The sequence below is a fragment of the Apteryx mantelli genome, chromosome 28 (assembly GCF_036417845.1).
Source record: "Apteryx mantelli isolate bAptMan1 chromosome 28, bAptMan1.hap1, whole genome shotgun sequence".
NCBI classification, from domain to species: Eukaryota; Metazoa; Chordata; class Aves; order Apterygiformes; family Apterygidae; genus Apteryx; species Apteryx mantelli.
Genome location: NC_090005.1, coordinates 3,064,221 through 3,132,958, shown reverse-complemented (window position 1 = coordinate 3,132,958; position 68,738 = coordinate 3,064,221). Strand labels below are relative to the sequence as shown.

Here is a 68,738-nt window from a genome sequence, read left to right as displayed (position 1 = left end):
TCTCCCGCTTTAAGGTTGCCCATCCTCCCTTCGTTCCTTTTTTTCCCCTTCTTTAACTGTTCTCTCAGTGCGATCCATCACCCTGAAATGCAGCAGGGGGTATTCGTGGCAATGTCTGAAATGAAGCTCTGGTTCCATATAAGGCAGGACCGAGGCAATCTCCTGCGAGCGGAGACCTCAGTGTCCAGGAAACTCAATCCCTTCTCGGGACGGAGCGAGGGTAAGACAGTGAGACAGTAAAAATAGACCGTGATTTCCCTCCGTCTCCCTGCCCGAGAAACGAGACTTTGCAAAATGTAAAATAAGAGACTCCATTCAGAGCCAGGCAGCGGGAGAAAAAAAAATCACTCCCGGTGACACCTATAATAAAGGACATAAATATGTCCACGGCAGCAGCGTTATCAATATTCTTCTGTTTAAGCTATTGATTGATTCCACATGCCAGGGGCAGGGCTGCCTTTCTTCTCACCAGCCCGGCTTTTGGGAACCCATTGATTCGGTTTTATTGCTGATGGATCAAGAATTCTGCTGTTAGCAGGAAATGAATGTCAAACCCTCCGCGGCGTCGATAAGGATGGAGCGAGGCAGCCAGCGGGGAGCAGGACGCGGGGCTTTTCCCTGCCTCTCTCAGCTGTTTGGTTCCCTAAAAAAGTGGGCGTTAATTTTAATGCCTCAATGTTTCCCTTGTTGTGGGATGGTTTTTTGAGCCGGTTTTCAGAGCGCGCGTTGCCCAAGCAAGATCCGGGGGCGTTTTGCCTCTTCCCCCCTCCTGGCACCTGCCCCGCACCAAGCGGCTCTGTGTTAGCGGACGTGCTAGCAGGAAACCCCGACGCGACCGCAAAAGCGCCCGGGAAAGGCTCGTTTTTCACCTCATGCTCCAAACTGCAGCTCTCCGGACAGCCCTGCTCGAGGGCTCCCGGGAAGGGCACGCTGCTGCTCTCCAGCCGCCGGGGCCAGGTAGCAGCACGGGCTTTTCCGTATGGATGCAATTACACCACTGCAGCCCCTGGAATAGATGCCTGCAGCTCGGGAGAGCACGGAGGGGCTCCGGACCCCCACGGTCTCTGTCTGTGCCGGAGGCTAAAGCCCTTCAGCGTGGGGGCATCGCCGCTGTCGCCGACACAGGGCAAACCCGGTAGAGGCACCGTGACCGTAATCGCTTTTTCTCCATTTACACTTAAGCGCGCAATCAGCAGCGCTGGAAGGCGAGAGCAGGGTATCGGCAGCACTCCCGTCTCCTGTGGTTGTGATTAAAATCCAAAGCATTTTGGAGCACTTAGGGGGGGAAAAAAAAGACTGCGAGCGAGTTTGTCTCCTCGGGGTAATGATGCCGTCGGTGATGTTACACAGCCTGAATTCGGCTCCCTGACACAGATACCAGGGAGGATAAAACCTAAGGCAAGGGGGCAGAGAGAGCGAACAAGTCCGGGGTGGCGCAGTGCGATACCGTCCCTACACTTGCAACCGTCCCGGCTGCATCCTGCTCCTCTTCCCAGCCGCTTCCGGGTGCATCCAAGAACAAGCGGAGGCGCGAACCCCCCCGGCCTGGCGCAGGGCAGGAGCAGCCTGGAGGCCGTTTTGCACCTTGGGGCTGCAAGGAGAGGAGGGATACGGGGAGGTTTCCACTCGCGGAGCCGTGCCGGGATGTGCAGCAGAGCAAGCGACCCTGCTCCAGCTCCACACACCGCCCGGGACACGCTGGACCCCTCTGGTCCCTGACCAGACCCCAAATGCTTCGTTCCACCTTTCCTCCAACATCCCAAGAGGCTGATTCGAGGGACAACCTGGAGTTTAAGCCCTTACATCCCTGCCAGCCCCCCCACCTCTTGTTTTTTCCCCAAATCTTCCATGTCAGAGGATGCAGGAGTCTCCGTGGCCTCATCCCCACAATGCTCAGACAAGCCTGGAGCAGGATCCCAGCGGGGTTCGAGCCCAGCTGACTTCACTTAAGGGCTTTTAAGGTGGGTGGAAGAAGGGAGCTGGTCCTCTGGGTGGTGAAGTCATCACACCTGGTATAAAAGAGGGGAGGCAAGTGCTCTCCTCTCCTTCCTTTTCCTTTTCCCCCGGTGCTGAGCAGAGCTGGTGCCCCATGCTGGGATGCAGCGGTGGAAGGAGGTGAGGCAGCCCGGGCCCACGCGCAGCACTGCTGGCCGCTCTCGTACCGCGGCCTTGCTCCCTCTGGCCCCAAGTTTAGCCTGGAGCAATCCCTGGGGGTTAATTCAGAGCACTAGCAGGCAAAAATTCCCCTGATTGCAGCCAAGCTTTCTCAGCACTATCAGGATATTATCCCTGCCTCAGCTTTCCAGAAAAGCCGCAAGATCCTCAATAAACCCCCTTGAAAGTGCTGAAGGTTGGAGCCTCAGAGATGTGGTGGGCCCTTCTCCGGGCTCAGCTGGATGCATTAACCAGCGGCAGTGTGGTCGGGAGAAATGCATTTCCATCCATCTCCCTGCAGGAGAGGAGATGCTCTGATTAACGCTTGGCAGCCAAGTGCTCATCAAGGTGAAGAGCACAAGAGCCCTAATGGGGAGAGGGGCTTCTCTGCGCCTTCCCGACTCATTAGTATTCCTCTGGGGAACAAACAGGCAGGGAGAATTACGGCTCCTTGCAGCGGGAGGAAGGGCGCTGCGGCAGGCTGGGCCGGCGGGCGCAGGACTGACAAACTCATCGCTTGTGTGAGCTCCCTTGCTGCTCTGGAGCCGGGCGCGTGGCTCATCCCACGCCGGGCAGCACCAAGCGGGGCCCCGGCTCGAGGAAGGGACTCGCTGCTCCCTCCAGCCTCTTCCCAGCAGCTGGGATTGAATCGGAAGGGAGCTCGTTTCCCAGGCTGCCGAGACGATGATGTAAACTAGTTGCTGCCTTCGTTCCCCGTGCAAATCAGCCGGCCCCATGCGTCCCACGCACCCGTGCTGACCGGCCTCCCCGGGGTGGGCTGCGCCGGCTGGGGCTCCGCCGGGGATGGGTGGCCGCGGACCAGTGTCGGAGCAGAGGGGAAGGAAGGGAGCTGTGCGCTGCGAGTGTCCTGTGCTCTGGAAATCAGGTGAGAGCTTCATAAAGGTCGATAAATGAAGACGGATTGGATCACGGTAATCTGATTGAGCCGGGCAGCGATGGCTCTGCAGGGGAAGCCAGGCCCTTCAGACCTGCTGGAATTCTCCGAGCAAGTAAACAACGTCGAGGGCAAGGAGGAAATTGGTAAATGCAATTTTATTCTGGCTTCTAGAAAGATTTTAATGAGGGCCATAACATGACAGCGAGATGGAAACGCAGCTGCCACCGGGGAGCGGCGAAACCCCCCCGCGAGCGGCTGCGACCGCTGGGGTCCCGCTTGCAGCGCGGGCAGGCGATGCACCCAGCACCGCGACCTGCAGGTGCGTCGGGTCCCCGGGGGCGTCCTACGTCCTGCAGGAAGCCACCTCCATGGCACATAGACCAGGAGCTCTCGTCCCAGCTGCACCAGCTCGCAGCCGCTCTCCAAGCCCAGCGAGGAGCAAGGCGGCTGCTGAGCCGCTTCCCGGGGGCCGTCGCAGACCTCTGGGTTTTGGCAGTCGCCAGCACCCTGAGATCTTAGCGCAAGCTCCGCAGCCCTCAGGGCGGTGGTGCCTTCCCGAGGCCTCGCTCCTGCCGCGGGAGGCTTGAACCTCCTCGCACGTGGCCAGCGGTTTGCTTCCAGGCCTCCGCCTGGCCCCAACCCCGCTCTGCCAGCAGCCGTGGGGGTGGGATGAGCCTGCAGACTCCCCCGGGATGCGCGAGCTTCGAGGAGCCGTAGCTCCGAGGTGGAGCAGAGCATCCCGGCTAGCAGATGCATGGGATTAACCCCCGATGTTGCATTTGGTGCCAGTGCAATGTGCGGAGGGTGGTAAGAGCAGCTCGGTGTGACTTTTCCTGCACCGGCCTCTCCCCACCTCCGTGGCCGTGGGAAGGGGCAGTGACAGCTCGGCCGGGCTGGGCGGCTCTGGGGTGCCCGTGGCGAGCTCGGCCGCGGCCAGGCCCCAGCGCGGCTGCAAAACGCCTGCTGCCAACGCCCCTGGTTTCGCCCTCGGGGCAGCGGATGTGCGGCACCTCCAGGCCCGGCTGGAACCCGAGCTGCGGCCGCTGGCAGCGAGCGATCGGCTGGGGGCTGAGCGCTGCTCTCTGCCAGTCTCCTCGGTTTAAAAGCATTACGGCTCCCTGGCTAATAAACCGAGGGATTTGCTGAAGCCGCTTGAGGTCCCATTTTCTCAGGAACCCATTTCCATGGCATGAATCACCGAGTGCAATGAACTCAATTAGTTCAGACAGAGGCAGGAGATAAATCAGGGTCCCATTAGGAAACCCTGAGGTTAATTTACGGCCTCGAGCGGCGCTGGCTGTCTCCCTGCTCCCGCCCCGCATGCAACCCGCTTCAGAGCGAGCCAAGAAACAGGGTGGGCTCGCCGTTATCTTCCTCTGCGATGGACGGACGCAGCAGTTCAACCAGCTCCCAGCCCTCACCTTGGCCAGACAACCCGGATCAGCTGGAGAAGCAGCTTTGTGCGTGGGGAGCGTTCATTCATTCGCTCCCTCATTCATTCATCCATCCATCCCGCGTTCGCTGCGTAGCGATGCTGGAACAAAAGCGGTAGCGGGCCAAGAAGTCTGGGCCAGCGTTTCCCTCCCGGCACCCCCCAGCTCGAACAGCAAGGGCTTTGCCCTGTTGAATCCACATGGATGAGAGGGGCTGAGGCCACATCCTGCTCCCTGACGCGCTCGGACAGGGACCCCCGGGAGGAGGCTGATGCACCTGGGTTAGGTCTCAAGCAAATATGGATCCTTCAGAGCGTGCTGTGAAAGCTCTGCGTTGTAACATCAGGCTGAGCAGGAGTGACAGAGCTGCTCTGGTCTCCTTCTGGTCAAGCAGAGGGACAGGAATCTTCTGAGGATGGTTTATGCCTTAGCTGGGCTGAATCATTGCCTGGAAGGAGAGAGACATCTCATCCCTTGCTGAGGGACCTTAATGCAACCAACCACGCAAAGCTGGGGGAAGGCCGGAGCAGGACTGATCTTTGTGCACGTGCCCAGCTTCGCTTGCATCCCTGAGCCGGGAGCTCCCGGGGCACATGGGATGCTGCAAAGGTGCCCTTCGCTACGGAGCCCATGTGAAAGCAGAGCCCTTGGAAAAGCCATGATGATTCGGAGCGCTTGAACCCGCGAAAGCTGGACCCAAATTTCTCCCCGAGTGGCCTCTTTGGTGCTGGGGCTGGCTGGAGGCAGCGCTGTCGTTCCCAGGGAAGAGCCACTCCTGCCACCCTTGTTTCCATCAGAAAGCAGGATGGAGAGACAAATTTCTCTTCTGCCTACCATCGCCCCCGGACAGAAATGCCGAAAGAGGTTTTGGGCGGTAACCTGAGCTGGGGAACGTGGTGATGGTTTGGGTTGAAATGCAGCAGTGTGACACTTCAGTTTGCAGCAAAATGCCAGCACAGAGGAAAGGACGTCGGGTGTCCGGTTCAATGACAAGGGACTGGAGGGGAAAGACCCTCTGGGACCCTCCAACTCGGCTCAGATAACAGAGGAGGCGTTGAGTGGCAGCGCGGGTGTCCCCAGGGTGATGTCCCGAGGACACAGGACAGGGCCGTGCTGCACGCTCCCTCTTGCCTCGGGTTTAGCTCCTGTCTCCTGCAATCCTGAGCTGCTGGAGGCCTTAGGAAGGGCACGGTTCTTCCAAATGGCAGTGTGGAAATCACTGATTTGGACAAAAACAAAATCTTCCTGATTTGAGTCATAACACAGCTTTGCGCTGACCTTAAAATGCCGAGGCTGCCAAGAAAACTCTTGAGCTGGAAGTCTTGGGAGAGAGACCTCCGTGACCTGCCTAGTGCCTCCTTGCACCCGCCTATGCGGGCACTGGGGCCAGCTGCATCCTGCCGGCCACAGAGGCAGGAGCGGAGCCGGACCCCGTCGTCGCACAGGGATGGACCCCTCTGCCGAGGCTGAGCGGTTCCTGCTGCACAGACAGGATGGCACAAGACCTCCTCTCCCAGGCCCACCTGGGGAATGGCTTTTCCCGTGATGCTCCCTCACTTTTGGAAAGGTGCAAGACCCTTCAAAAAACAGCAAACCTTGCCCTCCACCTGAGTGCCCAAATTCAGAGATTTTGGATAGTTTTGGCTAGAGGTCTAGAGGAAAATGGTCCTCTGTGCCATGTCCTGCCTCGTCAGCTTGAACGTTGGGCTTGATCGTTCTGCACAAACAACTTAACCAAAACGCTGGCTATTCCCTGCTCCGGTTTTCCAAAACGTTCCCTGTTGCGCTTTCCTTCTGCCCCTGTTATTGAGCCCCCGGTTCTTGCAAAGCTCTTTAATGATCCTTTCTTCAGGGTCCCCATGTTGAAGGCAGTCGCCAGGTCGGGATTTGCTCTCCAGAGTTTCCCCACACGGTGGAGGCTTCCCTGGGAGACCCAAGGTAGTGGTGATGGTGGTCGGCGCGGAGGGAGGGTGACGAGTCGCTCCAGGGCTGAGGAGCATCTTTCAGAGAGAAATGAGGCTTTGGGATGGTGCTGCCACGGATGGATTTATTCCTAGCATGATGGCCCTGGGATTTGGCTCTGGAATCGGGGCAGCAGCTCTCGGTTACACAGGTGGCCCCCGAGGCTGGTGCTGGACCAGGGGCCCAAGCAGGTCACAGAGGGACAGGACAGGGTGGCCGGGTGCCCCCCAGGCCCTGTCGTGAGGATGCTGAGAGCAGCAGCGGGAGCTCTGCCGTGCGGAGATGTGTGGTCCCAGGGGGCGAGATGTGGGTCTGGGGCAGGATTCAGCATCCACATCCCAGTCCCTGGCCAGCAGCAGGGAGGCGAAGGCAGCAGCTCCAACCCAGCGCGGCCCTGGGCACCAACACCTCCCTCCCTGGGGACCAACGGGGTCCGAGCGGCAGCAAAATGCATTTGAGGCGGGATGGGGACAGCTCGCGGCGGAGGCGGCGGCCCCGGAGGCGGCTCCCGCTGGGCGATGCTGCGAAGCCGGCCGGAAGAGCGGCAATAGAAACCAGATGATGCTATTTCAGGCCTGCGACAGCCGGTGCCGGGCAGGTCAGCTCGGAGACTAAGTTAATTGTGGGAAAGCGTGCCGAGGCTGAAGGGCGCAGACGGCGGCCGGCCGGCTATTAATCTGTCTGCTCCTGGCACTGCTTCGCCCCCGGACCGCAGCGGGTCGCGTGCCCGGCGGCTCCGGAGCCCGGGCTGGCCGCAGCCCTCGCGGTGACGGAGGTGCTGGATGCGGCCGTGCGGGGCTGGGAGCGCTGACCCCCACGAGTGATGCCGGCGGGATGTGCAGGGCCCTGCGCCGGGTGAGTGGTGCTGGGGGCGAGAGCCAAGAGACTCCCAGGGGAACCGAGTTTCCAGCACCTCCAAAGGATATTAACATTGAAACAACCCAGCTTGAGTGCTTTTTCTTTTTTTTTCCCGATTGCATTTAATTTAAAGAATTATAGAATTTAATTTAAAGAACCCCTATAGAATAATTCCATCTGTGCAAAGCTTTTGCAAGAGCTTTTCTCGCTCTGAGCGTAAACCCCTGGGCCCGAAGCTCCTGGCGCAGTGCGTCGCTCTCCCCGGCGCTCTAACCGCGGCGGCGCGGCGGAAAGCGGCTGAGGCACGTTGCCCCCGCGGGAAACCTTCCCCAGGCGTCTTCTCCCGGCTGCTTTCCTCTCTGCTCCCAGGCTCATCTGAGGACAAAATCCTTCTGTACAGGCGATGCTTTCACTGCATCGCTCAATCCCTGCTCCGCTGCCGAGGAGGCCGGCAACACGTCCCAGCTGCCGGCAGAGCCCGGGCTGCAGCCGGCTGAGCGGTGCCGGCAGCCCCGGCCCTCGCACCTCCGCCTTTCCCAGAGCAGCTCCGAGGGCTCTTTTCCCTTCGGCTTTGCGTCAGGGCAGAGCAATCGCCCGGGCAAGAGGTGCCGTTTCTCGGCCGGGAGCGGAGCCGGGAGCCTGAGCACACCTGGCCCGAGGGAGCCGTCCGAGGGGTCGCAGTAAAACAGAAAACCTTGGGAAAAAGCCACATGAATGTGTCTGTGCACCGAAACCGGAGTAACCCGAGGAGGCTCCCACATGCCCGCGCGGAAGGAGGGCCTCTGCGTCACGGCGAATTAGCCCGCGCGCCCCCGGCAGCGCTGCAGAGCCGCGGGGGTTTGGGGCAGTCTGCTCCTAATAGAGAATTTCCCAAAAACATTAAGGCTGGGGAGGAATTTGGGGGAAAGGCAGCAGCTTTGCTGCCCGCTCTTCCGGAGCGTGCGTCTCTTCTCCCCCAACCGCGGCAGGCGGAGAGGCCTTTCCCTGGGAACAGCCGTGGAGAGCAGGGAGCGGGGTAGGAGCGCGTAGGAGGGAGGGAGGGAGGGAGATGACCGGGCCGAGTCATCCCACCATCCGAGGGAAGCCGGGAATGAAGGCGGCAAAGGTCACGTCCGGAGCCGCGTCTGGTAGGTGTTGGTGTCTTATCGATGGGGCCGCGCGGAGGCGTAAATCACTGCGCCGCTGCCGTCGGCAGGAGGGCGCGCGCCCCCCCTCCGGCCCCGCAGAGCGTTTCACCCGCTGACCCAAACTAGAAACCCCAAATCCCCCCCCCCGCAGCCCTGCTTCCCCCCCTCCCCGTGCGGCCGAGCGGCGTTTTGAACCGCTGCAATCTCGGTATTTATTAGCTGTCGTAAAACTCGCGTTCAAAGGCCCCGGGGGGGGCGAACGCGCTGCAGCCCCGACTGCCGAGACGCTGCGCAGGGAAACGACCCCCGTCGGGGACGTTTTGCACGAAGCCGTTCGGGTTGGGAAGGGGGGAGGGAAATTCCCTCCGATCTTTTTTGGCTTTTATCATTCGCTTCGCAGCTTTTGTTTAAACCTTTTTTTACTGTCTGCATAAAGACGCCAGAGCAGGCAGCCCGGAGCGTCGCTCCCAGCCGCTTTTCCGACGGCTTTGCCCGTGGCGGTGTTGGTTTGCGGGCACGAGAGCCCAGCGGGGCCCGGGGAGCGGGATGGCGGCGAGGCGTGAGCCCAAACTGGGGCAGGCGAACCCCTGCGCACGGCCCTTCCCCGCCGATTTACAGCCCTGCCGACTCCGGCAGGGAATGTGCTGCTCGCTCAAAGAGGTTGTAAAAACCTTCATTAAATCCCGCTGCTCCCGAGGACCCAGCTCGGCTCTCCAGCCGTGTTTCTGCCTATATCGGCTTGGAAAAAATAGTGGTGCGTCCTGTTTTGGGGGGGTAAATGCATCTGTGCAGGCGCCTGCAGCCTCACTGCAGAAGGGCCCCAGGCGCCGCGCGGCAGCCGGCGGCATCTGCTCCTCCCGGAGAGCATCCGGGCAGGGATTTGCCTCCAGGCAATGGGAGGATCTGTCTGGAATCGAGTTTTGACCCGGTTTTGCCTGGCTTGGCGCAGGGATCGCTCCTGCCTCGGCCGCGGGGCTAAGCATCCCCCCAGGGCCGTTCCCCACCTTGCGCAAGGCGCCCGCGGGTGCCCTCGGCAGAGGGGACGCGGGAGCCTCCCCGATCCTCCCGGCAGGATCCAGCCCTCCAGGTTCCCCTTTTCTGGGCTTTCGGTGCCACCCCGCTATTTTTTCCCAGCTCCTCTCTTGCAACGCAAGACTCGACCTCCCTCCTGCCGGAGCAAGGAAAACGCATTAAATGCAGACTTGGGGCGGGGGGGAGCAGAGGTCCTCGCCATCAGTCCGTTTAACCGGCAGAGACCGCAAGGCCTAATTGAATTAAATGATTTAAGGATTTCCCCGTAGCTGCAGCGGAGGCAGGGAAGAGCCCGCGTGCGGGCTGGGAGCGAGAGGCCGCGGAGCATCGGCTGCGCCGGCCGGCGTGGGACCGCGTCCTGGCTTCGGCGCTCGCTGCTTGGGGAGGGGGTTCTGCGCCCCCCTCGCTGTCTCCATCCCGAACACCTTCACGGAAAATTAATCCTTCATCCGAGCAGTAAAAAGATACTTTCCCTCTCTCTCTCTTGCTTCCTCCCCTGCAAATTGATCCCAGGCGGCCGGGAACGGCTGCTTCCCTCCCGCGCGCAAAGGTGAAAATCCGCAAAGCGCCGGCTCCGCTCCGAGGACCACGGGGGAAAAGCTCCGCAGGGGCAGCAGCCCCCAGCCCTCCTGCCCCTCTCGTTACGTCTCTCGTTAGCCCGGCACGTTGCTCAATTTGCAGCCGTTGGAAAACCGGGCTCTGTCCCTAAGGGGCCGATCGCTGGGCAACAAATCCCAGGCAGGGCCAAGCGCCTGGCGCCGGCGCCTCGAGAGCCGGGTGCGAGTGGAGGGAGGCTCAGGCGTTTTCCCCAGCCTTTTTTTTTTCCCCTTTCTTTTTCTCCCCGCGGGGCTGAGCCTTGCTGGTGTAGCACCACCAGCCCCAGGGACCCGGCTCCAGTCCCGCGCCAGTGTGCAGAGGAAGCGATCCCAAGCGGATCCCTGCTGCCAAGGCCTCTCCTACCGCCGCGCTCGCCAGGTCCGACGCCGGCAGGGAAACGCGCTGGGACTGGTGTCTCCGGAGGGGCTGACCTGCTCCCATCTGCCCTGACAAATCCCGGATTTCCCCGGCTCTGCTCCCGCGCAGGGCCGAGGTTCCCCTCTGCTCCTGCCCCAGGGATTTATTTGCCTGGCCGATGTCTGGCTCCAATAAACTTCAAAGTCTCCTTCGTGGGCAGCCATTAGCTGAAGTGTTTTCTCATCTCCGTCTCATGGTCAGGCTCATTATTTCCGCTTGCTGCCGCTTCTCCGAATCGGCAGCGGCAAGGTCGCGCGGGGCGGCGGGGCCCCGGCGGGCGGCTCGCGGCACCGACTCTGCCCTCCCGCGGGGGGGTTGGTTTGTCGCCAAGCCTCGGCCCCAAGCCCAAATCCCCCCCTCGGAGGGGAGCAGCGAGGGCCCCGTGCCGGCGCGGAGGCGGCCGCGGTGATTTTGGGCTCCGCCACGTGCAAAGCCAAGGGGGAGCCGGGGCAGGGGCCGGGGCCGGGGCAGGATCTGGGGCCGGTGCTGCCTTTAGCTGCAGCAGCCCAGGGGCGGATTCGGGGCTGGCAAGGTGGTATTTTGTGGATCGGCTAAGCCGGGGCGGTGGGAGCCGGGGGATTTGCCCATGGGGCTGCCCCGGGGCCCTGCAGAGCGGGATCGGGGTGGTTTGGGACCCTCCCGTGCCGGGCACGTTGCAGTAGCAGCTTTTGCTCGGGTCCCATGACGTGAACTTTGCCGCAGGGTTGCAAGCAGCAGCGCCGGCCGCTGCAGGCGGAGACCCAAAAGCTGCCAGTTCAGCCCAAAATCTCGCCCCCCTGTCGGCGGCTGAGCCTGCAGCGCTGGGGAAGGGGGGAAGGTGCGGACAAAGGCGCTTTGAGGGCTCGGCTGAGCGGCGGGAGCGAGGCGCTGATGGAGACGCGAGTAATCGGCTTTCTCAGCATCCTCCCGCTGCCGCTCCCAGAGCTGTCTGAGCCGAGACGAGTTAACGACGGGTTCGTCCAGCCCCGGCGTTGCCTCTTTCCCAGTATCCGCGAATTAAACATTATGCCTGTCAGCGGGGAATTCGGGGGATCAATTGGCAGGCAATTAAAGCACACTGAAATTTGGGTGGATGGAGAAATAGGCAGCAAAAAGGTTTAATCTCGGCGAGCTCCTGCTTGTGGCTGGTGCCAGTGAATGAAAACGCTGGGACAGAGCCATGGGGGAAGTAATACCTGGGGACCGGCGGAAATGCATTTGGCAGCGAAACCCCGGTTCCTTTTAGAGGGTTGAGGGAAAGGGCTGGAAGCGACGGCGCTCTTAGCCGGGCTGCTCCCACCACCCCCCCGCGCACCCCAAAGCCCCCGGGAACCAGTCCTGGCTATTAAGGAAAAAGAGGGGAAAATCATGCAAATGAGCAAGGAGCATCGGCTGCTGCGCGAGAGCTGCTTGCGCAGGGATAAAGCCGGAGTTGCAGCCCCGGGAACCAGCATATCCCAAGGGGCTTCAGAGCCAGCTCCGGAGGCTCGCGGCTGGCTCCCCCCCCGCCAGCTCCGGGCGGCCGGCGGAGAGCGAAGGCGGCGCTCTGCCCTTCAGGACAAAAAGGAGCCAAAGGCTGCCTGACATCACGGCGCGGTTCGGGGAGGTTTCTGTTCGCATGACGGCCGCAGCCGCCACAAAGCGGCGGATTGTTTCCTGCGGGCGCCGGGAGCGTTTCTGCCTCCTCCGAGGGGGGAGCGGGGGGGGGGGGGAGGGGGCTTTTCCAGGGCTCTCCGGCTGGCCGGCGACACTCGCACCGCATGGGAATGGCTCCCCGCGGCCCGTCCGCGCCCGGCTGACATTTGTGGCCGGCTCGTGACTCGCACGGCACGGCACGGCACGGCGCGGTGCGGGGGCCGCGGGCGGCGTGGGGGCACCATGCTCCAAGCCGGCTTCGTGCCGCGCCAGGTCCGCAGCGGGGCCAGCACTTGCTGGGAGCGGGAGCCCACTCAGGACCTTCATGCGGCAGCAAGCGTGTCCGTGATGTGACCCCCCCCTCGCGGATCCCCCGTGCCGGCACCCTGGCCCGAGCCTGGCGGGCACCGAGGGAGGCCGGGAGACATGAGCCGGGGTGATGGGCTGAGCTGCCCGGGGAGGGGACGGCGCTCCCAGCGTGGCTCGTGCGAGGGATGGGGGAGAGGGTTGTGCACACGCATCGCCGGAGCCGGCGCGAGCAGTGAGAGGAGGCTCAGCAGCCTTTGCTGCCAGCGGATCGATGCCGCAGCCTGGAATAGCCCGGCGAGGCATCCGCTGGGGTCACGCGGACAAGAGCAAGCACCTGGGACTAATTGCACTAAATAAATGAGCAGTCAAGGCTACTGCAGGAAGACTAAAACATGCCATACCCCTCCCTGACCCCCGCGCCGTCCCCATGGGAACAGCCACCCATCCCGGCGGCCCCGCGCGGGGGACGAGGGGCTCCCCGGGGACCCCGCCGGGGGACCCCCGCCAGGCGGAAGCGGGGCCGGGTCAGCGGGGCACGGCCGGCTCCGGGCCAGCTGCCGGGCAATTTAAGCGCTATTGTCCGAGCGGCGCTGGCTGCGGCAGCACGCGGGACCCGCCGTCACCCCCAAACGGCGATTCGTTTGCTCTTTCGCCACCGTAAATCAGGCGGCGACGGCTGCTATTTCGGTGCCTGCCCGGGGCCCTTCCGGCCACGGCACAGCGGAAACGCCGCATCCCCCCGGCGAGGCAAAAGCCCGCCGGACCCCAGACCGCGGCCCGGCACGAAGCCAGCACGCTGCTTTTCGGGGGGATGGATGGGGCAGAGCCCGGCTCCTGCCAGCGCTTCCCGTACGGCTCCGGCTCCGCTGGGAAGCGCCGTTACAGCCCCTTTGCTGGGGGCTGAGCGCAGCGAGGCATAAATATAACACGAGCGGCAGCACAGAGGCGTCCATGCGCCGGGCTCGCTCCACTGCATCGCGGCCGCCGGCAGCACCACGTTTCAGGTCAGCGGGGGACCGCGGCCGGGCCACCGAAGCGGCAACTGCGCTGGAGGAGGGAGGGGAAACCTCAGCAAAAACACCCCACGTTATTCCTGCGTCTGCGTAAACCCTGCGATCCTCATCCCAAAGCCGGGGCGGAGAAGGGAGAAGCAGCAACGCTGGATCCAGTCCTGGCAACCGCGCATGCAGGCATCAGGGAAAACCCACTCCAGAGCTGCTCCCCATCATGTGATGGGGGCTAATGAGTGATTAAGCTAACGAGGAGGGGAGTCAGCCCCCTTGGCCATCCTCTTTGCTCTGCCAGGGCTATAAGACGGGTGCCGGGTGGAAGGGTGGTGCAGTGGGGTTGTGACCCCCCGCTTTGGGGTTTGTGCAGCTCCTAGCGCTGCAAGAGGCTCCATGTTCTGCAGGAGAAAAGGGGCCGGTGCCAGTGCCAGTGCTGGGGGCTCGGGCAGCAGGTCGGCGTGGCCCCGGCGCGGGGACGGGGGGCTCCTGGGCTTCGCCCACCCCCTGGCTCTCCAGAGCCCGCTTTGCTCACCTGGCACGTTTAACTTGCGGCCAATTTGCCGGGAAGGAAATAAAAATGTATCCAATTAAAAAGCTGGTAGCCGCAGCGAGAGAAGGTCAGCGGTTCACGTGCTAATGCAAGCAGATTTTGTTATGATTCATTAAGCCATTAAGCTCTCTTTTAATTGCAGCTCCTTTAGCAGGGATGGCATTTCACCTTTCGAGAGGAAACGGGAGCCGACCTTCCGAGAGCAAAGGCAGGAGGGGAGACGAGCCGGCCGCGCCGCCGGCAGCCCCTGAACCCCGGCATCCCGCTGGGTCCCCGCGTGCCGGAGCAGCCCCATGGGGGCAGAGGGTTTGCGTGAGTGAGAAACCGGCCGAGTGAGGCTGCGCTTAAATAAGAGGGGGGTTTCCAAAGACCCCCAGCGCAGGTGGATGTTTCCTCTGGTCCCGGAAAGTAGGAATTTGAAGCTGAATTTAAACCTCTCCTGCAAATTTGGGGTTTCATCACTGGCTTTGGCTACGTTAGACTTGATGGGAGGGAGAAAGGTGATCCAAGCTGCTCCCAAATCCACCCCGATGGGAAGCAGCTGGATGCTATGGGGAAGCTAAGGGGGTTCGGGGGATCTGGGGCGCCCTCGGGGGCACCCGAGGTTTGGGTGCTCCCTTGCCCAGCGCCAGCCTCCCCAGAGCGGCCGGCCGGCAATTACCAGCCATTAGAGCCTTCCCGGCGGTGGAGCAGGGCTTTAATGCAGCCAATTTCAGCTGGCTGCTCTCCGCCACGGAGCAGGAAACTTGGTTAAGTGGAGATAATAATCTGGGAGCAGCATTAAGGCGAAGGGAGCAGGGCAACCGCGACCCAGGCGCCGCGGGCTCGGCAGGGCCGTATTGCCGCCGCGCATCCCGGTGGACGCGGGACCCGGCTCGGCACGCGGGAGCCATGCGGGCGGCGGCGCCTTGGGGTTCGGAGCGCCCGTCTCGGCTCCGGGGACCCCAGCGCTTCCCAGCCTCGGGCCCGCGGCCGTACCCCAAACCTGCCCCAGGGCTAATACCCCCCCGGCCCAGGCGGCAAAGCGGGGGGGGGGGGGGGTTGTTATCCAGGGCAAGTCGGGTAAATTCGCCCGAATGAAAGACAGGCGCAACTTTAAAGCAGATTAATTAAACTGCATTAAGCCCCTGTGTGGACCCAGCCGAGAAGGAAAGCGGCCTTAACTCGATTTCTCTGACTTGCAAATTGTGGCAGTGAAGCCAGCCGAAATCACATTAAGGCCGTTTCCACCCTGAACCGTGTCCTCACAGGGCTTTAATGTAGTTTAACTAATCTGATTTAAGCGCTCATTCAGATTAACCGGGTTACGCGGGGCTCGGATGTGTTCGGGCTCGTTCCGTGAGCCGACAACAGGGCCGCGGGTGGGAGCGTTTCCCGGTGCGGCCGGTGGCAATCCCGCGACGGAGGGCCTGGCCCGGCATCCCCCCCTCACAGACCCCACGGGGGCCACGAGGATGCTCTAGCTCTGCCGAGGGATGTAAATTCAGTGTGCAAATCACAAATGTTTTTTGGGTTGGAAAAATGGCATTTCTGTTGAAAGCGCTTCTTCTGTTTGATGCATGTTTCAGAACAAACATATGCTGAAACGGAGCTTGTTCCAGGAATGCATTATTCATGAAAAGCTGAAGGAAAAAGGAAAGCAGCCTTTCTTGCAAAGCGAAAATGTATAAATGCTCTCTGCTACGTGGGTTCCCTGTCTGCAAAGGTCGGGCACGACCCTTACCAGCCTTTCGGCAGGGCTGTTCACAGGGTGACGCTCTTCCACGCGCCCAAACACCCTTCTGAGCAGAGGAGCCGGTTACTCCGGTCTCTAGCCCTTGTCCCATGGCTGCCGAAGGCCGACAAGCTCGGAAACTATTAGGGAAAACAGTGGGCAAAGGGGGTGGTTGGATGGATGCAGGCAGAGCTGGATGTCTGCAGGAAGGCAGCTTAAATAGCTGTTTTGGGAGCAGTGTGGCTCCCGGGATGGGGTTGCGGTGCTCCGCTGCGTTCCCCGCGGAGGCAGCGCTCGGGGCTCTGCCTCGCCGCGGGCCGGGATGCGCCGGCAGCTCAATGCCCGTCTTTATAGTGGAGCGGCAGGGAAGCACAGCGCCGGGGTCACCGGGCGCCAAGTGCTCCGATTCTCCCGAGTTTGCAAATTCCATGCCATAAATTTTTCCTGGGTGCACTCAGGGCAGCTCCGGCCCCGGGATGCCGAATTTGGGAAGACTGGAGAAAAGGAGGCTTTTTGTTCGCGGCGCTGGTCGCTGCGGCCAGAGCTAGCGCCGGCCGCCCAGCCCCGGCCTCGCCACCCCAGGACAAAGAGCTGCTTCTTGCCGCCGAGGCCGGCGTTTGGGCCCGCCGAGGGTTTGCCCCATCGAGGAATGTCGGCTCCGAAACGCGGCCGGCCCCAGCCCTCTGAAATCCCATTGTGAGTGGCCGGAGCACGGCCGGCTGCTGCTTTTTCAAGGGGTTTTTTGGAGAGACGGGGGCAGACGGGAAACAAGCCGTGATCGAGGCAGCCTCTTCCTCCAGCGGCAGAGATGAAAATCTCCCTGGGATTCATGTGGCCGCTCTCAGCCAGCCAGTGCCAGAGGGGATTTGTTTTCTCGGCCCCATCAGCTTGGGAAAAGCAGCTTTGGCACAAGCTGGCCGAAGGGCTGTTACGAAGCGTTTCGCCGGGCTTGCGCGTCGCTTCTGCACCCCGGTTTGGGAGAGAAGCAACGGCTTCGATCTCGCCTGCCTGCTCCGCAGCCTCCTTACAGGCTCCGGCGAAAGCCGCAGCTCCCGGCCCTGGGAACGGCATCCACTGAAGCCCCTGGGGGCTTCGCGCTCATGCACATTCCCCTGCCCATTAGCGGGGTCTCGGTCCTGTGCTGTTACAGGATAAACCTCATTTGCATCGTTTACCAGGGCAGAGGGGGGGGTCTCGGGTGCTTCTGGCTGCTTCGCTCCCGAATTGAGCTGCGTGGGCAGCCTGCCACAAGCGCGCGGCCGGGGGCAAGGGGTGACACTGCCCTGATGCTTCGCCCCAACGCGATTCCACATCCCCGGGCAGGAATTTGCACTTAATGTTCAGCCCCCAAGTTTCCTTTTCCTCTGAGCCAGGATCGAGGGTCCTTGGGAAGCATCTTGCTGCAGGGCGGCAAAGCACGAGGCTGAGCCCTGGGCATGGCACCGAGGAAGGTTTTTTTTCTCCCGTTGCTCCGTCTTGATTTGCAGCTCTCCACCACTGAGCACCCACCTCCGTCCTTGGGTAAAAACGCTTTTGTTTCGTTCCTCGTCTCAAGGTGGAGCCCAGGGGAGGCTGATGTAGCCCGAAACACACTTCTGCATGAGCCTGTGGCTCTGGCCAGGGCTGTCACGGGGCCGATTTTCCTCAGCCCAACCTGCACCCGTCACCCTGCCGGGGCGACCGCCGGGTGCGTCACCTGCCACCGGCCCCCGGAGCCGGGGAAGGTCTCGGTGGCCGGAGACAAGCCGCATCCCCCCACCCCGGCCACAAAGTGATGTGTCAGCGGGCGCCGCGGCGTCAGGCCCGGCTGAATCACCCTCGGGACATTCCCTGCACAAAGGGCCCATTTTTCCCCCGGCCCTGCCAGTGCAGAAAGCACAAGGGCTCCCAAACCTTCTCCCTGGCGGGTGTCACCGGCTCCCGCCCCAGCGGCAGTGGGGGAGAGGGAGCCAGAACGGTTTTCTATGGAGAGGGAAAGGGGCTGAAGCTACACAAACCACAGCAACAAACAGGCCCCTGCCGGCTGCTGCAAAATGCAAAATCTGGGGTGATCCAGGAGGGGCTCAAACCTCTGGCCAACGTGTCCATAAATCCATACGTTAATGAGCGAGTTGTGCCCTGTGTGAATCTTACACGAAAAGGGTATAAATCTCTCGGTGTTTATAGCTGAGGCTCTGTCACCAATTAGGATGGTGTTATTGGATTAGCTGCAAGTCAAGAGGAGCCTCCTGGGGCAGCTTCGTCCCTTGGGGACGCTGCGGCAGGCGGTGAAAGATACACCCGGGCTGGCTCCCGCCCTGGCGGAGGTTGTCCCTGCGGCTGCTGCTCCCGGGATTTATTCCTCGAGGGAGGCACGCAGCCAAAGAGGGGGGAAAGGAGGGGGGTGTAGGAGCAGCTGAAATTCAGCCTTACAGCACTCAGGGGGGTGCCAGGATCTGCCCCCCCAAAATCATTTTGCCGCCAGACAGCGCCTCAGCGGGGGGAGCCGAGTCCTTCCAAGGGCATCTGTGCTGCCACCACCACTTCAGCGGTGCTGGCAGAGCCCGGACACGGCCAGACACCTTCCTTGCTTCCTTTTCCTCCTCGGTTTCCGCTTCCCAGTGCTGTCGAGGCACAAAAGAGCTTTTGTGGCCGGAGGTGAAGCATTGCCAGATACGAGCCGGGGTTTGCGCTCTCGCAGCCACACATCTGTCCGTGCAGCTGTGCCGGTGCCACAAGGGACCGGGGCTGCACGTGGGGCTCGGCCTCCGGGCTGGGGCCAGGGAGAGCCAGGCCCATCCGTCGGCGGGAGCCGGCTCTGGCAGGAGTGCTGCTGTCAGAGCGCGGTGGATTTACAGCCCGGGTGAGGAAGGGGCTGCCCTCGCGCCCCTGGGGCGACCCGCTGCTCCCCAAGGGCTCCCGGGCGCCGGGGAGGACGTGGGGGTTCAGCGGCGTTTCCTCTCCACGAGCCGTCAGGCACGGAGGGGCACCAAAGCCCCCGCGCTCAGCGGCACCATGTGAGGGGCAAAACCCGCCGGGGGGAGGTGGCGGGGACGGGGCCGCCTTGGGCTGCGGGCGGGGGGGAAGGTGCCTGCTTTGGGGTCTGCCTGGGAAAGGGGGGTTTCCCTCTATTTTTTCCCCCCTTTAGCAGGACTGGTGAAGCCGACGGGAGAGCGCTGCTCCCCTCTAGCGGCAGCCGGCCTCTGCTCGCGGCATCGCCGGGCGGCAGGCAGGCCCACGACTAGGCCGCGAGGCGCCTCGTCGCCCGTCCGTCTGTCGGCACCCTCGCCCCGTCCGTGGGGCTGCACTTCGGGGGCTGCCTGGCTTCTCCCCCTGAAGGGGACTGAGCACATCGCAGGAGTCTCCCCACACGGTCCGGGGGCGTCGCAGCCGAGCGGGGAGGCGGCAGCTCTGCTGGGCCCGTCTGAGCCGGGGGTGACGGGGGGGGATCCTGCGATCCCCCCGGCAGCCCCATGCGCCAGACCCGACGTGGGGTTCCCCCCTATCAGGACTACAGCTCCCAGGGCGCCTTGCGCGCAGCGGGAGCGCCGGCCCAATGGAGAGCGGCTTTACACAGCGAGCGAGCCGGAGCGCGGCTCGCCGGGAGCTGTAGGCCGGCCCGCGCCGCCGCCCGATAGCGGGGAGGCGAGGGAGAACTACACTTCCCAGAATGCCGCGGGCAGGCGCGCACCAATGAGGGGCGGGCGTCTTGGCGCGGCGCGCAGGCGCGGCGGGGCAGGCGGCCGCGGCTTCATGTGGAGGTCAGGGGCGCTGTGGGAGGGGAGCGGGCCGGGCGCGGTGGGTCCCGCGGGCCGGGGCCGGGGCCGGGGCCGAGCTGCGGCCTGCGGGCGTGTGAGGGGCCTCGGGTCAAGGGGCGTCTGTCCCGGGGGCGGAAGGTCTGGAGGGTCTGGGGGGCGGGATCCGGAGGGCGGGATCCGGAGGGGGTGGGGGGTGCAGGGGGCTGCTGGAGGGGGATCGAGGGTGCAGGGGGGCCTGGAGGGGCTGGATCCGGGGGGCCTGAGCGGGAGGGATCCGGGGGTAGGGGGCTGGGGGTGCAGGGGGGCCCGCAGGGGTGGGATCGGGGGTGCAGGTTGGATTTATTTGGGGGGGGGAGTTAATCCTCAGTTTTGTAGGCACAGACGCAGGACCGCGTGGGCTCCTGGTTTAATGCACTTTTAACAAGTTTGCGGACTTTTTGCAGGAGGGATTCGCTAAAGGGGTTAGAACTGGACGTAGGAAATGGCCGCGAAGGTGTTTGAAAGCATTGGGAAGTTTGGCTTGGGGTTAGCTGTCGCAGGTGGAGTTGTCAATTCTGCTCTTTATAACGGTGAGTGTGAGAAGCAGAGTGTTTCCAGTTTGTTTTATATCCTTTTTGTCAGTGTCTTTATTGCTCTGTGCCTTTATTATTAATGGCATCAGGGGAAAACAGACATGAAACTCTGCTGTGCTGGTTTATACTGACTTGTGTACCTTCTGCATTGGATAGGCAAGAGGATTGCAGAGTCCCTTCACTAGAAACTGTCAATAAGATGCTATTCTTGAAAGCAGACTGAGAGGTCTGGAGTCGTGGCCAAGTTTGTTCTTTTGCTCTGTTGCTACTAGCAATCTACTTAATTTCACCAGTCTCCTGCAGCAAAAGGCCTTAATTAACTCTGACAGACTGTTGATATCTGTCATGGAGAATGTTTTGGTGGTGCACTAGTGAAACCTTGCTTATATGCTGCTTTATTCTCTAGTTGATGCAGGCCACAGAGCTGTTATCTTTGACCGATTCCGCGGAGTCCAGGATACGGTGGTGGGAGAAGGTACCCACTTCCTCATCCCTTGGGTACAGAAACCGATCATTTTTGACTGTCGATCTCGCCCCCGTAACATTCCTGTCATCACTGGCAGCAAAGGTAAGTGTTCTGGACTAGGCAACCATAGGAGAGTAGCATTACTTTGAGTATGCGTCTGCTGTAGCAACCTGCGTGATGTTGACTTCTTTGCCTCAGAGATGTTCTTTGCCTGCAGGATGTTGAGTTCTTTGCCTCTGCCTCAGGCAGCAGAGAGAAGATACTTAGCTGCTTATCAGCCCTGAGGAGAGAGCAATGCATCTGAATATCATGCAAGGCTGTGTTTGATCCAAGTGCTCTGATTATGTCCTGTGTCTTATTCTGATGTTGCTTTTGGATTTCTTTATAGTTAGCAGTTGGGTGGACAGGGGCATGAGAAGAAGCTTTATTACGGTCATGACTTTTATGATCTCTAACCTTGCAGAAAATGACCGAGTAAGGGTTTTGTCTTCTGGACATGGTGATCCTATGTGCGCTGAGTCCAGTCTGGCATAGTGTCAGGAATGGTTTGATCTGACTTTTTAGTTACAGAACAGAGTAAGTGGCCCTTCGTTCACTTCAGTAGGTCATCCCTTTAAACGCAAAATCTCTGTCTCTACAGTAGGGCAAATAATTCCCTGCATCAGAAGCAAACTGAAGCTTAAATCTTATCTGTAAGAAGGATTTATATCCCTAGGTGAAAGGGACAGTAATAACTTGTCTCTGCTGACAAAGAGAAGCCTGAAGGTTTGTTCTTTCTCATTTAGTTACCACGGAGAGGACAACTTCAGGACATCTCTTGTCCCCACAGTTCACCACTAAACTTGTGCCTCTTTCTCTCTCCAGATCTACAGAACGTGAACATCACGTTGCGTATCTTGTTTAGACCAGTGACTGCCCAGTTACCCCGGATTTTCACAAGTATTGGAGAAGACTATGATGAGCGTGTCCTGCCTTCAATCACAACTGAAATCCTGAAGTCTGTTGTGGTAAGGACAGCACAACAGCTGCTGGGCTCTGCCTGGGACCTTTCTTTCCTTCTTTTTTAGCAGTGAGAGACCTGCTAGAGCTTGGAATATCTAGTGTTCCAGACTAAGGCTTCTCTTTCCACCCCCCAGGCTCTAAAACGTTATCCAGAAAAGCTGATAATTGTAGTTACACTGTTTGTTTCTCTGCCATTCTGATGGCTTGGCTTGACTTAAGGCTCAAGTTGGATGAAGTCAGGGTGGCAGGAGGTTTCTTTGTTACCTGTTCTCAGCTGCTAGCTTTTTCCTTCAGCATGGAAGTCCCACTCAAGAGACTGGGATTCCCACTTCTCATATTTTCTTAGACTTCAACTTACTCACTGAAGATCTCCATTTTTGGAAGCATCCCCAGGGGACTGCCAAATAATCATTAACCAACTTCAGTCCAGCTCATATGCTTTTATGTTAGGTGCTCAGATACACTGGGAAACCTCCCCTCCAGCTCACACTTAAATTTGCAGTCATTCCGTCTTTCTCTTAGTTCAAGTGAACAGGTAGCTTAGTGTTTGCTAGCTTTGGGAGATAAATTGGATTAAGTCTGGGGCTTACAGATGCAAAGACATGCAGGATATGAAAAATCTATTGTTTCTGGAAGCTTTATTCTTTTTTTTTGTCCATCCTAATATCAGGCTCGCTTTGATGCTGGAGAATTGATCACTCAGAGAGAGTTGGTCTCAAGGCAAGTGAGCGAAGACCTCACGGAGAGAGCAGCAACCTTTGGCCTCATTCTAGATGATGTGTCCTTGGTAAGAGTTCTCCCTTTTCAGGTTTTCTCTTTTTTCTCAGATAAGAGTAGTGGAGAACAGAACCTGCGGATGGCCAAAGGGAGATGGAATTTTAGACATATGGGAAATGTTTGTTTGTCTGGAGTTGCACGTAATTTAGTGGTTACAGCTTAAGTCAGTATGTCAGGCTTTGTCACTGGCCTTCTGTGACCTTGAGAAAGCCCTTGAAGGCTCAGCTGTATTGTCTTCTTGACTGACCTCACTATTGTAGGTTTTTGTAGTTAAAATAGGGAGCAAATGCTTTTTTTGGATGATGGATCAGTCTGCAAATTGCTTGAGAGCAGCCTGCTGTTCCACAAGCACTCTGAGACACAGGGGGAAATTACCTGGCCTGAGGAGTGCTAGTGAACATCTACACCTTTGACAGAGTCCTGCATATTTCCTACAAGTATGTCTTTTCCTCGCTGTGTCTCGTTCCAAGACTGTCCAAGGAGGGAGTTCTTCCCTCCCTCCTCCCCTAAAGCTTTGTAAAATAAATCTTTGGTAATCTGGCTTGTATATGCACCACTCTCTCTCTTCTGGGCTTTCCCTCGAAAGCCTGCTTAGAGGAAAGGGAAACAAGCTCTTTCATTTGGGTTTGAGAATATAGGAAGTCTTTGCAGGAAGGTGACTTTGTTTCTGCTAAATGTGAGTTTTGGCTCTTTGTGTCTGGTGCTTTCTGTTGAATGCACTCCTTAAGGAACTTCGCCTTTCCCCTGCAATATCCCAGTAGCCTGCAGGTGTCCAAACAGTCCAGGCAGAGAGCACAAGTACATAATTGAGCGTGAAAGGTTTAGGATTGCTTTGCCCACTGAAGGCTGCCCTGCCTGGGAGGGGAGAGGCGAGCGAGCGGGCTCCCTCTGCCGGGTGCTTTAGTAAGCTGTGGTGGAAGGACCGTGTGGTACTTCTCCAAAGTTACTGGTGTTACCTCTCTGCTGGACTGGAGTTGTGCCTGTGTTGTCTCCCTTCAGTAGGTCTGACATTTCAAAACAGGATGGAAAGGCCCTGCCTGTCCTAGTTCCTGTTGCCCTTCAGTTCTTTTAAGGATACTAGTTTTCCATCTCCCTTTCAGTTCCACTGATACAGGAAGGTTTCCTACCACATGGGAGCTGTGTGGTTCTTGGCAATGCTGCTGTAAACTGTCAGTGTTACGGACTTTGTTGCCCAATTTCTGTCCCACAGACCCATCTGACCTTTGGCAAGGAGTTCACAGAGGCAGTTGAAATGAAGCAAGTGGCCCAGCAAGAAGCGGAGAGAGCCAGATTCATTGTGGAAAAGGTATCTTGTCCTAAGGCGAGACTTTGACTTGGAAACAGTTCCCAGTATATTCTTCCCACTCTAGCTAGAGTGAACATTTCAAATGTCACTTGGGGTCATAATGGTGATATAGTGCTCGCAGTATGGCTCTGGCACATGATTGTTGGATAGATAAAGCCTAAGTTTCTGTGGGTTTGGGGAGGGGGAGGTTGTTTGGTTTGGGTTTTTTTAATGCTCTGTCACATTCTTACCAGAGCTGCTGAACAGAAATGTGTGCATGGAGAAGGAGGGAGGAAACAGCACTCAGGAGGAAGTGTCATTTAGAAATGGGGTTTGAGGTTGAGATTTGCAACCCAAATGATCCTGCTGTTTGAGGATTTTGAGAGGGTTGCTGAAGCCTTCAGTGGTGTTTGATATCACAGGCATGGGGGCCTGTGTCCTAGCAGTATTATTAACTGCATGCGAGACCACATGATATCAGATCAATCCAGGATCTCAGTGAGGAGCCTGAGCATTCACAGAAAAAATTTTATGTAAAAGTTCCCCAGTACAGCTGAGAACACAAGCCTTTTGTGATTGCCAGAGCCTGAAACTGTACCCAAAATTAATCTAGTGGAGGCAGTAAGATGCTTGTAAACGACCAGGATGATTAAATAGTAGAAGAGTTTATCTAACCTGGTTTTAACACCTCTGAGGAAGATCTCAAATCTTTCTTAGGCAATTTTCCACCAGGAGTGCCCATAGATGGGTTAATGTTTCATGAGGTTAAGACTGATGAGACAATTTTAACATGAACTTTAAGCCTCTTCTCCCTAGTGGGCAAAAAAAGCAGTAAAACAGAATACACCTTTAAAATAAAATCACCTTCTATTTTAGCTCTTGTTAAGTTTCTTACTGGGGGAAAAAAAAAAGGCAGTATTGTGGTGAAGTGGGAATTTATCCTTTGCATGTGACAATAGCATCTTCCTTCTCCTGCTTTGTTCTCGTTTTCTCTGTTGCTCATTCCCCTTCTCATTTGTTCTCTTGCAGGCTGAGCAGCAGAAGAAAGCAGCTGTCATCTCTGCTGAAGGAGACTCAAAAGCAGCTGAGCTGATTGCCAACTCGCTGGCCACTGCAGGCGATGGCTTGATTGAGCTGCGCAAACTGGAGGCAGCTGAAGACATCGCTTACCAGCTCTCACGGTCCCGCAATGTCACCTACCTGCCCTCCGGACAGTCTGTGCTCCTCCAGCTGCCACAGTGAATGTGGCTCTGCAGCCATAGCTAACCTGATCACTTCTACCTACCAGATCAGCCCTTTCCAAAAGAATCATTGCAATTTCCTGATTGGGTAAAAGAGAGGAAATTAAAATGCAACCCCTTTTGAGTTCTTAATCAAATAAAATTGAACACTCTTGACAACAAACCTTCATTCCTCCCATGTACGGTCAGAGCAGTGGCTCCAGCGACCATTAAGCTAGGTGTGAGAATTGCCCCTTTCCAGGCAGTTTGAGCAGCAGGAGCAAAGCTGGGGAGTGTTTTCATCTCTTGACTTCTGGGATGAACAAGTACCCCAGGAGACTTCCTGACCACAAGAGTGCTGAATCAATCAAGTTTCACAGTGATGCATCAGTGCCTTTAGGCTGTTTGAGTCAGGGGTGTTACAGACTTGCATGTCCTGGACTACGGAACAGGGATGCTCAGGGCTCTTTCTCCTTCAGTCAAGCCAGTGTTTCTCCAGGTGTCAGCTTAAGAGTAAGAGGACATCTCGGTTGTTAGGTTAGTGGCTCTGCTGTGCCTGTGTGAACCATGGCACTGTTAGCACAAGGTGCAGATTGAGTGGATTGTGGCTGGGGGTGAGAATAGCAGAGATCCACCTTAAGCACTAGATGGAGGAGAAGATGCTTTCCCTGCAGGAAATAATTCTCACCTGTGCTAGAAGTGAGACATCTCCACTTCTCTCTGCCTTTTGCCGCACACTGTTCTGTTTGCTGTCACTTGCCCTGTTCGTTGGTTCTTTCACCAAGGTGGGTAAATGTGGCAGCTGGTTTATTCCAAATGGTGCCTCGGACAAAGAAGGGCTGACTGAATGCTCCGTGGCTCAGGCAGTCTGAGGTGGGCTGAATTCTCTGTTACATCAGTGCTCTTTTTATTTAGGGAATCTGAATTGCAAGGAGGATGTGACGGGTGAGTGTATAACTAGCCTTCAATAAATGCCATGGTCCCAAGCCTAGTAGTGTGGTTTTTGATACCTCAGAAAAATGAAGGTTGGGCCAATGGAGCAAGACACCTCATGCTTGTGCTAGATTATTTTCATAAAAGTCACTTAGCACAAGCAAATAGTCTTGCTCTAAACAGCTTAAACCTTGAAATACAATTGTCTTAGGCTGAATTTCTAACTTGCAACAATGTAAGGCTGAGAATACCTTGAGGTTGTGAGATTTCTCTTCCAAGGCTCCCACAGCAGAGGCACAAGCAGAACTGCTCAAAGAGAGAAGGTAGGATGTTGCCTGGACAGACCTCAAGATCCAAAGCCTGAGCCTCTAGCTGAATTCTGCTCCGATTGGGCCCAGGCAAGTCCCTCTGTTCTTCTACTCCTGTTTTTCTATCCTTAAATGAGAAAGAGAACTGTAAAGCCTAGCCCATGTATATGTGCATTTATATGCATAGATACAGCACCTTTGAGCTGCTGGCCATGGAGGAGGCCTTGTTCTCTGTAGCTTCTACTCCAGCCTCATATAAGATTGTCCCTACAAATGGACCACGCCTCCACAGTGGAGCTAAATCCCAGTTCCTTCTTGTTTGCTGGACTTCAAGTCAGGCTGTGAATATGTTGCGGTACCTTCAGGACAAACAAAGCTCTGGGGCTGAACAGGTTTTTATTTCTGATCTACAGATGACATGCATGGGAGCGTTGGCTCGGTCACTTCACTTCCCAAGTGCTCTTTGGCTTTCTTCACCTGCACAAAGCCAGAATACACTCAGCAGGCACTTACAGCCAGACGACTTTTAATTTCTTTCCCTGCACAGTTTGAGCTGTCATTTACTGCAGGTACGTACATTTTCCAGGGCTGCTGTTTTCTTTCCAGCAGCATGGTGTTGCATCAAAAAGGGAGTGTATTTACCAGACACCACCTATGGTGAACTTCAAACCTACCACTGGCTGTCGGCAGGCATTGTACTAGCCTGGCACACCATTACCCCCATCCTGCAAATAGGATGCTCATAGAGCGTCTGCTATTCCTCAGCAATGCAGCCTTCGGTGGATGTCATCGCCACCCTGAGGATGTCGAACCCCTGGGAAGATTTCTGTAAGTGGTGGGCTCATTTTGTCGCCACACAGCCACTCTGGGTTGTTGTCCTAGCCTCTGGCAAAATGGAGAGGAAAAACTTGCCTGCTTTTTTTTCTGGGCAGGATATGCACTTGCAGTGATGAGGTGCCTGAGCTTGCAAAGTATTTTAAGCAGCTGAGCAGTCAGGTCCATAACTCCCAAATAACTTCCAGACCTCTTCCCTCTACAGTGCTCTTTTCTTTATTCTTCTAGTTTATTGCTTCAGACACTGTTTTAAGGAAGCTTCCACTTTTCTCCCAAGGTTCCTTTTAAAGCCCCTTAGTGTTTCCTGCATTTCTCTGTTGAGTTTCATGCGCCAGGTGTTGGGCTCAAAACAGTGGGTCTGAAATCCCTTCTCAGCTTCTGTAGCTCTGCATTACTTCTGCCTCCAGTTTTGTGTTTTCAGTGGAGTGTGGAGCGTTTCCTGCTGCTTTTGCTCTTAGCCTCTCTGGAGAAGGTGTCTGAAGGCTCTAACGGTGGCCCCTGGGTCTGATTAATCACCATTTCCTTTGCTTTTGGGTGTAATTCTTTTCACAAATGTTCCCTAGCCGTTAACTGCACCATTACCCTTGCTCTGCCTCGCTTAATGCCTAAAGCTGCCATGAACTCATCAAACTTCAAAGCTGCTCTTGAAGCTGTAGCTGTGTTGGTGCATGCTAGCTGAACCTGTTGTTTATACTGTGTTTATAGCTGCCCTTCAGCCTTGCAGACCATGTGGACCCTCTACCCATCTGGCTCCAGATGGAGAACAGTGACCTTAAAATCAGGAGCTGATTTTGTGTGGGCTACACCAGGATACTGGGTGAGGAAATGCAGAGCCTTTCACTTGCTGGATGGCCGCTGCTCTGAGAGCTACGCAGCGGTGAGCGAGCACTGCCACTACCAGGTGTCCTCTATCAACTGTGTCAGGTGCTGTCCAACTCCTTGGTTTGGAGGGGAAAAAAAAGTCAAGATTGCATAGCCAAGGATCAGCCTCCCTGGCATTCCTGACCAAAGTTGGACTGAAGAGAGCCAAAAGTTGAACTGTCTCTGCTTCCTGGGATGCTGGCCCTTCCCTCAGAGTATTTGGGAGGTGTTGGCAGGGTGTGAGCTCTTGTTCTCAGTGCTGTGCTTGTCAGGGCAATAGAAAGAGCTTCAGGCTTGGGTAACATGAAGGCAGGCTGCCCTGGCTGCTCTAACAAATAAGACGTCCCCACCCTCCCTGTCTGGCATTTTCTAACCTTGTTGCTCTTAATAATCCAGTAAGAAAAACTTTCTCATGAAAGAGCCCCCACCTGGGGTGGAGAGACAAGAGAGAAGGTCAAGGCATGTAGTTTGTACTGAGGGCAAAGAGGTATTTTGTTACCGTGGGTCTTTACCTTGCCAGAGACCCTGCATAAGCCACTTGATCCACTTGGAGTCAGTCCTGAGACCATCTTCTGCTGCTCTGCTGGCCTAGCCAGGACCAGCTCCCAGCTGCAGGGCACAGCTATTGCAAGTGCTACCTGATTTGGGGGGCTCATGCTTAAAGAGGTGCTGGACAGATGCTCCAAAAACAGCGGATCTCCCACTTTACCTCACCATGCCTGGTGGAGCAACCACTGGCCACAAGGATGGAGTACTCCATGACCACCATGTGCCATGTCTTTCCGGTGAGATAGATGCATACTTCAGCTCAAGGTAAGCCATGATCACAGGTGGGAACTAGCTGGATGATGCTATTTGAAAGGAGGTAGAGAAACTTTGGGTTAGTTTCTGTGAACAGAAAAGCCAGTGGGCCTGTGGTTTGGCTCTCAAGCCTGGATTCCCACTGTCTAGAATGACATAAGCTCTGACTGAAGCATTTCCTGCAGTTAGGCAAGTAACAACAGTTCTTTGCTGTGCGGGCTTTCTGATGTTTAGCAGGGATCACAGCCATGTGAGAAACTTTTGTTTTGGGGAGGGGGAATGCTTTCTGTGGTCAATTTTTCCTCGTTTTGGCCACCTATTTGCCAAAACACTTTGAACTCAGTACATTTGACTCCCCCATCCATTAGTTTGAAGTTGGCTTTCTCTGGAGTAAGGACAGGCACAGCATGATGCATAAAGCCACTGCTTCCCCAGCAAGGCTGGGACGTGCTAGCAAGCTGGAGAAAGCATGCACTTCCTTAGGCAACCCAGCTGAAAGGGCCCAAAAAGTTACTCAAAAGGATTTGCCCCAGATCTCTGCCTGAGTGTTCACTAGTCAGAAAGAAATTTCTTTCTATAAGGCTTTTCCTCCCCAAAGCTATATGGACCCTGACTTGCATCAGCATCACAACAGGCACTCCTGATTTTTCTATTTTCCAACAGATTGTTAAGTTTAGCATCGGGCTTGGGGGCAGGGGGTGTTTTGTGTGTCATTGATGGAGTCTGTAGCTTTGCTGCTAACCACAGCCAGCTATCTTAGCCAAGATCTTCATCTGGAAAGAGGCCAACACCTTTCTCAGAGGGCAAAATGAATAAAAGTCAAAGAGCAGATGAAGCCAGCAGGCCAGGCTGCTCTCCCACCAGATGGCAGCAGCAATTCTGCTCTCTGCTGCCAGGGGATGTGATGGGGACCAAAGGGTGTCCCTCAGCCTCCCTGTGGGGACAGGTGATCAGGGAGGTCACCCTACCCTTGGCAGAGGATGCAAGGAGTGGACAAGAACAAATACGAAAGCACGCAGTCCTCAGGCAAGGAAGAAAAAGCACAGTCTGGCATGACACCGGTCTAACAGTCAGCACTGCTCTGCTGTAAAGAGCTGCCAGAAGACCAAAGAGCAGCAGTTAGTTGCCACCTTCACACATCAAAGCTCTACAAGTGGAGGTGAAAACACCCTGCCCACCACTCCGTCTTGGCTGCAGTCCCCAGGAGGTGGGTTTTTTTTTTTTTTTCCTTTCCCAGGAAGATTTTGCCTTGCTGCTTCTCCTTTCATTCATGCTAGTGGAAAAGCTCAGCTTTGCACTACCCACAGCAGCTGGGCCAGCCTGCTAGTAACATTCAGACCAGCCAAACAAGCTTTTGTTCATGATAAACAAACAGGAAACTGCCTGATTTCCTCTGTGTGTTCACCCTCTCTCTCGCTCTCTCTCTCCCTTTCTAATAGATAACCAGCCTACCTGGTTTGTGAAGAGGAGACTGAAAGCAACTGTATGGACAGGCACTTTGGAGCAGCTGTAATTTGCAGCATGACTGTTGCATAGAAATACACATCTGGTCCCCGACAGTTGCTGATGTACCAGAGCTGAAGCCTCTCCAGGTAAGGAAGCTCCCTGAATTTGTGATAATTTGTACCCTGCAGCAAGCTGGCAGCATGTCTGAGGTGGTTAGAGCAAGGGATAGGGAGGAGTTTCCTTATTGCTTCCTTTGTGCTGTTTATATCCAAGTGGATTGAGCAGACAATGTCTCTGTCCTGAAATGCAGAGGTGAGGGGGGAAAAAAAGCACTTGTGGAAGTGGATAGAAAGTTAATAACATCCTAAGCTAGGCTGGAGCTCAGCTGGGCTGGGAGAAGGGGAACATCTGAGGACTAGCACTTCTTAGGGCCAAATTCAGTTTAATTATTCTTTGTCAGGCACTAAGCAGCACTGGAGGCTGAGACGTTCCTCACATGCCTGTTTTCTATCACCAGAACTCAGTTGATTTCAGTCCAGCAAGTCCTGACTTACACTAGTGTAAGTAAATCTCAGAGATGGGTCAGGTTTACTCAAGAGATAATTGACTCTGTGCTTTGGTTTTCTACTTGGTAAAACAGGGAATGACTGTCGCAGGTGGAGGGGTAGCAGGGTGAGTGATGGGGGACATAAGTATACCCCAGCTAGGAGATGCAGAACAAACTTCCAGAGATGAAGCATCTGATGTCTTTAGAAAAATACAATGGATACTTCTTTTAACCACATGCTCACCACAGCTATGCTGGGTTCACTTTCCCTACCCATAAAAAGCAACAAAAAACAAATCTGTGGAGAAGGGACCTGGCAGAGTAGGCATCTATTTCTTGCTGAACACTTCCCCAGAAATGTGAAGAACTAGAGAGACTGCAAAGCTCCCACAGGATCCATCCCACTTGAGTAAAAAGCATCAGCACAGTTAACAGTTCAAAGCGTGGCCAGTAACTTAACTGCCTTTGCAATGAGGGCCAACTCTTTAAGCAGACATTATAATGAGAGGTAATGGTATCAAACTCAGATTTGTGTGAATGTGCAATGTTCTGCAGCACACTGCAAGGGAAGCATCATTACTGCCTCTCTGCACAGCCAGGACAGGACTCTTGCACGTCACTGTGGCAGTGAAACGACACTCTGATAAATTAGAAGTACATAGAGCAGGGCCCATAACCAAGTCCCAAACCCTGGCCTTCTTCCAAGGCTGAGCTCAACTGCTGGTGTAAAACCAGTGTTAAGGCTCCATGCACTGGATCTGCACACAATGTTGATCTGGAGCAGATAAAAAATCTGCAGTGAGCTAACCTTGATCTTTGACAAGCCAAAGCTGTAACTGAGCATGGGAAAACTGAGTGTCCCAAACCGAACTGGAGGGCACTGCAGAACATGGAAGCAGTGGGAGATGCCTGTTGCAAGATGAGTGTTCACCTACTGTGCAGCTGGGGGGAAAGGGGCAGCAAGGCAGGAAGGGCAGGAGGAGGCTAGGAAAGCATGCGTGCAGGATGCCTCCAAAGCAGTAGGTTAAAAATACTCCTGTGTGCAACAGAGGCAAGAACAGGAAGGAAGCATGAGTTAAGCCTGAGCAAGGTGAGTTTATCCTGGAGACAATAACTCAAACATGTCTTTCATGGGGATGAGTCTCATAATGCCATTTCTGCAAAGCTGGTAAATAAGGCTCTGTTGAGGCTTTATATTTCTGTCACCTAAAGCATCTTCCTCTCAAACATGACTTTTCCCATGTGCTTTTCAAACTCAGAGGGAAGTTTCTACACAAAAAGCTATGCTGGGTGTGAATGGAAAAAACTCCAGTTAAACCAGTTTGTTCCTCACCGGGAGACTCCAGCCAAGATATAAGGACCTCTGCTTGCCCTGCTTTGGTAGAGGTTGATACTGATCTGAGCAGAAGTACTCTTAACACAGGAATAGCAATGTCCCCAGGGAATGCTATGGTGATGTTTCCGTTTGAGTTATCCCAGCACAATGTTAAAACCTCCCCTTTGTAGACAATCCACTGAGGAGAGCACCTGAGATTACAGCATAAGCCAAAGCTGATGAATCAGGCAGCAAATAGAGTAAAAGCCCAATTCTGTGAGTTTCCCTCACTCCCACCCTGCTCTTATTCAACTGCCATAGCCCAGAATCTGTATTTTACTTTGCAATTAAAAAAAAAGGCACGAAACAAAGGCAACTTCTTGATTTTATGTGGAGGCTGATGCAGATGGTTCTGATAATACAATCATGTTACCACCCTGCCACAAGCACCCCGAAGAAAGTTATGCATGGATCTGTCAGTTTTTGCTGTATTACACAAGGCTGCTGCTGCCTTGCCTGAGTCTTTAATGCACAAGGCACTAACATCCAGCTGTCAATGCTGTGTCCCTGAAGAGCCCCTCAGCATCGAGATGCTTGAAGTGTTAAAATATGTCAAGGAGGGTTGAGTGTGTCTTCTTGGAAGGGCAGAGTTAAGGCTACTGTTACCTCAGTCTGCTTTCTGCTTCTCAGATGCTTGTTTGTTGCCTGTCAACTTTGCCTACATCCTGCTGCTCAGGAGGAGATGTTGGTGGGTGTAAACTCTGCAATATTACAGTATTTGGAGGTAGTTAATCTTTAATTGTAGCCTTACAGTGGACTAGTAAAGGAGAAGAGAGAATGGGAACAGGAACTTCCTCTGCTTGAACTTCTACTCTGCTCTCGTACAGTCTCAAACCCAGCTCCTCTCCATTCAGTGGTGGTGGTTCCCTCAGACAGTATAGGGCTTCCTGTGACAAGGGTTAGCAGAAAAAGCCCTTTGTTTTCCTTTTGCTTCCTTTCCCATTGCTTGAGAGGACCCTGAATCCTGTAGGACATAGCAGGATGCATAACAGATAAAGCATTGGTCTGAGTGTCAACTGGTTGGGTTGCAGATGTGGTCAGCAAGGTGTCAGCACTCCTGTCTGTGTCTCAGTTTTTCTCATCCTTGTTTGTTTTCCTGACTGGGGCAGGGACTTTCTTTGCAGTGTCCCTGCATAGCACCATGCTCCAAGGGCCCTTCTCCCTTGGGGAAGAGCAAAGAGTCCCGATTGCAACCGTACTCTCACAAGCTCCTCGGTGAGAAGTCACACATGGTTCTGGCTGTTCCCAATGCAGAACTGTTATGTCATGGCGGCCTCAGCAAAACATCAAGCATGCAGAGAAGGGCTAGTGCTGTTTCACCTGGACCTGCTTCATGCCAGCCCTGTCACCAGCATCAACAAGCCACGAAGAGTCACCTCTCACTGCCAACCTGCTCTGGTGCAGAGTGGGAGGACACATGTAGGACAGCAAGAAGGGAGCCCATCTTCTTGTTGGCTGTGGGGAAAGAAAGGGCTAGAAGAGGAACCTTTTTCAGAACAGGAAGGACAGCAGTTCCTTGATGACCGCTTTAGTTAAGCCCTATGCAAGCTGATGACCCTGAAGCCAGTTGCCAGAAAAAACCTTTCAAAGTGCTGTGGACTCAGATGGCCAACCCAAGAAGCTGTTTCTATTCTGCCTGGACTACATATGTACATGGACACTACTCTCTTCCCAACCTATCACTAGGCACCCACAAGTGAAGGAATCCCTTTGCACAGAGATCTTGCTCTCATTCTCCTCCCGAAATGCATTTTCTTGAGTCACTTGGCTCTAATCTGGCTCACTGGGTGTCAAGAGTTTCCCAGGAAATCATCAGAGCAGGAATTCAGATGATCCTTGTTGACAGCAGAGAATCATTCTTGCAGAGAACTCTTGTAAACTGTGTCCCATTCCACAGCAGCACAGTTCACGTAGGACTGCAGCCCTCAGACTGGGCAGACATCTTCCAAACTAGAGGATTCCAGCCTAGGTTTGCTACCTGAAAGCCACATAAAATAGCCAGAAAAGACAGCTCAGGGATCACTCAGGAATGCCCAGCTTCACAAACACAAGAACCCTGCCCATGCCACAAGAAAATTAACTGCTGATAGAAGTGAGAGCTCATTTCTCTTTGATTTTCCCCTTCCCATACTGTTCTGCAGCTGGTGCTAGTGGTTACCTCCACCACAGAGCTAGCTGCACCTCGGCAATACTCTTCTATGTTAAATTCACTTTCTCAGCAAGTTTAGAATATCTATTCCTCCAGTAAAAAAAGCTAAGTAACGTATCCTAGTGTCTGCTGGGCCCCTGGCCCAGAAGACTCTCATACTTTTATTGTACTTTTCACCCTGAAACATCCTAAGCTGCTCTGCAGAAAAAGATCCTGTTTCCAGAGAGGTGCATAGAGACCTCTGGAGTGAGCTGCAACAGCTGCTTGCTGAAACTGAAGATATTTATAATTAAATTATTTAATTTAGTGCATTGCATGCACTGCATGCAATGAGGAGAAAGCATGTGGGCATTTCCCATACTGGTTATACTTCAGAGACAAGGGGATTGCCAGGGAGAGGGGGTCAAGATGCCACAGGATCTTACTGAGCAGGCAACAAGATGCAGGAAGTTGCTTCTAGAAGTTATACAGCAATGAAAGGAAAGCAGAGATGACAGCAAGGAAATCAGAGGGGTGATAAGGATCTGTGGCTGTGAGGCAGGTGCGTGCTAGGGAGCAGATCATGTGCAAGCAGAGATGGGGAGCTGTTGCTGCATTTTGTTTGTTTCCCTCTACCTGGCTGACATGTCTTTTCATGTCAAAAGCTAGATCAAAGAGAGGGATGTAAATAGGTGAAGCAGGCTCCCTTGTGGGAACAGGGCTGAGTGCCATAGCCAGCCTCTCAGCTGGATTCCTCCCTGGGAGCCGGCATGAGGAGCTGTCACCCTCCATTAGCCAAGCAGCCAGGGAAGAAAGTGCACGACTGCAGGGTGATCTGCGCATTCAGGAGCCAAACCACACAGGGAGACTAGGAAGAGTCACACTCCTCCGCAACGGCCTCTTCCCTAAGCCACTACTGACACTGATGGGCCACAGCAGGACCACACTTTGGTTTCATCATGTTAGAAGGCCTTCAGATTCCAAGGATATTTGCACTTGGTCCCCTTTTTTCTTCTCTCCCTGCAGAGTCCTGCTATCCACTGAGAAAGTGGGACTTAGTATTTCCTTTTATCCTCTGCACAGCTTGTATTTGCAGGGAGGAAAAATCACTCTCACTGACATCATCTGAAGCTGAGCACATTGAGTACCTTTCACAGACAAGGCCCCTTCTATCTTCCAGTTGCCATTTCAGGATGACGGGATCTCATGCCACAAGCTCAGGGTAAGGAAGCCACATGAGAAAGTGACAGGCACAGCATCAGAAAAGAGAGAACAGCAAAACAGACCAGGAGACTAAATGCTCTCCTCACATGCTGGAGGAAGGGATCAAGGCACCAGCCTACTCTTATCCCAAGGACAGATACCAGCAGTGGCTGCTGCCTGTGTGCAGGTGCTGAAATAGCTGATAGCTTTCACTAGTTATCTGTGCTCCTCTGGACAAGGGTGTCCATTGCTTTCCAGTGTCCCCTCAGCTGTCTCTGCTAAAATCCCACATTTGGAAGAGGGGATCTGTCACTCATCGTTGTCTCATTCATTCACCTTCCAAGAAAAAGGTCCCCAGCATTTTTTTCCCCTGCCCTCCTCAAGTCTCAGCTTCTAAAGCATGTGGAAAATTCAGCTACACAGCATCCCTCAGAATATACACAGTTAACCAACAGCAGCACCACATCCCCTGACATCTTCTCTTTCCATTTTTCTCAAGAAGCTGCACTGCATGAGGGTGGCGAGCTGAGGTGGAGCAGTGATGATTCTCTCAGGACCCAGCGTCTCCCCAGGCTGCCCCTTCCCCCTCCAGCTATACATAGTCCCAGCAGAGAACAGCCTGGGGCCTGCTCTGAACTGGACCAGCTAGTAATAGCTCCCATGGGGCTGGTCAGAGCAAAGTGCACTGTGCTCTGCTCCTTTCCCATGCCCCCACAGCAGGGGTTGCTGGGGCAAGGAAGAAAGCTGGCAACATTGTTCTGATCCCCCCATGGGGTTCCCCTGGCCTACACTACCCCTTTTATTTGACAGTGACCTCTGCCAGTCCCAATCCTCACTCTGCACAGGGAGCTCAACTCTGGGTTTTATGTTCAGTAATCAACAGCAGGGCAAATAAATTTGCAGGTAGTTTGCAGGGGGAGGGGGTTGGATTTTTTGCAGAACCTCAAACCAAGTACCCTCCAACGTTAAGAGGCCATCTGCAGCAAACACAGCAGCAGATGAAGAAACAAACCAGAAGCAAAGAAGGGGTTGTGGACTAAGGACAAGAAAGGGGGGCCAGGGCAGCAACATGAGTCTGAGAGGAGGGAGCCAAAGCGGTGTGGCACAAGAACAGATTCCTGAAGTCCCTGGGCAGCAGATACCGCTAAAGAACAGGGCTGGTGCCCTTCCCCCTTTTCCTGTTTCTGCTACTCTTGTTAATTCTTTTACAGCCGCCAAACCTAAACCACAGCAGTGCTCTTCCCTCCTACACAGCGCTCAGCAGTGGTTTTCAAGGCTACGGAGTAGGCTTTGCAGCTTCCTAGGAGAGGTGGTACTGCTGCCGGCCTGGAGAGAAGCAGCCCTGACCCACCCCACACCCTTTTACAAGCCCCCTACCCGCCACCGATGCTGAGCTTGGCCAGCAAAAACCCATTTTTAACTTCTTGTCAGCTCTCCCTTCTCACACATCAGACCCGGGCCCTGCAGGTGGGTGTAAGCACGAAACCACAGGCCAGAGCTAAGTAGTTATTAGCATTTCAGGGGGAGAAGGAAGTTTGAACAAGTGAGAGCTGGGGTTTGGCACAACATAACAGAAGCGACCGACTCCCGCGGCGATTGCGAGGCTGATCGGGCCTTTCTCGAGGTCTTACCTGGCTCCGGAGGGGCAGCGCAGCGACACGCCGGCCGCAGCCGTTATCCCCGCTGCTCCGGGCCGCGAGGCCTGGCGCCGGCCGTTACGGCCGTTATTCCGCCGGCGGCAGGACAGGACAGGACCAGGCCCGGCACGAGGGGCCGGCGAGGGGAGGCACGGAGCGAGGCGTGGGCCGGTGTTAGCCGCAGCGCGGCGGAGCGCCCCGCCACAGCTTGCCCAGCTCAGCTGACTGCAATTAGGGCGGCCTCCCTAATTAGCGCGGCGGAGTAACGGTCGGCCGCGCTGAGGGAGCCCCGCGCCCGCCCCTCCCCCCCCCGGCCGCGCACCGAGCCCCGCGCGCGCCGCCTCACCTGAGCCCCGCGGGACGCCGGGCCCCGCGCATGCGCAGCGCCCCCCCCCCGCCCCGCGCGCCTCACCTGCGCTCCGCGCTCCCCTCGGGCCCCGCCGCAGTCTGAGGTGAACGGCGAAAGGGGGGGTGTGTGGGGGGGGAGGCGGGGAGCGAGGCCGCCGCCCGACGGCGCATGCGCCCCGCGGCCGCGCTCCCCTCAGCCTATGGGTGTCCCCCCCGCGCCGCCCCCGCCCCGCGCGCGCGCCCGCCCGCGCGCTCTCCTCCCCCCCCCGTCCACACAGCACCGCTTCAACTCCCCCCTCCCTCCCTCCCTCCCTCGCGCGCGCGCCCCCGTGACGGCCCGCGCGCGCGCGCGCGTGCGCGCGGCGGAGTCGCGAGACTGGCTGCGGCGGCCACGTAGCGCTGCGGCGGCGGCGGCGGCGGCTGAGGGGAGCGGGAGCCGCGTCCGCCGGCGGCGGCGGCGGGGCCTGGGCCCGAGGCGGCGGCGGCGGCGGCTACGGGAGCGCCGCGGCGGCGGCCGAGGGGGCCGAGCGGAGGCAGGGAGGGAGGGCCCCGGGCGCCCTGCCCTCCGCCCTCCCGCCTCGCCTCCTCCACCCGCCCTCCGCCGCCTCGCCCGTGCCCCCCTCCCCTCGCCGCCCGGCATGGACGGCGGCGGGGGCGGCCCTGCGGGGATCGGCCTGGGTGAGTGTGGGCCGCCCGCCGGGCCGGGGGTGTCCCGTCCCCGTCCTCGTCCCCCCCCCCCGGGCCTTCCCCCTTCCCCTCGGGCCTGGCGGCAGCCGCGGAGCCGCGCTAGGCCCAGCCGGGGGGGGGGGGTGGCGGAGGCAGCGGGGCAGAGCCGCCTCCCGGCCAGGGCGGGGGGGGAGGGAACGCCGGGCCCGGCTCGCAGCCCCCCGGGGGGGGGCCGGTGCCCCGGGGGCCGGGGGAGCTGCGCCGGCGGCGGGAGGGGGCTGTGCCACCTGCCGGGGGGAGGGGAGCGAAAGGTGAGTTGCACGAAGCAACTAAGGGGGGGGGGAAAAAACACGAAAAGCAACAAATCTGCCTGCGTTTGGCAGTGCTGGGCCGCTTTCCCCTTTGCTTTCCCCCTTTGGTCCCCAGCAGAGCGGGGGGCAGCGTGGGGGGGCCACTGGCGACCCTCTGCTTCCCCCGTGTCACTTGCGCGTGGGGCTGCGCGCGGCCGTCGGGGCCGAGCACAGTTATTAAACGCATCTCGCTTCTGGGACAGGAGTTGTCACCGGGGCGAGCGAGGAGGTGAAACGCGGCCCCTTCCCCACCCCGCCACCCTTGGCTCGTGCTGGGTCTAGGTGCGCGTAGGAAAAATTAGCCGTTTTCTCTTTTCCTCAGTCGTTCTGGAAGGTATCTGTTTGCTTTCAGGGCTTATCTTGTGGTATGCGTGTCCCAGGGTTTTGGGGGTTTGCTTTGTTTTTGACTGTCTCCTGTGCAACTTTCAGTCCTGCGGATGGCTTGGTACAGGTATTGTTAGACTGCAAAGATGCGCCTCCAGATAATGCTTCGGTCACGATAGTCTTACAGAAGTATCTCCTTTAATCGCAGCTGGGCTTTGGCATCTCGTGCAGGAGAAGCGATTTCAGTGAGAGTGAGGAAAGTCTCGTGGGCATAAAGGATGCGAGGAATGTGCATTTTTATCCTTCCAGGGGATGACCTGAGCTGTATTGTTCTGGGAATGGCAACGGGCACATGCTTTGTTGACAGTGGTGTATGCGCGGTGAATCAGGAGAGCGGCGGTGGGGTATGTGCCTGCGCTCTGAATAAAGGAGATGCGACGCGTGAGCGTTGATTTGCGAAGGATGGTCTGGCGCACCTTGATTTGTCACCGCGCTGACTGACTGCGGCTGGATTGTTCGCGTGTCCAAGTTCCCCTTGCGCGCTCTTTGCACGGAGGCCTGTGTCTGGGGTGCGTTAACAAAACGCACGGATGTAGGACTACAGACGTTGCTGTGGCAAAAAGACAGGGGAGTTGGAAATTCTGATATTAAAAGGGTCTAATGTTTTATGAGAAAGCATAACTTACTTCCTTTACATGGGTCTAGCATTATCACTGGTGCCTATCTGAAACTCCCTTCAACCTGTATGTAGGGTGCATTTTTTTTGTGTGTGCTTTATACTGATTGATCAAGCACTTACAATATGGTTGTTGTGCTGAATGAATGAAGAGCCCAGTCCCTGCCCCAGGCAGCCAACATTCAAATTTAGATGTTGACAGTAAAGTTGAGATACAGAGTAAACTTACAGTGTAAATGTGTAGTTGAGAGATATAAATTTTGAAAGCTTTTTCAGGAAGAGTGTATGTTTGAAAAACAATGAAGTGCAAAATTACGACGGCTTTTTATTTTTGTGTCTAAGCTGTTGTACATAACAGGAGGTCAGAGACTTAAGATTTTATTTATAATTTTAACTAGTACTTGCCAAGTCTAGTATTTAGAGGTACTACAGCATTTATTTACAGTAACTGAGATCCATTGTATTTGGAAAGATCAGTATATGTTTTGTGGACTATAATTTGTAATATTAAAAAAAACCCTTTCAAATATTTATGTCATCAAAACACTTTGGCATTGTAGGATTTTGTTGATTTGTTTTAAAGCACTTTATTGATTATGTTTTTCTTGATAAATGCTGATACAGAAAAGCTTGGGCTGATGTTTCCTGAAGAATGAGTTCCTAGCAGTTTTGTATAAATGTTTAGTTATATATGAGCTAAGTTACAAAAGCAGTTTGTCAGGTTCTGTTGCGAGTGCAAGATATTGGGATATTCTATTTCTGCTCTCATTGCTAGGATAATAGAATGTGAAAATTTCAGGTTGAGATTTGCAATTTCATCTGAAGATGGAATTTATATTCACAAGAAATTGCTTGCCTGATACTTGCAGGTTGAATATACTTTGTCTAGTGCTGTCCCACCTACAGCATGAGATGCCCATAGAAGAAGGACTTGGGAAGAGTCCTTTGAGTTTGTGCAACTACATTAAAGAGAGACTTTCAGTAAACAAGATGCCATCTTTCATTCTTGATGCCATGTTTTCTATTTGGTGCCTAGTGGAAGAGTGGTGGGTGTACCAATAGCATATTTGAGATAGGCATAGGTATATTTAAGGTGATTACAAAACTATCTGTCATCAGTGACCTATTTCTATGTGGCACACTATAATATGCCTTATCAAAGAATAAACTTCTTTTTGACCCAACAAAAAAGACAAACATAGTTGGAAGAAAGTGCCAACCAATTGAGAAGATTGATATGTTCTGTGAAAACCTGGATCTGTGGTTCATTATTGTATTAAAATATTTTATAACCATTCACTTGGTTAAATTCCTACAGTACGAAGCAGCTGATCATACTACAGTATGTTCTGCTGCAAAACAGCTCTGTTCCTATGCAATCCAGATCTTGGCTTCTAAATGGAAAATGAAGTAAATTTTAAAAGCAGGTGATTTTTTTGGAAAACATTATTAATTTACATTTTGCTAGTTCCTTGCTTTCTGTGTTTTCAGAATCTTAAAGTAACAAAGTTTGGGAAGGGTCCCCTAGCAGGTCAAAAATTTGTGGGTTTTTTATGTGAGGTCATTTAATTATCAGAAGTTAGACACTTTAAATATTAACCCAGTTGATAAGCAGGTACTGTCTTCAGATGATACCATCCTTAATACACTGAGCTTCTACAAGTTGAGTAAGCATGGCTGAATTATTTTGAAAATGTTTTCTATAAGGATCTGTATTTTTAATTATTGGAAAGTGTGCTCCTAAACTACCTGTTCTTTCTGTGGAACTGAATGCCTAATTTCCAACTGTTTCCATTGTAAATACTAGAGTTACCTATTTTAAGAACTTTGCAGTAACTCCTTTAGCCATTGAAAATATTCTCTGTTAGCATAAAAGGATGTTTTGTCTGCAACTGACAAATTTTATGCTTGTAAGAACACTTTTAATTAAAATATGATTTGTTCTTGAAGTTGCAAACTCTGTTTAAACACATGTCCTTTTAAGTAAGTCAGTATGACTAAAATTATATGCCATTTTAGGCCTTTGCAGGATCTTTGTTTTCAGTGTTTTGGGAGGTGGGTGGGGTTTGCTTATAGCTCTTAAGTAAAATTCGTGTAGATCACGTAACTAGTAAAAACATAACAAACACAGATTTTCTGAGTTTGGTTCAAACATAGGTTATAACCTAAACTTGTCATACCTAATTTTCAAATTAGCTTCGCAAACGCTTACTTTTTCCAAGTGATCTTAAATTGGTGATTTTTAAATTGCTCCTCCCTCCTGAAAAACAATTGCATAGGGAGTGAAACTCTTGGCGGTAGCTCTGGTGCCAGCAGCTTAAACTCATTAACACAAGCAGCTTGCATTAGTTTCCTTGACACTTTCAGACACCCTTCCCTGAGGAGGTTTCAGACTAGTAGTTTTCACTCAAGAGAAACATTTAGCTATGCTAAGCAACTACCAGCACTTTTATGCTGTATTGCTCTCTTGTTTGTGTATTCTGAAGTTTTGAAACTTGATTCTTTCAGTGGAAAAATGATTTTAGAAATGCAGTGTGAAAGGCAAGTCTGATAGAGAGTGGGCCTGCTTGAAGATACATTACCAGCATTCGGATCCATAGTAACATTTGAGACGAAACCTGTTAAGCCATTTCATTCTGTCCCAGATACTAAATACAAGCAAACAGAAAGTTTTTCAGCTGGAATTTTGGAGGGATATTTGTGGTACCACTATGAAGGCAGATGGCCTGGTAGGATAAAGTAGTAGTGCTTTTCTTTTTTTACAAGCAGCAAGTTTTATAGTTGAAAATTTACGGACAAGCATCCATTGATCCACATACCTTCTTTTATGGGAGTGTTGTACACAAAAAGTTGCAAATATTTGACTTGGAGCATAGCTGAATCTTGCAGGTGCAGAAAGCGTACTAAACTTTGCTTTTTCTATGGCTCACTAGTCGTGTGGAAGACAGTAAAAATCTGTTCTGAACTCCACACTTGCTTGCAAGTCATGCTTATTTAAGCCTTTTTAGTGCTTATGCGATGAAAGGGGAATTATGGAATGTCTTAATAGTGCTGTCTGAAGACAAATTACATACGTTGACAACTGAATTTTAATGGCAGAAGGCAGACTATTTCTAACTAAAAGCCTGATTGCTCTTAGTGTCCAGTAGCCTATAGTAGATACTGTCAGTCACTAGCAGTGGCACTGTAATTTTTTTGGACATGTACTGAACAAGAGTATTTGTTTTCTGATTGATGCAGATATTTTTTGCTACATATGTTTTAAAGAAGAAGCTCTCCTTCCTGCTCACACTTCTGTAGGTTTTCTGGTTTTGTCCTTTCTAGTAAACTACATTGTTCCATACAATGATGGGAGCTCTGTCCTTAATTCCAGACACTTTCTCTCCTTTTTCAGGCTAGAAAATTTAAGGTGCTTCTTATAGAAATTCTGATGGGGTCAGATGCACCGTCTTTCTCCTGTTTTGTATGCTTCGTCTCTGTAGGACATTCTGCAAATTCCTGGTTAAGTGACGTGCACTGTGCTTAGATTTTCAGTATTTTAATTGCATGTCACTTTTTCATGGACTTATGTTGGGATTGTTGTTTAATGCACTGTGACATTAGTAGGTTTGACATTATGAAAATATGAGTTGTGGTATATAGAAGTGACTTCTGAAGTCTTAGGCTGAGACTGGAATGTATCCTAATAAATCATCATCACCCATGTCATAGTGAAAATGGCTGCTGTGAATCTCTAGTTTGCTTTATTGTAATGTGCGTGTCCTGAATCATTCATTTCACACTTACTAGCTGCAGGACAAAATCTGTTAGAGTGAAATGCCGTGCTGACTACAGTTTAAAGGTCTGAGAAAATTATGTGCTGGATTTAATTGCAACTTTTTGCCAGGCAGTTTTGTTCTAACACATGCCTTGTTGCATTTTTCTTCTTTCGGTTGTACCTCTCTAAACTCGTTCCAATTCTTATACTTTCCTATTGTAGCTCATAATTTATTTTTGTTTTCTGATTTGGTATCCCTTTATCTTACTCTTTTTTTTTTTTTTAACTACTGTATTTTCTACTGCCTTCCCTAAACTTGTTTCTTAGACCAGTCTGTTTTCTTTTTCCTTCCCTTTGTGGATTGACATAGCTTTTCCTCTAACCTGCAGATTTCTTGGTGAAGTCACCTGCATTCTACTTATCTTTGATAAATTACCTAGCCCACTTATGGTGCTATAAAATCATTTAACATAATCTGTCCTGTGCACAACTGACTTCTATTATCCCACACTCCAAGCACTTCAAATCCAGACAATAAGATGAAGTTAATTATCTCTGCTGTCAGTGGACACTTTTCTTCTTTTCAGTCTTTATTTGAAGGCAAAAAAGAAACATGGTTGAGATTCTTACTGAGGTGCTATTTCCTACCTGGCTCAGGAACTTAAGCAGTTGTTGTTTCTGTCAAAAGAGAGAAGTAAAGTTCTGGATCTTTTTCAGATTTTTCAAGCTTTTTATTTTTTTTTCTTTTTCTCACCCTAAAACTCTGCTGGCTGCTGCAAAGGCAGTGTCTGCAGGATCTCCATTGCTGAGATCTGGAATTCTTGCACCCACTGAGTAGGTGCTGAGGTGGTCTCTGTGGTTGTCCAGACTTTTGCCAAGATGTGAATTTGACTTGGAGCCTGTAACTCTGATCTTGCTATGCTAAAAGTACATCTGTGGTTTTAGATTATGACATATCAGTAAAGAGAGATAACTCATATATTTTTATAATCATAAGGCCTTGAAACTTATTTAAAAACAAAAGCAGGAGCTATGCAAAGGCTGAAGGCATTTGAGAAAAATTCCTGTTTGCCACAGGCACTTGAAAATGCATTATTTTTTCAACCTCAATTCTTAAGCATCATCTTTAGATTTGTTCTGCAAATTTGTTGTCATGCTTCTGGTTCTCTTACATTGCTGTCTTATGGAAGTTGAAAGTTGGAATACACCTGTAGAACAAGGAAGGAAGAATTTCAGGAAGCAAAATCTTGTAATAGGCAGTAGCATTCATGAGGGCTGCCCAGTGAGCTGATTCAGAGAACTGATCCAGATGAAAGTTAACCCCAAGAAAAGATTATTTTTCAGGCAGACTAATTTCTCAAGACAGCTCTCCATGCAACCCTAAGAATGCCAGTGCTGGCACACAAATAGGGAAAGAGTATTGCCTCCTTGGCCGCCACACAGAATTAGATCAGATTAAATTGAACAAGTAACTTTGGCCTTGCCTGATTATTATCCTCGCTTTACCCAGGAAGAAACTTAAATACAGAGCAGAGATAAAGTGTCCACAGTTGCATAATGAATTAGTGGAAAAAATGGGAATACAATCTACCATATCAGTGTAGAGAGTTTGCTTTCATTCTTAAGAATCACACCTGTCAAACACAGGAAGGCTGAGATGAACTGCCACGGTGGTGCAGAGGCTGTCGCGATCGTACGTTCTGGTGAACATAGACATGCTGAACAGATTTATATCTCTGCATCTAACTCTGGTAGCACTAGTGAGAGCACCTACTGTAGCTTCTACCTGCAAAGGCAGAATTTGTGCAAGGAGGAGTTTCTGGTGAAGTATTGTTATTTGGTTAGCGTTTCTTGGAAGCTGCCAAATTTCAGCGTATTGCTAAGTGTGTTCTGTTAAATTATATAAATACTATAACAGGAAGACTACCTGTTTTTTCAAAAGTTTACATGGCACATTTAAAGCAAACTCTCTATATAATGTTTCAGAAGCTTCAGTAGTTCAAAACAGTGATTCGTGGTATAAGCTACTGTACAGAATGGTTATTCAGGGTTTACAGGAGCATTGTGACATTGTGCAAGGAGAAACAGTTGCAGGAGTATAGTTTTAGTATTGTCACGTTTAGACTTTGTCAACACCAGATTACTTAAGCTTCCCAACAGCAATTCCAGGCTGCAGTTCTACTGGTGACTCCTGCTTGCATAAACACGCATCTTGTCTTTGTATTAACCACAGGTTAGCTAGAGTTGATCTGAGCAGTGTTTAGTGATTTTAGTAGTTAAAGTGCTGCTAGCAGTTATGAAACTAAGGCTCTAGGCGAATGCAGATGTACTTTTGTGGGCAGTTAGAAGGAGATATTGGGTGAAACCCAGGTAAGGAAAAGAAGGAAGAGTTTCTTCTACTAATTCTCCATCAGCTCAGCGTTTACCAGCACGAGATAGCAGTGAGTCATGCCCCCAGCTAGCACATCTGCCACTATGCAGAGGACAGTTGTGCAGCTGCTGCAAGCATTTTTGTTGCTATGGAGGTTCTTACAAACTTGTCACTGTGTTCAGAGTCAAAATTACCTAGTAGGTAAAGAGCTCTAGATGAAAAATTGAGAGGATTTTAAACATATCTCTAAGCACATTCCATTGATGTGAGAAGAACAAACTTTATTTTAGAGAGATCAAATTCACACTTCTGTGAAGCCTAAGAAGATTTTCCTATTTAAACCTTCTTTTTTTCCCCACTACATTCCACTCTCAGCAAAGTTCCAAAATATTTAGCAGGCTTTTTTTAAAAATAAACTATTGGACTGAAAGTGAATCAAAATGTTTAAAAAATATTACATTAAACTGTGACTGGTGGACTCTGTGTGTGTGGAATAAGTGTGCAACATCATGGTCTCGGCTAAGATGTGATTACTTTGAAAGTTCCATTATTACAATTTAAAAGATAGATGATACATGCTGTGATGTGTAGTGCAGGCTGATCAACAAAAGGCTGTAACTAGACAATATATTACTGAGCCTGTATGTGAGCTTTCTTAAACTGAACTCTTCTGTAACGAAAATGAAGCTTGTTGTCATCTCCATCCTACAGGTTGCTAAGGCCTCTTTTAAGGCTTGCTAGGAGAGAAGTTGAGTCTATCCTGGGTATAATTCTGAATGCAGGTACTCTTTAAATTTGCATACTTCTTGCCAAGTTAGTGCTGTTTCTAAAAATGATGTTAGTTTAAACTGAGGAGGAATAGTTTTCTTCCAGAATAAATGTCCAGATGAAAGGTATACCTGCAAACATTGTTTTGTGGACAGGCTGTTTAAAAATTCTTTTTTTTTTTTACAGATCTCTCAACTGATCCCCATCTACACATTCAAAGACACAGCTATACATCTATTGCCCCTTTTTCTGCCCCTCACTCTCTGGGGGGAGAAATGTTAGCTTTGGAAAACAGAAGTACAGATCTTTGATGACAAATTTCCTCTGTGTTTTCATATGGCTTTATGTACGCTATATTGTTAGTACAATCATTTACAGTAGGTTAGTAATGTTTAATAAAAAGTGTCATTGCTGGCATCCATAAAAATAAATGAACAGTTTAAAATCGTAGTAATGTTTTTACTAGTCTTCAAGAAATGCAAGCAGATCATGATGAAAGCAAGAGTTTTGAAAGCAGGAGTCTTGCTTCTGAACAAAAAGCAAACAAGCAAAAAAAGGGATTTGGAGAAAGAAGTAGGCTAATGGGTGAAACAAGTGTCCTTTAGTACCATGCCAGTGGGTAGTTTTGTGAACTTCTGGCACATATTTTGATGAATATACAAATTTGAAGGGGCAGATAATCTGTTAATGCAGTCATGTAAAGCTTTTAGCTTTTTTTTTTTTTTTTTTTGCTTCATATATCTCTTTAAGGTATCAAAAAATTACAGAAGGCTAATAAATGTGAAAGCTAGGTATATGCATGTGAATGCCTACTGCTGAGTGGTAACTACCTGTTCTTGTTTTAATCTTGCTTTCTGTTTTCTGTATTGAAAGAAACAAGACATGACAGAATGGATTTGGATACAAGCAGGTTCCTAATTCAGTTGCAACTGGTTAACCTTGAATGATGTGTGTACCTTCTGATGTTTGTTAAACGTATTTGAGATAGTAGGGAAGGCTTAGACTTTAATTTGAGAGTATATGGGGTGTACTAGAACTTATTTCAAGATGGTTTTGCCTAGTAAAATAAAATGTTGGGGTTTATGGCTGTCATATCTAAAGCTAATTTCATAGCCAATAGGAAACCTCCAGCTTATTGCAAAAGCTGAGGGATTATAATACTGCTGAATTCTGAAATGGCAACCTCTTCAACTATTTTCTGTGGAGATAATGCTTGAAAAAATTCCAGATTCACAGTTCTGGAAATCACTGGTTTGAAAGCCTTTGTCCCTCAAACCAGATTTCTAGATACAGCCAAATAATTCATCTTAAGAAATGGAAAAAGCCTGAAGGTTTTTTATCCTAGTTTTTATGTATTAGCTGCAGGATATTATAGAGGGCATTTTCTGGAATTGGAAATATGGTCCGTTTCATTTTTCCATTAGGATGTTAAATACTTACAGGCGAATAGCCAGCTCCATACAGTGAAAATATGTTGCCTGCTGAGTTAGCAGGATACCTGTCATAGATTATTTTAGGAATTGTCAAGAAAAATAACTGAAAGTTGGGACAGTCTGGATTCTGTGCTCTATCTTCAAGCTTTCATATACCATTTCATATACCATTGAATGTACTTCTGGCCCAGACCTTTAGTTTGAGAATGGGACACTATTTCCTCCCTCTCCAGTCTTTTGTTTCTTTGCCAAGACTCCTTACAATATTTTCAGTTACTGCCAGTGTTGTTGGGTTTTTTTGATGTGTGTGTCAGTCTGCTTAGCTGTACCATGACTAATCCGTTTGAGATAGATGCCCAAATGTGCAACATACCTTTCATTTCACCAAAATACAAGCCACAGTGCTACAGACCATCTGATATCTAACCTTTCATCTGAATTGATGGGAAAATCCGTTTCAAGTGTTTTTTGAGCTCGCAGTGAAAAAAGAGTTAGAATTATTCTGTTGTCACAGAATAGTTTCTGGAATTTGATTGTGACTGCTGTTTCTGGCCATGTTAGACTGTATTCCCAAAGTTTGTGTCAGCTGCACAAAATTGGCTTCCTGATACAGTAGATAGGATTACTCTTCTCTACTTTCATTTATAGCTCTCCTAAGTGTTGAACCTATAATAGATACCATCTCTTAGGTGGGTATTACAAGCTGTCCCTTGACATCTAGCAGATAACAGAATAGGCTGTTGGTTGCATTCAGTCTTTTCATTCTGCTTTTACATTGGCGAAGGCAGACTTAAGTGCTTCTCCATAGAAATGCAAAAACCGTGAAGGCATGCTGACTGTGGCTCTGTCTTAAGATAGAACTTACCACTTAAGAAGAACATATTTTCAGTTTTTTTGCCCATAAAGCAGCTGAGATGCACAAGAAAGGAGTGATTGTACGATGATATAAATAATTCCCTCTTGTATTATCGTCCTGATTACTATCCGCTGGCATGATGTAACTTGTACCAGATGTGTTTCCCCACTAATTGAGACTCGCTATGCCTGTGCACTATTCTGTTTCATGCACCTGTTCTTCAAACTGTGCAAGTGTATTGAAACTTTTTTTGATATGCTCTGAAATATTGCTAATGTATTGAAATGTCGGTGGCTGGAACTTTTTAGTCAACCACTGTGTATTTTCAAGTTGCATCCACTGTAATTGCTTCATAGTATGCTATTCAGAATTCACAGAAGAAGAAGCCTCATTTCTTAAGGATTTCATAGTACTGAGCTGCAGTGAAAAGTCATTAAGATTTTGTTATTTTTAGGAAATATACTGCAGAACTTTGGTGTGTTGGGTAGTATAATTAAAGCTACATTATGTCTGTGAAATGAAAGATATTTGTCTGATGCATTTTCTTTTATTTCTATTGTGTGTGCTGATGAAATCAATGACTTAAAATTGATTAAGGGGTAACAGTGATTAGTATGAATTAGTGATATTTGTTTTATGGTGGTGGTAAAGAAGAAATTAACAGAAGGCCTCAGTGAAAAATCGCACTCCCACTTACCTCTACGTTTATATCCATCAGAATGATGCATTCTCTTATCAGCCTTTCAAAATAAACACAAATGTGCCAGCTTATCATAGCTCTACTGTTCTTTCTTTATCCAAGTAAGGTGACTAATAGGTGTGAAAGTGTTTTACTTTGAATGATATTGCCGTTTTGAAAGGGTTGAGCTATGCTGTTGTATTCCGAGTTTAGCTGTACTAGAAATTTCTACTTAATGAGTAAACTTTGATCCAGAGTTTGGGAAGCAGAGAAGCTGGCTCTCTAATTGCAGTTAGAAATTTGCGTGGTGGTCAGAATATACTGTGTCCCAGGTTTGACGTAACGTTGGACTTGCGTTAAATTAATTAAAATCCCCCCCAACCTGCTACCACTGCTACCACTGCCCTACTCCTGTTCTGAATGTAGTTTCTTCAACAAATACTTGAGTAGTTTGAAATTGGTGCGTTATCTTAAATAATGTAAATGGTTTATTTATACACATGGTTGTTTCACAGCTTGTAAACTGCATGGAAATCTGTTTGCCCCAGGACTTAATGCAGCTGCTGAATTGTAGCTTCTAACCAAAAGACATTCAGGATTCTTAACAACTTCAAATTGTTAATGCATACACAAAATGGCATTGCCTTTAATTATAAGGCAGTCATTTTTTTGTCTTAACTGTGAGTGGTACTTTCCTAACTGTAGCTGGAGAGAAATCTTGTTTTATGGAGAATAAAATTGCACACTGCAAGATAATCTTTTTTTAAACTTTCCCATTGAACTTGATGTAATATATAGTGGGCTTAATGCCTAAATGGCAGAGTGGAAACCTATTCATGCCACACAATGCCTCTTGATTGTATCCACTAAAAAGTTGTTGTTAAACTGAGATTTGTCTGTTCTTAAACTGAATAGGGAAAAAAACAAATTTGGGGGGTTGTCTTATGTTTGAAGATACAGCTCTTGTGTTGAGGGAGGTGTGTAAATAATTCTTAAGGCTCCTACACGGTATGCAGTGTGTATTATTTCAGTGCTGCTGTGTTATCTGTGACTCAGATTTCCCAACATGTTAGGGCTGTATACTTTTTGGAGAATAATTTTGGCTTGGTAACTTGTGAGCTATATTAAAGTTGAGACCACTTCTTACTGTGCCAAGTTGGAAATGGAATCTGGTACAAGTGGCTTGTAACAAAAAATTGCAGTCTGTTTCTGTCATGGACTGCTGTATTACAGCAAAGAAAGAAAGTAATAAAGAGATGGCTAATAAACTAATGCATTGTTAATGCTGGGCATTGACTATTGCAATCTTTTTTTTCTTCTTCATCGTATTTACTTTTTGCAGAGGAAGTAGGTGAGCTGCAGGAACCCCCCCACCAGCTCTTACCCTTCCTCCTCTTTTCCTTGTGGCGTACATAAATGTACCCAAGCAAATGCCACTGATTTGTGAGTTTAGGCGTGGATTTTTTTTTTTAAGTAATTTTCTAGTCCTTATGGCTATCTGGGAAGAGTAGGGGGAACTTCCAGATGTTAACTAAGTGATAAGCTGATACAGTGCTGTCTTTGTGTCTGTAGACAAGTCAGTCTTGTGCCTGCGATGCTTCTCCTCGACTTGCCAACCTACAGCAAAGTGAATTAGACCAGTGTCTGTCAATTTTCAGAGCTAATATTGATAACTTTCTGTGGGCAGTAATTAAACTGGTAAAAAAAAAAATTAGGCCACTGTCACATTGACCAGGAGTGGCAGGGTCATGATTGTGGAGCGCCCTGAAGTGCCTCTTCCTTCCCTTTACGGGACCCACCAGGAACAGTTTGGGCAGAAAGAATGAACAGTTGAGTACACGTCTGTGGGGCTGGCGGCCTATTTACGATAGCAGGCAAACAGCTGTAGGCCATGTAGGGGGCAGCAGCTTACCGGGAGCCTCGATATTCAGAAATGACTGTGCAGCCGTTTCACTAATTACAAACTGTGGGATAAGCTTTTTCTTTTTTTTATGTCGATGTCTACTTCAGGTGGATGCTTGCCAGTAGTGATTGATACAGGTGAGACTAAAATGTGAGATTTCCTGACTTTCAAGCTTGTCCCTCTGTTGTAGTAAACTAAGGGCATGATTTAAAAGTCATTAATTTCTGGGTATGTCGAACTCGGTCCGTATTGCTTCAGAGGCATCTACTGAATCAAAGCTGAGGCAGGTAATTGTTTTAGCGTTTCTTGCTAGATAACTTGTTCTATTTTTAGTACAGATAACATGAAGAAATGTGGTTTTTCTTTAGAAGTAGCGAAAGCATTGTATGAAATGTTGCTCCCACATACACATGCTTCCTCCACCTACACATTTGTCTGCAAGTTGTTTGCACTTTTTTTTCTGGGTTTCAGCCTTTAATATTCGTAGGCTTGCATACCTTTCTTGTACGATCTCTGATTACTAAACGTTGCATATACTTCATACCTTCATTTTATGTTCATAATAGAGTTATTCCTCAAAGTTCAATGTCTTGATATGCTTCTTCAGATGTTACTTTGAAACTGGGTATGCTGTTCACGTTTTAATTAGAAGCTGTATTGCTCCCATTTGTAGTAGGACTGAAGTTCGTTCCGTGAGCCCGAGTTGTTCGGCAGCTTTGGAAGAAAGTAGATTCACTTGCAAAAAAAAAAAAATCCCAAAGTACATTCTTGCATTCAGGATTAGGAAGTTAAGAAAAATTGGTTTTATTATAATATTTTGGCAGTATTTAAATCACTGTCTCTCAGAGCTGTCAATCTTCTAATAGCCTATTGTTTGTATTAAATGTGTAGGGAGGACTTTGCTTTACCAGCTGTTTCGCTGTTAAATAATCTTGCTGGAAAGTTGTGGGTCCCTTGAGGGTAGCAAGCGGTATATTCAAAGTGAAAGTAGGTTACTGCTTCTGCAGAGTGAAGTGGTTTTAAGACCAAATAGCTTTGATAACTCAGAATGTGTCCCTTTGTTTTTTGAAGTGGTAACATGTTCATACCAAGTGGTTTATTATACAGAATATTCCTTAAATGTGCAGACGTGAAATGATGGCAGTATATGCAAACAGACTATTTCAACATTCAGTAAACTGGAGGGGGGAAGTAAAGCTTCCTTTTCATGACGTGTTTTGTGCTTTTTTCTGGTGATCTACCAGCAGAATTTGGAGAGGCTTCCAGATTACTCATGTAACTTGTGAGAGATGCTTAATCTGCAGAGGAAATAATCAGGTATTGCTTTCTCTGTGACAGTCGTTTTCTGGGCTTCTGAATAATTTATTAAATTTTGCTAAAGGAAAAGCTAAATAGTGGGTTTTATCATGCCCACTGCTTTCTAAGGGTCTTCCTGGGTATAGAGTTGTTAATTTTGGCTTGTAATCACAACCAGTTTATTTCATTATTTACTAGTTTTTCCATCTGAATGTTACTTGTGATCACAAGCCAATGTTAACAGCCCATCTCCACCTATTTCCTAGCCCAGCTGGGTCTTGGCACTCGCCTTCCTGCCTCTCACCTCCGGCGTTTGGAAGCCAGGCCCGAGAGCCCGCTGAGGATGCGGAGGAGGCAGCAGCGGGAATAGACGCCGCCGTTGCACCGCGGTGAGTCTGTCTCCAGGATACTCTGTCAGGCATCTTCAGGGTGCTTTCTGAGAGCGTTTGGAAAACTTGGAGAACAGCTCAAGAATCTGGTTAATTAACTTTACGCTGGTAATCAGAAGATTGGTTATTGGTAAGTCACTTTGTCCAGACTGTCATTTCACAAAGATTGCAGGGCAGGGTTCAGCCTCTTTTTAATTATTATTGTTCAAACCACTGGGTGCAGTAAAATCGTTTCCCATTTAATTAAATTAATTTCAAAAAGGGAAATTTCAAAGTCGCCATTTTCAGTTATTATATCAGAAGGTGGATCACTTAAATGCAAACTATAATATATAGATTGAATTAAAATATATTTGAAGTTAAGTAACTGTATTTGTAGTGTGGAGACTATTTTAATTCAGTGTGAAATGGAAGGAAATTTATCATGCAAATCTGTGATACTGTTTCTAGTTGTTTGCTTTTTAATGTTACTGTTCCAAGAAGAAGAAGAATAAAAATCACTGTGTGATTCTGCAGAGTCAAAGTGTTTTATACCTGTCTGCTGGACTTAGCCCAAGGTCGTAATCTCAACCTCAAGGAAGTTTTTTGGCCCCAGTAGTGGGGATATGGTTTTCTTCATATTTAGCTGCTTGATCCATCCGTTCTCTCTTAGGGCCCTTCTCTCTATCCTGTAGTCATGGGATGTTTCTCGTACTCTTAATACTTAATTCTCTCCTTCTGCACCCTCTGCTCGCAGGTTTATGTCCGACTATCTTGTCTGGTCAGCAGCTCCAATGTATTTCTGACTTGCTCCACATAGCCAAAAATCTTGGCTTGGTGTTCTGATACTGTGCTACTAAAATGTAATTCTCCTAGTGAAAAATAGATGTGAGAGTTTGATTAGTTGTATTCGTTAGGGATCACGTGGTGTTTTTTGCAGGAGGAAGTAGTAGTGTCCTGGTCAAATTCCAACTTGGATAACTGCAAGTGAAATTTAGATGGGCAAATGTAATATTGTTTGGCTGCTGCATTGAGGAATAAGAGGCTGGGGGAAGGGAGAATGAGACAAAAGAATGAGTGCCTTAAATCAAGAGGTTGTATGAGGAGTCTCTGAGGTGGAAACAAGCCGTGGACGCACTGTTCTTAATCTAATTTAGTGCCGCAGGTTGAAAATGTTTTCATTGAAACTCTTCATGCATATCTACATTAATGGAATGTTGTTTGGTATACAAACTTTTTCATATATCCTGCTTTCTGGGTAAGGATGGGCCCTCTCTGGCAGGTACAGAGGTGTTTCTGTGGAGGTATGCGCCTTGCTTGATGGAGGGGCTAATGGGGTAGAACGGAGTCTATGGGCCGTCAGCGCTCCAGGGAGTCCAAGAGAAACACAAATTGGCATCTTGGCCCAGCTTGATGAGGCAGGTGGTGATCTTTGGCAGGTGAAGAATGTTGTCGTTTTTAAATGACCGGCGTGCCTTGATTTCCTTATGTCAGGATTCTAGTACTGGTTCTGGTCCACAGAAAAGGTGTATGTATTTGTACCTTACTACCAATTTTGCTTGAAATAACGCTACAGGACAATTCCCCCTCAACAGATGCAGCTTGTAGATAGTATATCCTGTGTTTTACCTCAGCTGTGCAAATTAAAAACAGAAAATTTGGTGAGCATTTTAATTATTTTTTTTTAATTGACCGTGTTTTCTGTGTTGTCTTTTGTAGATAAAATGTTCGACAGTTCGTTGACAACTTTCTTCAGAAGAATAATTACTACTGCTCTGCTCTTGCCATAATACCAGAATTCTGAGACCTACACGTCAGTGCTAAACACCAGCAGAGAATCCTATTTTGTCCATTCTGTGTAGATGGAACAGGGATCAGTCTTGACAGCCCACCCTGATTTAAAGCTGCTTACTTAGTTTTCTGGGATTAAAGGTGCTCAATGAATCAGGGCCCCCCAAATGAGTCAGACAGCCAATTCTTGCCAACAGTTGGTTGAAAACTGTGCTGCGCATGTAGCAGGGATGGCACAAGAGGACAGTCGCCGTGGTCAAGTGCCACCCACGTTTTATCATGGTGCCAGCCAGGAACTTGATCTATCCACCAAAGTATACAAGAGAGAGTCAGGAAGTCCTTACTCAGTGTTGGTGGACAGCAAAATGAGTAAACCGCATCTCCATGAAAGAGAGGAGCAGCCATATTTCAGGGAGAACAGATCGGTAGGAGAGGTCCGGGCTGTGAAAGAAGACAGAGAAAACTCTGACGACTCTGAGGAGGAGGAAGAGGAGGAAGATGAAGTGACTTACAAAAGGGAGCAGATTATAGTAGAGGTAAACCTTAACAACCAAACATTAAATGTATCAAAAGGGGAGAAGGGTGTCCCCTCCCAGTCCAAAGAGACTGCTGTTCTTAAGACCAGCAGTGAGGAAGAGGAGGGTGACAGTGGGGAAGAGGCCACTGAAGACAGTAATGATGATGAGGAAAATGAGAGGCAGAAGAAAAAAGAGAAAAGAGTGGAAAAAGTTAGTGTTGCACAAAGGAGAACAAGGAGAGCTGCATCTGCTGCAGCAGCCACAACTTCCCCATCACCCAGAACTACAAGGGGTCGTAGAAAGAGTGTGGAGCCCCCCAAGCGTAAGAAGAAAGCTGCAAAGGAGCCCAAGGCACCTGTGCAGAAATCAAAGTGTGAAGAGAAGGAGACTTTAACCTGTGAGAAGTGCCCCAGGGTGTTTAACACACGCTGGTACCTGGAGAAGCACATGAACGTCACTCACAGGCGCATGCAGATCTGCGACAAATGTGGGAAGAAATTTGTTCTAGAAAGTGAGCTGTCCCTTCACCAGCAAACAGACTGTGAAAAAAATATCCAGGTAGGTTTGCTCACCTGCTTGCCGGATTTCCATACCTTCTGTTGTGCCCTGGATACAGCTAGTGGACACTTCAGAGGGGGAAATCTCTTACGCAGACCAGGTTCTGACCAAGACCTTGTCTCTACATATCAGCACTTTTTGGTGTCTTCCAAAAGAAGTGAATTGTAGGGAACAGAGTGCACAACTGCTTTCTGCTTTAGCAGAGTTATTCTAATATTTAACCACATGTTGGGAAAAACAAAAAACTACATTTAACACATGTCAAACTCAAGAATAACTGGCCTTGAAAACAAGTGCATTTGCTGTGAAGTACTTTGACAGGATAAAGCCTATTTCTTCAGGTGCTGAGCACCTGCAGCTTATCACTAGCTTTAAAGTTCAAAGTTTCAGTGTCTTGAAAATCAGCCACAGGTAAAGTTTCAAGGGAGATCAAAATTATGATGTGTTGCTGGTGTCGGAATCAGAAAGGTGTAAAATCCTGGAGAGGCAAGCAGGTGAGAGAGAAACTAGTGAAGGCAGGATCTGAACGTGTGTTAAAATGCAACTTATTTATCCTATAGGGATAATTACATCAAAGTAATTTACAGTGGTGTTCATGTATGGGTATGTAAGTGTATGAACTCACGGACTAAATGCATTCATGAGCCTGCCCTGTCCCCAGTGGAAAAAGCTCAATAAATCTCACTGATAGTATAAAGGTCTCTGGTCTTTCTCAGCAGAAGATTTGCGGCTTTTAATTTTATACAACAATGGAAGCCTGTGTTGTAATAGAACCATTTTAAAATGTAAGTGGTGGAAAGAGTTTCAGAGTTTCTGATTCATCTGTGGTTTGTACTTTGCTCATAGGCATCTGTGTTCTCATGTAACTGGGGGCACTGTTGTTTTATCTGGCGATTTGAACGTGCTTTGTTGCCTTGTTAAACTAGGCACAGTGTTGCCACCTACTTCTGAAATAATCCCGCTGCTGGGGTGAAGCAGCTTGAGTTCACTTTCTGTGCAGCTGAAATGTTCACTGATTGTAGGGCAACAAGTTTTTTGTCTCTCCAATGAGATTTACCAGAAGAAGGATTTAAGATTTTTTTGTTTGTTTGTTTAATTGTTGAAATGCTAAACTGAATTGGTATTCAGTTCCTACTGTTGTGGGAGACAGCTGAAATATTTATTGCAATTTTTCTTTGCAGTACAATTCAAATGCAGCTCTGTGTATCACTATACTTTTTTTTCCCTAGGTTTCAACTCCTAGGAGGAAGGTTGAAGAAAGGAGTATAAAATACTGAGTCTTGAGCTTAGCTAGCAAAATGTATAAACATTCCAGTATGTCCTAGTTTCTGCCAAAGAATTGAAAAATATCCTTGCACTTGTTGAAATAAATATTTCAAAACTTTAGTGTGGCAGAGAACATTTAAATGTGCATTTAAGGAATGCCCTGCCATCCAAGTGGCTCATTTGCCACATAGTATCTTATGACATTAAGCAGGAATTTATGAATAGATTGAATACATGTGATAGAATGGAGAAGCATCTGTAATCCCTGCACCCGCATGCTTCTAAGGGGTTACTGATCAATAAATAAGTCTTTTGACACTTGATATTGGTAAGCACAGCTTCCTGAGCAAAGAAACTAAATCCTGCATTTTGCTGACGGTCAACTCCAGTGAGACTTGCTGTGCATCTGCACTGTTCATTAAAGAGCACTGCAGAGCCCTAAGCTAGCTTTGAGTTAGGTGGTAAATAGATGACTGCACCTAGTGTTTCAGAATAAAAGATTTCACTAAAGGCCTGTTGCAAAGAAAGTCGGGGGGGGGGGGGTGAAATGTGAATGAAATACAAGCCTTGTCTGTGCTTAGTACCTGGATGGCTGCCACAGCGTGAAATTTCTGTTGCCAGCATGATATATCTGGGTGCACAGCATTTTATATTCATGTACATTAACTAGTTTCTGTTATTGTAGTTCTTCTAGACTCTAGTTAGAGACCTAGAGTCTGCTAAGTAATGGCTGTACAAGCAGAAAACTTAAAAAAGAGTTTTCTGTATGCTATAGGCATATATATTTCAGTAAAACAAGGAAAGTTCTGCATTAAAGTGGAGTGACATAGCTACACTGACTGTGCTGATGTTACTATACTAGAGCAGAAATACATGCTGTAGGTAATCCCTTACATTCCATTGTCCAAAAGTAATAGGAAAAGAAGAAATTATATCTAGTACCAGAAGCATCAGATCCAGAAATTCTCCCAAATATTTCTAGTGCCAGAAGCACTGCTAGTCATCCTCAAGTTCTCTTTATAAGCATATATTCAACAATTGTTTTTGTCTGTCCTAACATTCAGAATGTGTTTTACAGTTGCCTGCAATCTTATTTATTTATTTATTTATTTTGCTTTTGGTGAAAGGAGTAAGGGGGATATGAAAGTTTTACATTAATATAGAGTTTAATATGTCAGTGGGGATATGGAGCTTTGTCTAGAAAAATCCTGAATGGTTTCATTATGTAGGTGGTAATTGAGCTGATAAACACGTTTGGCTCTTCTCGGATGGAAACCTTTTTTTTTCTTCTTTTTTTTTTGTCTAAATGATGGGCTATATCTATTTTTCCAGATAAATTCTTTTTTCTGTTTTGCATCCTTTCAAAATTAGCACCTTCACAGAGTTTGTGTTGTTTTGTTAGACTCTCTTTGTAATAGCTCTTAATACTAGCGATCTAGACTACTTGCTGCTGGTGATCATAAATGAAATTGTAGACTGACTGTTTCAAGGGCTCAGTTAACCTTAAATCAAAGGATTTTTGATCATTTCTTAGCATTACTTCACTCTCTAAGGTTTTTTCCCCATGGACTACAGTTTGTTCCTGACACGTCTCCAAGTAGGTACTTTCAAAGGCAAAGGATCTCCTTGGAGTCAGCATGGTGAGTAGTGTACCAGAGTTTCCAGGCCTGCAGAGATTGGGAGCATTGTGGAAACAACATAACTTGCCTGTGCAGAGAAGGAACAGCTCAAGTTGATGGAAGGCATAGTATTTGCTAAATCTGCAGTGAACGACATATAGCTGTCCTTACTTTGGGAGAGGAGGGTAATTGACAGGCAGAAAAGTGGAGATGTACCAAAAAAAACCCAAAACATCTCAACAGCCAGCAAAAAACAGCAAATCACAGTTCCTACCTCTTCACTTCAAAGATAAAAATGACTTGGTATCCTCACATATACTGCTCCTATCAAGTTTCACAACTAAGTTTATTCTGGAATTTTCAGAATTGTACAAGGATTTTAATAAAGTCTGTAGCAAGAACTATTGAAAATAAGAGGTGTGTGAAAGCCTGTGGATCCTGCTAATCGCTGACTTTCTGGACACTTCACAGTAGTTGTGGGATGAGATTAAAACATGGTTTGCATATGGTCATTTTAAATCTTCACTGCTACTGATATGTATAAATGAAGAGTCAGAACATGAAAGAAACTTGCTTTGCTGTATGAACTGTGTACTAGAGTCACCGCGTGGTCAAGAGCTGTGAGATGGAAGCTGTCTTCCATACAGAGCCAAACGAATGGGAGAGCTTTGGCTAGTTTACAGGTTGTTACACCTGGTCTTCCAGGGGTCAGAGAGCTCCTGAGAAAGACAGGGCTGGACACGCAGTTGGGTCTCAAGGAAGCTTGGTGGTGTTGGCCTCCTCAGCCTCTGTTGACCGGCTTCTTCCCACAGCCAGGGGTTTGGATTACCAGCAGCCTCAGTGCCAGTGGAGTCTTTTTTTCTCCTGTGTTGGGACTTGCAGTTGAGCTCCCTGGAGGCTGCATTCAGCTATGCTTGCTGTTGTGTTTTGGAAATAGGTTAGTGCAATAGCTGTGGTGCTCTTCAGACTTTGGCAGGTGGCAAAAAAATGCAGCGTGCTAACACACTCTCTAATCCTACCTGATTTGTATTGTAGGCTTTGCTTGGTGTATGTTTCAACTGTAAAACAGTAAATGTAAGCTGAAGTACAGTCTGATAAAGTATACAGCATGTTGACTTGTTTTGGGTTTCTTTTTGTTATGCAAGAGGAAAATGCGTGGCTTAACTCCACAAACTCGAATCACTGAGTCTTTCTAATTTTTAAACTTCCTTGTGTTTGTCCCATTCATTCAGTGCGTTTCCTGTAATAAGTCATTCAAGAAGCTCTGGTCCCTCCATGAACATATCAAGATTGTCCACGGATACGCAGAAAAGAAATTCTCCTGTGAGATTTGCGAAAAGAAGTTCTACACCATGGCCCACGTGCGGAAACATATGGTTGGTGAGTTATTGATTGGTGCTTCTGTTGGTTCTGCCTCACAATTTGTCTATATGGTTCTTAACTCTTAATTGCTGTTTTTGGAGAACAGAGGGGAAAAAAAAGGCAAACTGAGTCATCTGAGCTTTAGCTGTAGCTAAAAGTTCAAGTTTGTATTACCGACAGCAAGCAAAGTATATATGTGTATGTGTGTACATATGTATATACATGCAAAAGCTGTACAGTTCTGATCATTTTACTGCTCTGTATTCCAGAAAGAATTCTGGATGAAGAACTGTTGACGTTTTAGTAACTCTTCTCTAATGTAATGTTTTGTTGCAGCACATACAAAGGACATGCCATTTACATGTGAAACCTGTGGAAAATCATTCAAACGCAGTATGTCTCTCAAAGTACATTCCCTACAGCATTCTGGAGAAAAACCTTTCAGATGTGAGGTGAGGCAGCAATTTTTAAATTAAAAGATTTGGATATGGTAGCATAAGATATGGAATTAGTAACGCTGTCAGTAGGCATATACGTTCTCTGTCGGTGTCCATAGCAAAGCCAGTAATGTTGTACAAATTAGGGTAATCCTTCCCCTCCTGCCTGGTGGCTTGAGGCAAATAGAGCTGGCAACAGTGGAAATAAATTACTGCTTGATTTTTCACTTGTGGGAAAAACTATGGGCAGACAGGCGATGATTTCTTAAGTTAACAGGGGAGAACAAGAGAAAAGCCATCTCCCTTTCCTGAAACCTAGAATGAATAGAAACAAGCATTTTGATTTGTGTCTGTGTCTCCTCATACAAAAACAGAGGAAAGAGCAGAGTTTATCAGTGCTGCTGGGAGTGTTAAAAGGAGGAGAGAAAAATGGAAGAGGGGAGAAATTCTCTCACACTCTTCACAGATGGAGAAAGACAAAACATTGAAGTCCTACAAACCAAATCTCACAGGCTTGAGTCTGAAGATCAGACTTTTGCAAGAACATTGTTTACTTCCTCTACAGTAGTTCAGAGACAGTATGAGGTATGCTGTAAAGGCTGCCTCTTATAGAGTGTGTGAGAGGATAGTCATCTGTCATATTAGTGATTATTGCAAAGTGGTTTAAAGTTCTGTTTTATCATCTTTTAGAAGATTACCTTCTTGAGGTATAAGATAGTACTCTAAACTGAGGTTTCTTATAGTCCGTTTGTGTTGGGAAGGGGGAGTATCTCACTAGTGCATTCCTGAGTGTTTCTGATTTGTAGTTATATGCTTGTTCCAGGGAAGGAGACTGTATGGGATGGACTTATCCAGTCATATGTCTGGGGCAGAGAATGTCTCAGTCATGTGATGGGGATGCTTGGGGGCTATCACATGACGGAGGCAGGCCTTGGTGCAGAGCCCTTCCTGTTTCCACAGCAGCTCTGGTGGCTCGCCCTCTCCAAGGAGCAGAGCACAACTGCTGCAGGACACGTAGTAGTAACGGCAGCGTTGCAGCCACAATAGTCTTGGAGATAAGACCTGTAGGGAGAGAAATTACTTCATGTTAAACCAGTAGATAATAGCTGGAAAACAGACGGGCTTTCAGAAAAACAAGCCTGCATTAGAGCTGCTGTCGGTTTTGCTGTGCAAGCAGAGTCCTCTAGTGGACGCGCACCATAGTCCAGCAGAGATTGCTGTCGAAGCTGCAAAACCTCCAAGTGATACCTTAAGCCAACAGAAGCACTCTTCCATTGGCATGACTGCGTTTCTACCAGGGTTTTGCTAACACTTATGTCAGCTAAAGGTTGTGACTGTTCCACACGCCTTGCCAAGTTTCCTGTGCCAGCAGAACTTTTAGTACAGACCAAATTCTACTCTTTTTAAATGATTTAAACTTCATGTTTGCAGGGTGTGAGGGTCCTTATATGTACTAATTGAGGTATTGCTTTGATTCCTTCACATAATACGTTTGAATGCTGTCCCATGACTGCCGTGCTTCCTCACGTGTGATGCCTGAATATCATGGTTACCGTCTGTCTGTTGCAGAACTGTGATGAGAGGTTTCAGTACAAGTACCAGCTGCGTTCCCACATGAGCATCCACATTGGGCACAAACAGTTCATGTGTCAGTGGTGTGGCAAAGACTTCAACATGAAACAGTACTTTGATGAGCACATGAAAACACACACTGGTAAGAACTTATCAAAGAAAAGTGCAGATACTTCTGGGACAAAAACATGCCTACGCTTTCATCTGTGTTACCTCCCATGGAACTTGTGATCAAAACTGCTATCCAACCTAGATAAATCAGAAGGGAAGGCTAATATGTTAACCTACGGTTACAACAAAAGGACTGTCTATAGTCATGTGATACGCTGGGGGGGAAAATGAGAGGTTAGGCTTACTTCCTTGTTATTTTGGTTTGAAGGAACTCCTTGCCAAAAGCCTTATAACAGAATTTTCTCGTGCCTCAAAATCCAAAGGTGAGAAAGGATTTCATAAAAACTGAGGACTTCTGTGGAACGGCTGTCTCTGTTGGCTGAAGGTAGCTGTCAGAGTAGCTTTTTGTAATATGCACTTTGCCACTTACAGCTGAAGTAATTGCTAGCAGACGTTCTGTGCCTGACTGATTGCTGTATCCATGTTCTGCAGGAGAGAAGCCTTTTATCTGTGAAATCTGTGGGAAAAGCTTCACCAGCCGCCCAAACATGAAGAGACATCGCAGAACTCACACAGGGGAGAAGCCCTACCCATGTGATGTGTGCGGTCAGCGATTTCGCTTCTCCAACATGCTCAAGGCACACAAGGAGAAGTGCTTCCGTGTTACCAGCCCCGTTAATGTGTCATCTGCTGTCCAGATCCCACTGTCCACGACCTCTCCTGCCACCACAGTCCCTGCTGTAGTGAACGCACCCACAACCCCAACCCCACCTATCAACCTGAACCCAGTGAGCACACTTCCTCCACGCCCCATTCCCCATCCATATTCACACCTTCACCTACATCCTCATCCTCACCATCCACATCATCTTCCTGTCCCCCCGGTTCCTCATTTACCCCCTCCTCCAGCTCTTTTTAAGAGTGAGCCTTTAAATCACAGAGGCCAGAGTGAGGACAACTTTCTGCGACACCTGGCAGAAAAAAACAGTTCAGCACAGCACCACTAATATCTTTGCTTCCTGCCAGCTATTTTCCCATTTTATGCACATGGAAACATGCCCTCGTGGAAGTACAGAGGGTTAGTTGGTGAGGATCTTTGTCTCTCTGTTAGCCCCAGCAGACAGTCCTGATTTTCCCTTGAATCAATTAACAAACAAGGAAATTCTGTTTTGGATCAGCAGTGGTCATTTGAACCTGGGAACCAACAGGACTTAAACCCAATTTGCTTGCGTTTTACTGGTGACTTTTATAAATTTCAGATACTGAGACTTGTGGAATTTTATAATTTCATATCAGCTGATGAGGTATGCTTGCTTTTATATCCTGGACTTCTCCTCAAAGAGGAGATAGGCCTGGTTTTCTTTGTACTAATCGGAAAGGCTGTGAGATTAATACAGAGCATTAATTGTATCACTGTGTATCGTAATGAATTCTTTTCAGCTTTTGGTGCCGGCTATGGAGTGAGCCAGCCACGTATCACAGTATATTTGAGCATTATAGAGAAAGACAAAAAAATTTCTTGTTTGTGTAGCTCTCCTAACACACTCTTTATTTTACTACAGAAATTATTTTAGAGTTTTTTGTATAGACCTATTTAGTAGTCTGTTTCTAAAATGAAATGTATTTCAATAAGCGGTGTAATTTTTTCAGTGTAGCTGGACCTATGTTGTATAATAGATAAATTTTTATAATCATCAAAATGTGATTCTTAAAAGATGCATATAGCTTCTATAGTTAAAGTTATTCTTACAACCATACAACTTAAAAGGTGCTTCAGAGAAGGAAGGAACCCAAGAGGTCTCTGGAAAGGTTGCCTCAAAAGTGATATTGATTTCAGAACTTTACGTAATTTATTTTAGTATGGCTTTTTTTTTTTAACCTTACATTTCCCTTTTCGCAGTGTCTCTTAAGCTTATTGGACAAAGGTGTTGAGATACTGTATTCCTCCCCCACAAGGTCTGTTTAGTTCAGTTGGAGTGAGGTATGAGGTGGGCTAGAAAGGGAGCTCCTTAGCTGTAGGGACCCACTGGCTCATGAATCAAAACTCACGAGTTAACAAGAGATCTGACAGCAGAGAGAAAATAAACTATCTCAAGTCAGCCAAGCATCTTTTCTGTTTGTGGAGGAGAGCCGGGTTTAATGGCTTTTCATGGTATGATTTTTAAGTTGGGGATCATATCAAGTGCTGCTCTTCAAATTGCTTATTGGAATTCCTGGAGTTGTTAGGAGAGGGGAATTAAGTGAGATCATAAATGTGGTGTTTCTGACTGGTTGATTGTAAGAGTGAGAAGAAAAGTTTGAATGAGACAATGGTGTTTCAGTTGCGTTGTTAAGAAAATGCTGATAGCACTGTATGTACCGTGTGAAGCTCTATCCCATAAATGTAATGTGCATAAAATTATGGGATGATTTCTAGGGGTCGTAGTCATACTTTGGCAAATCTAAATTTTACAGTTGTAGGGTAGGAAACTTTGAATTGTAGGCATGTCACTGTTTCATAATCCTGGGAGGCAATGAGGGGTAAATGACAAGTTTAGTGCAGGGATGGTGGGCTGGAATGCCAAATGTATCTGTTTTAACCAGTAAGTAGCTGTTATTTTTCAGGTTTGTATTTCTCTTCGACTAAAACTAAATATAGCAGCATTATGCAATCTAGGTAACTGTTGCCACCTTCAATGAAGAGAGAGACCCAAGGCAATGTACTGTAAGTCCTCTTTTCCTTAAAATTCCTACTTTTCTCTGCTGCTTTTTAAATTAAATCCCACCAAACTATACATCCAGAGATCCTCATAGGCAGATGTTTGATTTACCATTCTGCTTATTAATGAACTGGGGTTTTATGGCTAATGGGATTAATTTCTTTCAGTCTTCAAGATAGCAGAAATGGTGGGAACTCTTCCTAGTGTTACTTCCTCAAGGTTAATGCTGTTAAGCACTGTGTTTTGAAACACCATGTCCTCTGTCTGAGAATTAGCTCCTTAATTGATGTTTTTCAACATTTCTACCACCTAATCATTGATGATGTTTTTTCATAAAAAGCATAGGAAACTTTAGGAACCAGAATGGGCAATTTTGGCCCAACAAACCTACTCTTTTTTGACTGAGCTGAAACCCCTTCCAGCATTTCTGAAAAATAAAACAATGTGTTTTTTAAATGTTTTCTCTATAGTATTTATATACACCCTCTTATCTTCTAGAAGAAAAAATCAGTTATGAAAATGAATTTACACTCATAATTACAACTGTTGTATTTACTGTGGCTGGTCCGCCCTGGAGGTTCTATGCATTCCACATCACGTTTGCAACCTACGTTTCTGTTGTGCCACTATTTTATGGTCAGGCCTGTTATTAAATGATTTTTAAATGCTAAAAGAAAATCTTGGTAAATCGATTGTATTCCAGTTTTGCAAAATGATTTCTTCTCAATAAATTTACAGTATTAGGCTGCTATTCAGAATTCTAAAAGCTGAGACAGTTTTTGTTTATTATTTAGTTCATAGCAATGATACACCTTGTAATTTTTTTTTTTCTTCCGAGACTTACGAACTTCCCTTCTGCGGAAGAAGATGAAACTATTTAACCAGCTTAACAGTCTGTCATAATGTGACATGATGTCAACAGATTCTCATGTTAATCTAGGACAAGCATATTGAAATCTGACATAGTGGTCTCCAAGTGTTACAGTGTTATATTTTAAAAGTACATATTTCAGCAAAAAAGGAAAATGGATATTGCAAAAGTCAGAAAATTCAAGGCTGAGATTCGCTGTGGCTTCTCACTTCCACTTAACAAGTTTGCATCGGTATGCACACCTCTGAAGGCTTTGCGCAACACTAAGAAATATATTGAAGTGTGTTTAATATTTTTGCTTATGTTGGCAAGCTGAGCATAATGTATTAGCTTTAATGTATTTTGTTAGTACAATAAGGGGTTAGTTTGTGTTGCTAAAATGTTTCCTTCGAAGAAAGCAAAGACAAACTATACCAACTGTGGGTTTGATTTGAACGTTTCTGGAAAGTGGGGCTAATTTCTCTGTTTTTTTTTTCTTTTTTTCTAAAACATCCTACAGCCTAAGGCAAAATTCTACTGAATTCTTACAGTTGCATTTTTTTTAAAGGGGAAAACTCAACAGAATTAATGCTGTAATTGGGAGACTGGCACTCTAAGACTAGCAATAAAAGGACAGCATCTTTTCTGGAGAAGTTTAAACTGCTTGCCCTAGGGACAGCGAGTTACCCTTTCTAAAGGCATTAGCTGTGTGAGTTTGTTTATTCAGTGTATTATCTTAGACTGAGTTATCTTTCTGGATAAAGGTGTGGTGGTTATTTGTTTTATATTGTCATACCTGTCTGAATTATTGGCTCTCCTACTCACACATCTAAGATGCTGCTTAGATGCCCTAATTTGTGTTGTTGCGCACATCAGAAGTTCCTACCACCCGTCTTGGGTTCTGAACCACATGTTAAATTATGGCTTTTGAAAGAGTGCTTTAAGCTGAACTTAGGCTCTTATCATTGGGAAATCAGTTCATATCTCAACAATCCAGTTCATCTGGATGTTTTTGTCTTTGCCCTGTTGTGTCTGTTGAGCATGTAATAGCTATTTTCTATTTATTGAAGAGAAGAGGAGGTAAAGCTCAGGGTATGCAGTCTAAAAGACAGTGCTTCCCTTTGACAGTTTGTCTGTTTTAGCCAAGTAAGTGAAAGAACAAGTTTAACTCTGAGCTAAGAAGATTAGTATTTTTGTAATAAATTTAATTTGCTGCCTATTTCTTTGTGTTGTTATGACCAATGGTGTGATCACCAGTGGGGTCGTGCACCATTTTTTAGGAGTTTGAGCTATGCTGTTTGTGCAAAGCTGTTTCTATGCTTGTAAAGATATTGCTGCATTGACACTTTTTGGTTTGATTATTATTTGCAAAGCATATTGGTAATGTGCCTTTGAGAAAATGATAAAACGATATGCAACTTGCAGTGAGGCACTCAAGAACACTACATTAATAATGTGAAACTTTTTTCGCTCTTGGGACTTGAGCTCAGGGTCATAAAATGTTTAAATGTTTATTTTATGATTTCATATTTCTATTGACTATCAGTATTTTAAAAGAACACATGATGTATGGCTCAACAAGACTTTTTACCCAATAATAAGGAACATCTCACTTGTAAATAGAAGATGAATTAAGTTTCTGTTCTTAGTGTTGGTTTGGGGTTTTTAACCTGGGAGACATGGCTACCTGACAGATGATTGAGGTGAATTAAATAAATGCTTGCCCATTTTCATAACAAACTGAACTGATGCAGTTTTTCCAGCCTAGTGTATAATACAGTGTAATTAAGATGCGAGTGATCCTTAATGGAAAACATGACTTTGTTCTTTTATCTCATCTACTTCTGAACTTTGAGCTCTACTGTTTTTCAGTAGTGACTATAAAAGTCTTCCAGATCTCTGTCCTTACAGTCCGATGATTTTTTTTTTTTAATGGGCATATATATATATATATTTTTTAATTTGGCATAAAATGTAATGCTAAGCAGAAAACACATATGGAGTTTGAGCCTGGATGTGATCTTCTGCATCCTGGTTGGAAAAGTCTAGAGAGGAGGTATGCATGCTTGCTATGGACAATGTCACATATTTTTGAAGGATGCTGTTGTTACGTTGAAAACACTGGATACTCTATTGAATAATTATCAATAACTTTATCAGGCATTTCTTTAACAATTTGAAACTGCCATTTGGCATTTCAGAAATTAATATCATTAGATCCAACCTTGTCAGTTGTTCAGAACTGATGAATACCACACCTCTCTAAACTGCTTATATATTAAATCATCAAGGGTTTCAAGAGCAGAGGGAAGGTACGTTGAAAATTAATGACTATAAAATGGTTTCACTCTTTTACAGTTTAAATTTGAAAGCAGAAGTGTCACTGTGCAAGTTTTGACATGCACATTAAGATTTCAGCAGTCTTTCATGGCATGTCGCTTGCCAGCTTCCATCAAATGAGTTTGTCTAGTAGCATAACGGTTATTTTACTGGTATCTGAAAACACTTTTGTACTACGTAACCTTATGTTTTCTTTTGTAGAGTGCTCTTTCCTAGCAATTCACAGAGTGGGTGCTCTTTAAAAGGCACAGGTGGGGAAGAAGGAGCCCACTTTTTCCCAGGGTTGGCGTGCGTGTGAATGGCACTTGATAATTTCTTGTGCAGATTTCAGAGTGGCCAAAACTGGAATTAAACTTGGATTAGTAACTGTCCTTGTTTTAGCAGATAAAAGTAAAAGGCAGTTTTTGAAGTAATCTGGCATTGGTAAATCGTATTGTCTTGTCGACCTTGAAAGGTGTAAATCTTGTATTTGGATTTAAGCACGCTTTCAGTGCTAAAATAAGTTGCATAATGTATCGAATACATATTAGAGACATGGCAGAAAAATTAAAATGCACCTGAAAGGGAAGAGAAGTTAAAGGCAAGCATTTGCATTTCCTATAGACGCTAGAAAAAAAAAATCTACGTTAAAGTTCACAGATTTTTTTAAAAAAAGATTTAAATCCTGGTAGCAACAAGATAATTTTGCAGTTTTTAAGATTCAAGTATAATTCTGAGTAAGAAATGAGAACATTGATTTCATGATTCTCTCCTCCTCCAAATTTCTGCCTGAGTTGACTTGTTGCTTAATCCTGTGCCTAAGGAAGTTTGCTGCGGATTACAGGGGGCGCCCTCTGCTCTTGGAAAAAAACATGGGTGCTTTTTTTTCATACAGTGCTGCATTCTTCTGTCTCTTTAGCTGTGCCTTTTCAAACGAGGATAAAGATTTGAGAGGGATTTAGTGATTTTTTTATTATTATTATTATTATTACTCACCATTTTAAAAACTGGCCTGTCCCTGTATTTCACAAATAAAT

At 48.8% G+C, this 68,738-nt stretch overlaps 2 protein-coding genes and 3 long non-coding RNA genes across 7 annotated transcripts; 3 read left to right on the top strand and 2 right to left on the bottom strand.

Moving 5' to 3' along the window:
* Positions 1-19,375: 19,375 nt before the first annotated feature.
* Positions 19,376-25,717, top strand: PHB1 (prohibitin 1). The gene is made up of 7 exons (XM_067312168.1): positions 19,376-19,412; positions 19,853-19,978; positions 20,388-20,549; positions 21,312-21,454; positions 22,120-22,236; positions 23,437-23,532; positions 24,541-25,717. The coding sequence occupies exons 2-7, from the start codon at positions 19,891-19,893 to the stop codon at positions 24,751-24,753; spliced, it is 819 nt and encodes a 272-aa protein (XP_067168269.1). The 5' UTR covers positions 19,376-19,412; positions 19,853-19,890; the 3' UTR covers positions 24,754-25,717.
* Positions 22,223-26,092, bottom strand: LOC106495960 (uncharacterized). The gene is made up of 3 exons (XR_001294517.1): positions 25,916-26,092; positions 24,187-24,323; positions 22,223-22,299 (listed from the first exon to the last, which is right to left on the bottom strand). It is a non-coding gene; the product is annotated as an uncharacterized lncRNA (long non-coding RNA).
* A 33-nt stretch (positions 26,093-26,125) lies between these two features.
* Positions 26,126-32,046, top strand: LOC106495959 (uncharacterized). The gene is made up of 3 exons (XR_010886499.1): positions 26,126-29,675; positions 29,908-30,060; positions 31,721-32,046. It is a non-coding gene; the product is annotated as an uncharacterized lncRNA (long non-coding RNA).
* Positions 32,047-32,143: 97 nt separating this feature from the next.
* LOC106495958 (uncharacterized) lies at positions 32,144-37,276 on the bottom strand. 2 transcript variants are annotated; one of them, XR_010886498.1, is made up of 2 exons: positions 37,217-37,276; positions 32,144-33,814 (listed from the first exon to the last, which is right to left on the bottom strand). It is a non-coding gene; the product is annotated as an uncharacterized lncRNA (long non-coding RNA). The 2 variants fall into 2 exon arrangements; XR_001294514.2 differs by lacking the exon at positions 37,217-37,276 and adding an exon at positions 36,799-37,098.
* A 390-nt stretch (positions 37,277-37,666) lies between these two features.
* On the top strand, positions 37,667-63,243 carry ZNF652 (zinc finger protein 652). 2 transcript variants are annotated; one of them, XM_067312097.1, is made up of 7 exons: positions 37,667-37,830; positions 52,498-52,620; positions 54,319-55,466; positions 59,584-59,731; positions 60,050-60,165; positions 61,720-61,864; positions 62,326-63,243. In XM_067312097.1, the coding sequence occupies exons 3-7, from the start codon at positions 54,558-54,560 to the stop codon at positions 62,838-62,840; spliced, it is 1,833 nt and encodes a 610-aa protein (XP_067168198.1). In that variant the 5' UTR covers positions 37,667-37,830; positions 52,498-52,620; positions 54,319-54,557; the 3' UTR covers positions 62,841-63,243. The 2 variants fall into 2 exon arrangements, with proteins under 2 accessions (XP_067168198.1, XP_067168197.1); XM_067312096.1 differs by lacking the exon at positions 52,498-52,620.
* The last annotated feature ends 5,495 nt before the right edge of the window (positions 63,244-68,738 follow it).

Excerpts from the sequence above, each read along its gene's own strand:
- PHB1 (XM_067312168.1), top strand. The coding sequence starts at position 19,891 with ATGGCCGCGAAGGTGTTTGAAAGCATTGGGAAGTTTGGCTTGGGGTTA. Across the intron at positions 19,979-20,387 it reads CAATTCTGCTCTTTATAACG|TTGATGCAGGCCACAGAGCT; the intron begins GTGAGTGTGAGA and ends TTTATTCTCTAG. Across the intron at positions 22,237-23,436 it reads TTCTAGATGATGTGTCCTTG|ACCCATCTGACCTTTGGCAA; the intron begins GTAAGAGTTCTC and ends TCTGTCCCACAG.
- ZNF652 (XM_067312096.1), top strand. The coding sequence starts at position 54,558 with ATGAGTCAGACAGCCAATTCTTGCCAACAGTTGGTTGAAAACTGTGCT. Across the intron at positions 55,467-59,583 it reads ACTGTGAAAAAAATATCCAG|TGCGTTTCCTGTAATAAGTC; the intron begins GTAGGTTTGCTC and ends CCATTCATTCAG. Across the intron at positions 61,865-62,325 it reads GCACATGAAAACACACACTG|GAGAGAAGCCTTTTATCTGT; the intron begins GTAAGAACTTAT and ends CATGTTCTGCAG.